We start from the raw sequence: 72,089 nt of genomic DNA on the forward strand, positions 1-72,089 counted from the left end.
CTATGGGTAAAGAGTAAATCATATATATGGAAGTAGTATATATATATTTTATATATAATATGTGTGTATAATGTCTCTGAGATTTTATATATATATATGCATGCATATATATACACATGCATACATACACACATGTATATATGGCAACATCATTCTTTCAGTTGCTTGTATCAAAAATTTAGAGTGATCTTCGATTACTCTCTTTCTGTGTAAATCCATGTCCATAAACATACAGCTAGAACCTGTATGTTTAACATACATCTAGAACCTGTCCATTTATCATCTCCACTGCCTTCAACTTGGTCGAAGCCACCAGACGTCTTGCCTGGATTAATAGACTTGTAATGGGTCTTCCTTTTTCCACTCTAATCTTACTTTTATCCCAATCTCTTTGCAGCACAGTGATCCTTTAAAAACTTAAGTCGTATCTTGTCTCTCCTGTGTCAATATCCTACAATTGTTCTTCATTTCATTCAAACACCAAAGTCCTTACAATGCTCCATTAGGCTCTATGTGATCTGACCTCATCACTCACTGCCATTCACCCTGTTTGCTTGGCCCTAACCACGGTAGTCTCCTACCATGCACACACCAGATGCTTATGACCTTCCCTCCAGGGTTCCCTCTTTCTAGAATATTCTTCCTCTAAATACCCACTTGTCTAACAACCACCTTTTTTGGGTCCTCTTTCAAATATTACTTCCTTAATAAAACAAAGTATGTTCCATTTACAGTCATCATTTTCATTAGTATTAAAAAATAGGCCCAGAGAGGTTAAATACTAAGACGACGCTTTAAACCTGTGCAGTTTGAATTTATAGGTAGTTCTTTTAAGTGACACGCCAGAAGTATTCAAGAGTGAAAATCTAAGCCCTTTTCCTTGTTTTGCATATGGATGTAAATTAAGGGCATACATATGGAGTTTGGGGCTTGTTACAACTGGGAGACATGTACAGTCTTACCCAGGCCTACGCTTCGTGACTGCGGCTTTGCCTAGGCTGTTCTGCTATTTGAAATAGCTGTTCCTACTCTTTCCTGCCCTTCATACCAGATTTGGCTGAAGTGCCATCTTCTCTGCTGGGTTTTCTACATCCTCGCCAGATCTTTGGCCTATTTTCTATGTCCTCTTCTCACAATATTCAGGCTTCAATAATATGCTCACTGAGTTGTACTGTGTTTCATCTATTTACATACTGTATTCATTGTTTCTGACATAATGAGTACTCAGTGAATACTGGTCTGAACATTGCATAAATTAACAAATTGTTAATCCACATATTTTAGACGCAAATTAAAATTTTGTACAAGCCAAGATTTCTGTCTTCAAAACCCTAAAACAAGTGAAACTGCCTCTGTATGCCTACATACATGTGTACATGTATGCATGTGTGTCACGAACGTACACGCATTTTTGTTATCCCAAATTTGGAGGTATGAGGAGCTTATTTCTAATATATCTCACTTCTCTCATCACCACATTATGTGGCTTCTGTCCAATAAAGTGAGGTGCTTTTCCTTGTTAAGTATATTCCATGGAAACTGATGAGAAGTTCTTGTTAAATAAAGGTTTTCAAACATACCTATACTTTCTAGAAGGAAAGTCATACATTTAAAATAAAGAGAATATTTTGAAATAAGCTCACCTTACTAGCCCAAATTGAGTACCACTCCTTCCACACAATTTTCTCTAGCCATTATACCTTGTTTTGCTTGTTCCAAAGATATTTTTCTATTACAGATCAGTTCTGGACTTAATGTTTATATCTCCTGCAAAATTCATGTTGAAGCCCTAATTTTCAGTACAGCTTTATTTTGCAATAGGACACGTAAAAAGGTAATTACAGTTAAACGAAGTAATAAAGGTAGAGACCTAATCCAATAGGATTAGTGTCATCATAAAAAAGAGACTCCAGAGAGTGCTTCCCACCCTTCCCCGCTTGCCCCACTTCCCACATCCGGCCATGTGCCCTGGGCCAGCCTGGAAGAAACTCAATAGGCTTGAACCTTGATCCTGGCCTTGGAGCATCCAAAACTGTGAGAAAAAAAATTTTTGGTGTTTAAATCACTAAACCCATGGTATTTTTTAATGGCAGCCTGAGCAGAGTAAGACATATACTCTGTTATATTTACTGTTAATATTTCTTTCACAACACTCACTCTTGTTTCTTTAGATGAATAATAAATTTGGGGACACAGAGATGGACAACCTTCCTATTCACTCATTCATGCTTGTATTACTTAGAAATAGTAAGTATTTACATTTCTTGAATAACATGCCCTTTTCTTCCAATAAATTAAAGCTTCTTTTTAAAAACTGTATTCTGTCTTCTTTTGGCAGATTTAATATTACATTTCTCATCTTTTTTAGCTGTGAAAAAAACACACAGAAATTTCTAGGGCACTATGAGAACGGCTTTTGCTCATCACGAACACTTGGCCATTTCATTCTGAATTGTTTAGAGTAAGAAGTTAAAAATGCATGTTTCTTAAAACTTAGGCGTCAGGCAGTGATTTTAACATTTTTAGAGTCACAGTGCCTTTTGAGATTTCAGTGGAAACTATGGATCTTATAAAAATGCACATGGGCAAATACATGTAAAATTTCAGCTGTTCATGGACCTCATGAAACCCATTCAAGGACTCGCTTAGGTGTTCTTGAATCCCAGGTTATGAATCGCTGTTCTAGGCAATATAACTGTGCTTATCACAGTAGTTGGGACTAATCGGAGCTTTCTATAAATACTTGAAAATAGAAAGGTTTTAGAGTTACATAATCTGAAATAACATTCTAAGTTTTCCACACCAATACTTCTCATGGAAGACTCTGAAGTGGGGAGGTATGAGCTTCTGATACTGGAAGTTTTATAGTACAGAGTAAACTACGAATTCTGTAAGCTCCCTAAAACAGCCCACTGCTTTCCTGATGGAATCAGCAAAGTAGGTTGCCTGTGATATTTTTAAAATCATGTGGGGAATGTTTCAAGCCCTGATCACAGACTACACATTAAAATGAGTCACGATGGTGACCTCTACTTTGAGCCATAGAGACAAACAGCCTTAAGGGAAATCAGTTTCTGAAAAGCAGCTTGTACATTCTGATATATGTCATGTTATCCTAATAGAAGAGAAGGCTGTGGAGCGATTAGAGGGACTCCCTGCGTTGGTGCACTTACAAGCTGACTCTGGAGCTCAGTCAATGCAAGGACTGCCTCAGATACTGATGGGGAGGAGGTTTGCTCCTGCTTCTTGCCATGGGCTCAACTGAGCCAGCATTAAAGCTAGAGACTCCTTCTACAGTGTATCTTTCCTACTAACTCCACAGGAGAAGAAAAGAAGAAGCATATGGCATTTGTTCTCACTTCAGAAAAAAATAACCTAATAAACTCTGACTTTTAATGGCTTTAGTTTAAATGCAACAGACCAACCCTTGAGATACAGCATAAAAATTGATGACTTTTAATGGTACTTTAATTATAATGAAAGGGAATAGAACAATCCCTCAGTAACCCCCTTTATTACATTAGATGCTAAAAAGCAAACACACACAAAACACTATGGTTCTTTTGTTACCAAGGGGATGCCCTGATGGATGAAAAAGTGCATAGTGTACAATATGGATAATGATGTCTCTTGATCATAAATGTATTCTTTCTCTTTTTAGAATGAGAAGATTCATTTAAGTCCACTGCTTTGCAAATATGGAATCAGGAGTGCAATATGTTGATGGTGTTCTGTGGAGGACAATGTGCAGACGACATCTTAGACATATAGAAGAAAAAATTTAAGTGCATTTGGTATTCAGAAGAAACAGATTTTTAAGAGAGAACAAAAATTCTCTCCCAGATCATCAGATATAACAAGTTTGATGCTGCACAAGTGGCATTTTTTTGTGTGAATGCAGCAGAAATCTGTTTCTCCTGAGTCCCCTGCTATTTATGAATGCAAAGAAGAAACCAAGCTTCCCTGTCCTAATTGCATTTGGCAAATAGTCAGAATGACAGATTGGGAATGTTCTTAGTCAGTAAATTCCTTAGACAGAGCCAAACACCCTGACACACACAACAATTATATCTTCTCTCCCACCTCCCACATACACAATCACCATAGCTGTCATTTCTACCACCATTGAGAAAATACCTAAGCCATCCAGTCTTCTCTCTATGAATGTCTTTATTTCCCAGCTTCATTCTTTTAATAAATATTTGTTAGTAGATATGCTTTGGAGTTTTAAAGTCAAATCCATTTCAAGATATTCCACCTATAACTTTGAGCAAGAAATGCAGTTATATGTTTCAGGATATTTTCTAATAGTCTTTGTGAGATTGGTTTGTTGGAAAAAGCACTGATTTTTGAGTCTAGCTCTGCCAATTGTGTGATCTTAGGGAAGCAGCTTAAGCTTTCTTGAACCTGTATTTTTGCATCTAGAAAATGGAAGTGACAATGCTTACTAATTTTCTCAAAGAATTACTGTGATAAAGTTAGATAACATACATGAAAGCACATGGTAAACCAAAATGTTTTCAAAATAATACAATTTTTATTATTTCTATTATATATAACTCTTTGCTTCTGACAAACCAGATCAAACATTAAATTTACATCTGCTACCTGTGGCATTTTATACTTATAAAGTGGCACAAAAATTTCCTTTTTGTTTTATACTATGTGTCTTCATGTCAGTTAACAGACAAGAAATAAAGCAGTCTACTTTAGTCTGCTTAGATGGCTGTAACAAAATAACCTTAATCAAGTAGCTTATAAACAACAGAAATTTATTTCCCACAGTTCTGGAGGCTGGGAAGTCCAAGAACATGGCACCAGCAGCTTCAGTGTGTGGTGAGGAATCACTTTCTGGTTCACAGATGACAACTTCTCCCTGAGACCTCACGCAGTGGAATGGGTAAACAAGCTCTCCAGAACTTCCTTTATAAAGGCACTAATCTTACTCATGAGGGCTCAGCCACATGACCTCATCACTTCCCAGAGGCCCCACCTACTAACACCATCACCTTGGGGTTAGGATTTCGACTTATAAATGTTGGGGGATACAAACATTCAGGCCAAAGCAGAGTCCTTGGTCAAGTCTATGAAACAAGTAAGTGGGACATCTAGGTTTAGAATACAGCTGTTCTTTGGAGTACATATAAATATAGTAATTCTATACTTTCAATGTTTAAAAATTATCATATTTTACAAATCAAAATAGACTAAAATAACACTTTTCAGATTCAGGACCCAGAAATTTAGACATCTCGTTTGATAATTATTCCTTCCTTTTATTATTTTGTCTCTGTGTTTAACACTCTACTCAAAACCTTAGTTAATTTTAATAATTAATTGGTAGACATTTGTCCCCATCTGTGCCAGTTTTATTATCTGGAAACTGAGTAATATAACACTTACTTCGAGGGTTTGTTCTGAAGATTAGACAATGTTACAGAGACAGAATCTTAGAACTCTTCCAAAAACAAGTAAGCACTGCTCAGTATTACTACTTTTTCATTAGTATCATTCTCACTCAACAAATTAATTTATCACCTACCTTGTGCCAGGCACTGTTATAAGGCTTTAGGCTATAAAAGTTGACATAACAAACAAGATTCCAGCTCTTACAGAGTTTATATTCTAGTTTGAGGAAGGGGAAGACAGACAATAATCAATAAGCCTAATAAATGAGAGAGTATGATTATTACCATGGGAAAAATATAGGGAGGGAGGAGTGCCTAGGCAGTGTTATGATTAGGGATGAGATAAATGTACATATTTAGACAGAGTAGTCAGGGTAAGTCTAATTGAAAAGATGAATTCAACACACGATTTGAAGAAATGTGTTAGTCATGCACATATCTAGCAGAAGAATTATCCAGACAGAGGCAACAGCCAGTGCAAAAACTCTCAGGCAAGAGTCCACCTACAGTGTGAGAGTATTAAAAATCTCAGATTGCCTGGAGCAGACGGAGCAGGAGGACAGTGACAACAGGTGAAGTCAAAGCGAGAAAACCTTGTAAATCCCTGGAAAGACCTACACTTGGGGGCAATTGGAGGATTCAAGAGATGAAGCGTCACCATCTGATTGATGTTTTAAGATCCCACTGCCTGTTGCATTGAGAGTATTCTCTAGGGAGGTGAGGGTAGACACAGTGAGACCAGTTAGAAAGTGATTAGAGTATCAGAGGTGAGAGATTATGGAGGCTTGGACAAGGGGATAGCAGTGGGGATGGTGGTAAATTGTTTGTGGATATACTTTGAAGGTAGGACCAATAGGATTGCCTTATGATTTAGAGTTGGGATTTGAAAGAAGTCAGAAAATAAGTTTTACAATGCCTTACATCAATTTCTAGCCACAAAAAGTTCCAAGAACTGTTCAGAGATTTAGCTGACCTACACAGATTTTGAAGTTTGCAAAAGAAGATAAGAATTAACAATAAAAAGTAATGTGGGCTTTCTTCAAACAACTTCAATATTGAAAAAAGAATACCAAAGAAGGTTTGATTATTTTGCAAGGAGTGGAGGGGACTATTATCAAACATTTATTCTGCACCCCATGACTTATATTTATGTTATTGCCAGAGATATAGTATAGTTGCAGATTTTGGAAAAAAGTGAGTTATATGGAAGTGAGACAGTAGAGTCTCTTGTTTAGTGTAGACTGTGGAACCAGGTTACTTTGGGTGTGAATTCTGTTCTATTACTTACTAATAATTTAGCCCTGAACTCACAAGGTTATTGTAAGGATTAGACAAATTATTTAAAGAAAAACAGTTTAGAATAATGTCTACAAATTTGTGTCATATTAGTATTAGGTATTATTCTGTGTGTGTGTATGCACGTGTGTTGGGGTTGTTTTATGTTGCTCTTTTATTGCTATCTTACACTTCCATTACTCAGCAAGTTTGCAAAATGCTAGCTTATTAAGTTGTAAGTTGATCATTTTCTGATCATATGCTCAACTCAGATGAATCTTATTCATAAACCAATATAACAACGTAGTTGTTTCCTCTGAAATTAATACTGTCAAAATAACCAAACACACATATCAGCAAGTGTAAAATTCTCTTCCAGAACATTCCTCCAACAGTGGAAAAACAATGTCAGAAAGCAAAAGGTGGTTGAAAACTTTAAAAATGTTTTTATAATGTTGTGGCAACTTGGTACATCATCGTTTCCTGTAAGAATACTTGGAAAAGAAACAAAAATCCTAATATCACTTAGTTAGCAAAAATATTTTCTAGATGGTAATGGGGGCCTACATAATTATCATTTTTCCATAGATCCCCATTTTTAGTAGTGCTAGTATATGACAATATGTATTTCTTCTTTTATTACAAAACCTTCTCCATTACTTTAATATGACTCCAGTGCATGTGGTCATTTTCAGGATTTCAACCTATTTTGCATTAATTGTATCATTATATGTGAATTGATAGTTTCCTGATTGCCTAGAAATATTGAGGAGTGCACATCCACCTCATTAATAATATACACATAAGTCATGTTTCAAAGTATATTATTTTTTGAAAGATATATGTAATCAACTAATCTCATGTGTGAATGAATTCTAGTTAGCTCCATCATAAGAAGCTGTTTTTCCCAATTGTGAGTATCTGACTCCTATAACACAGTACTGTATTCTGAGACTCACTCTTTACTTTTAGTAATTATGAAAGAGAGAAGGGGAAAGAAGAAGAACAAACACTGCTGTCTAGGGATGGAATGTGGTTCTCCTTGAGATCTCTTAATGAGTGAGGATTAAAAACCTATTGCTACTTGGGCAAAGTTTTACAGCTGTCACTATCGAACCCATCAGATTCAACATGGGAGCCATATTCCAAAGGTGTGTTATCTCAAGATGACAGCTCAAAGCCCCAAAGTGATAAAAAAAAAAAAAAAAAAAGCAGAGTTAGCTTACTTTAATCATTAATCATTTTTGTGTAATTTGATTTTTCTCCTCATCTGTTTCAAACCCACCCAGACATTTTTGTTTTTCTTTTGAGTGCTCCCAGGCATTTGTTTTACCCAATGCAATTAAAAATTCATTATGTGATCCACAGAGTTCATCTGAATTGGGCACTGCTTTGGAAGTTTCAGTTCTTTGCCTGGGCCAAGAGGAATTCTTTTGAGAAGATAAAATATGGGATTTTAGTAATAATGATGTTGCTTTGGCTTATGTAAGTACTTAATTAGTGCTGCGGGAAAACACACCATTAACTTCCAATAATATTTTCTGAAACAGAAAATATAAAAGGCAAAGTTTATGTTATTTAGGATACATTTACAACAAGGATGTGCACATATACACACTAATAAAATTGTAAGGAGCATTATATTATTAAAGAAAAAATGACTACTCCAAAATGAAATTGATCACATTTATTAGATTATATTATCAGAAGAATCTGAAATAATGTTGATTGGATCTAATGTTCTGATTCCACAAATTACTCTTACATGTGATGTTTGTTTTAAAGCCACTACATGCATATCTTATCAAATGCTGGGAAAATAAAACAATATTGCCAACAAAAAAATTCTTTCATACCAATACAGAAGAAAGAACACAATTTGTTATTGAGAAGCATTGTCAGATTTATATGGATGTAAGGTAGCATGAAAGTGACTACAAACTCTGGACTGAATTTCACACAAATTTACTGAGTAAAGTAGAAGAAAAACACATGAAAATGTCTCGTATCTTCTTGAAAGATAAAGAGATGTACCTGGTCATTATCTCCTGTAAATTACATAATGAAATCATGAATTGATTTGGAAGTATATTTGCAGTCCCAAGGAACAGACAGGCCCAAGACTTTGCGCTTTAAAATAAAAAGTTCAAGCTTCATATTAAGCCTATCATGTTTACAAACAGACACTCTAAGGAGAGAATGGGGAGGCAGCTGCCTCCCTTGTTTTTATGAAACAAAGATAATTTAATTTCATCATTTCACCCTTACACAACTGAGTATAAGAAATAGAGAGACAAGTGGACTGTATGTGTATGTATATATTATGTGTGTGGGTGTATAAGTTTCTTTCTTGCTTTCTTTATAAATTACTGACTTTACTAGATCATGAATGGTAGCTACAATTAATTTTACAGAATTTTAATATGAGCAGTCAGCATATAATTAAAATCACTTTCCATATATTTGAAAGTCGTTTGTGTGGTTATATCAACTATACCATCTTCTGATTAAATTAGGCTCAAATAAAAAAATATATATGTGAAACCACTTAATGGTGACAGAAAAACTTTAAAAGATTCAAAAGAAAGTGCTTACTAACTAAAAGTAACCAGTTGCAAATTTTAAAAGAAATTGTAAAATATGTCATTCTAAATAACAAAACAACTCAGCAAATACATACCGAAACATATACAACTCATATGAAGAAAATTATTAAAATGTATTAAGGGACATACATATGTCTATCACTAGAGAAATATAACTTATTCTTGACAAGAAAGATGCAACACTATAAATATACAGTGCTTATAATAAACACTATTAAAGCATAAAATATAACACTGTTAAAAAATAAATACATGACTGTTAATCTCTAAGCATGATAAAAATTCAGTGAAAAAGATGTAATTTTTTCCTGACAAAATTATAATTCAGCCAAAAGTATACATTTTTGAGAAATCAGGAAATTCTGAAAAACTGAAAAACTTTAAGTCTGTCTCTCCTCATTTATAAAATATACTGTGTAAAATTTTAGTAATTAAGTTAATTTGGTACTGTAATAGACATATATGGGACAAAAGAGATTTCAATAAAACAGTTTTTAAATTTAAAAAAGAATACAGATTTAAATGTGAATATTAAAACAAAAATTACAGGAAAAAATATGAGGGTTTTTTGATAATTTATTTTATTTTATAATTTCAACTTTTATTTTAGATTCAAGGGTACGATTTCAGGTGTAGGTTTGTTACTTAAGTATATTGCATTATGATGAGGTCTGGTGTACAGCGGATTTTTTCACTCAGGAACTGAGTATAGTACCTGATAGTTTTTCAACCTTGCTCTCCTTTGCTCCTCCATAGCCCCCAATGTGTATTGTTGCCATCATCATGTCTACAATTATCCAATGTTTACTCCCACTTATAAGTGATAACGTATGTTATTTTGTTTTCTGTTCCTGTGTTAATTCACTTAGAACAACGGCCTCCAACTGCATCCATGTTGCTGCAAAACACATGATTTTGTTCTCTTTTATGGCTGCATAGTATTCCATGGTGTATATATACTGTATTTTCTTTACTCAGCCCACCACCATTAAGCACCTAAGTTCATTCCACATTGTTGCCATTGTCAATTGTGGTACTATAAATATATGAGCGCTTGTGGTTTTTTTGGTAAAACAATTTATTTTCTTTTGGATATATACCTAGTAACGGGATTCCTGGGTCAAATGGTAGTTCCATCTTATCTTTGAAAAATCTCCAAACTGCTTTCCATATTGGCTGAACTAACATTCCCAATGAACAGTGTATAAATGTTCCCTTTTCTCTACAGCCTCTTCAGCATCCGTTGTTTTTTGACTTTATTGTAATAACCATTCTGACTGGTGTGAGATAGTATCTCATTGTAGTTTTTATTTGCGTTTCTCTAATGATTAATCATGTGGAACTTTTTTTATGTGTTTCTTGGCCACTGTGTGTCTTCTTTTGAGAAGTGTCTGATCATGTCTTTTGCCCATTTATAATGGGGTTGTTTTTGCTTGCTGAATTGTTTAAATTTCTTATGGATTCTGGATATTAGACATTTGTTAGACACATAGTTTGTGAATATTTTCTCCTATTCTATAGGTTTTTGTTCACTCTGTTGATAGTTTCTTTTGCTATGCAGAACTTTAATTAGATCCCACTTGCCAATTTTTGTTTTCGTCGCAGTTACTTTTCAGAACTTGGTCAGAAATCTTTCCCCAAGATATCGTAAGTTTTAAAGCAGAATTTAGATGAGAAAGGGCTTTTTAATATATCACTAAATACAGAGAGCAAAGGAACTTTGGTAGACGTAATTATAAAAATAAGTAAATAAGAATTAAATTTATCTATGGCAAATGTATGACTTTAAAAAAATTGTAATACAAATACTAAATTTGGAAAATAATATTTGCTACACATTTGATGGACAAGAAATTGATAATTCTAGTATAGTATGCAAATAGCTCTAAAATAAAAAGCACAAAACATTCAGGCAATTTACAAAAAAATGCAATTTTAATATACTATTTAAAAATTCAACTTGGCTAACTGAGAAAATGAAATAAATACAAAATTGACTACATACTTTTCATCTATCAGATGGACCCACCTCCCCCTAAAGAACAAAAAGATATACAAAAGCACAAAATTGTGAATGTATCCTATCTTGTTGGTAAGAATGTAAATTAATGCAAACCTTTAAAAGATCATTTGACTACATTCACCAAAATTTAAATATATATTCACTATGACTCAGGAAATAATTCCAAGGAGATAATTGCCAAGTGGTTAAATATGTCTAATATATGAATGCTTATTGTTACATTGTTTTAACAGTGAACTATTGCAAACAAACTTAATGTCCACAAACCGGGTCTGCTAAAATAACCAGCCATGATAGTCTTGTATTTTAATTTATTTGAGTAAAGATATTTATCCTGGAATTCTTTAAAGTCTATTAAAATAATAAGGTATAGCTATACTGGTAGTGACACAGAATTAACTTTCTGACGTATTACTTAGTGAAAAAGAGCACATAACAACATAATATTTACAAAATAACCTCATTGATATAAAATTCATCTGTGTATTTGTGTGTGTGTGTGTTTGTGTGTGTCTAAATATATGTGAAGGGAGTCACTTGGAAAGATGAAAGATTTGAATGTTTTCCCATCTAGTTTTTCTATATTCCAATGAGTATTCTTTTAAAAAAATTATAATTGTGATGGATCACACAAACAGAACCAATGACAAAAACCACATGATTATCTCAATAGATGCAGAAAAGGCCTTCAACGAAATTCAACAGCCCTTTATGCTAAAAACTCTCAATGCACTCTATTGATGGAAAAATCTCAAAATAATAAGAGCTATTTGTGACAAACCCACAGCCAATATCATACTGAATGGGCAAAAACTGGAAAAATTCCCTTTGAAAACTGGCACAAGTCAAGGATGCCCTCTCTCTTCACTCCATTCAGCATAGTATTGCAAGTTCTGGCCAGGAAAATCAGACAAGGGAAAGAAATAAAGGGTATTCAATTAGGAAAAGAGGAAGTCAAATTGTCTCTGTTTGCAGATGACACAATTGTATATTTAGAAAACCCCATTGTCTCAGCCCAAAATCTCTTTAAGCTGATAAGCAACTTCAGCAAAGTCTCAGGATATAAAATCATTGGGCAAAAATCACAAGCATTCCTATACACCAATAAAAGAAAAATAGCGGGCCAAATCATGAGTGAACTCGCACTCACAATTGCTACTAAGAAAATAAAATACTTAGGAATACAACTTACAAGGGATGTGAAGGACCTCTTCAAGGAGAACTACAAACCACTGCTCAAGGAAATAAGAGAGGACACAAACAAATAGAAAAACATTCCATGCTCATGGATAGGAAGAATCAATATTGTGAAAATGGTCATACTGCCCAAAGTTATTTAGAGATTCAATGCTATCCCCATCAAGCTACCACTGACTTTGTTCACAGAATTGGAAAAAAATACTTTAAAATTCATATGGAACCAAAAAAAGAGCCTGCATAGCCATGAGAATCCTAAGCAAAAAGGACAAAGCTAGAGGCATCATGCTACCTGACTTCAAACTATACTACAAGGCCACAGTAACCAAAACAGCATGGTACTGGTACCAAAACAGATATATAGACCAATGGATCAGAACAGAGGCCTCAGAAATAATGCCACACATCTACAACCATCTGATCTTTGACAAACCTAACAAAAACAAGGAATGGAGAAAGGATTCCCTATTTCATAAATGGTGTTGGGAAAACTGGCTAGCCACATGCAGAAAGCTGAAACTGGATCCCTTCCTTACACCTTATACAAAAATTAACTCAAGATGGATTAAAGACTTAAATGTAAGACCTACAACCATAAAAACCCTAGAGGAAAACCTAGGCAATACCATTCAGGACATAGGCATGGGCACAGACTTCATGACTAAAACACTAAAAGCAATGGCAACAAAAGCCAAAATAGACAAATGGGATCTAATTAAACTAAAGAGCTTCTGCACAGCAAAATAAACTATTATCAAGGTGAAGAGGCAGCTACAGCATGGGAGAAAAATTTTGCAATCTATCCATTTGACAAAGAGCTAATATCCAGAATCTACAAAGAACTTTAACAAATTTACAAGAAAAAAACAAACTGCCCCATCAAAAAGTGGGAGAAAGATATGAACAGACGCTCCTCAAAAGAAGACATTTATGCAGCCAACAAACATGAAAAAAAGCTCATCATCACTGGTCATTAGAGAAATGCAAATAAAAACCACAATGAGAAACCATCTCATGCCAGTTAGAATGGTGATTATTAAAAAGTCAGGAAAGAACAGATGCTAGAGAGGATGTGGAGAAATAGGAATGCTTTTACACTGTTGGTGGGAGTGTAAATTAGTTCAACCATTGTGGAAGACCATGTGGCGATTCCTCAAGGATCTAAAACTAGAAATATCATTTGACCCAGCAATCCCATTACTGGGTATCTACCCACAGGATTATAAATCATTCTACTACAAAGACACATGCACATGTATGTTTATTGCGGCACTGTTCACAATAGCAAAGACTTGGAGCCAACCCAAATGCCCATCAATGATAGACTGGAAAAGAAAATGTGGCACATATACACCATGGAATACTATGCAGCCATAAAAAAGAATGAGTTCATGTCCTTTGCAGGAACATGGATGATGCTGCAAACCATCATTCTCAGCAAACTATCACAAGGACAGAGAACCAAACACCGCATGTTTTCACTCATAAGTGGGAGTTGAACAATGAGAACACATGGACACAGGGAGGCGAACATCACACAGTGGGGCCTGTCAGGGGTTGGGGGGCTAGGGGAGGGATAGCATTAGGAGAAATACCTAATGTAGATGATGGGTTGATGGGTGCAGCAAACCACCATGGCACATGTAGACCTATGTAACAAACCTGCACATTCTGCACATGAACCCAAAACTTAAAGTATAATAAAAAAGAAAAAAAAAATTATAATTAGAAATAAGGATGCTTTAATTTTAAAAAAATCATTAATGAATTTACAAATATATGCCCATTTGTACCAGTACTGTTCAGAGAATGAAGAGTAGCTATTTTTTATACTGCTTGTGGGAGTATGAACTGTTTTGCAGTGGCTGAGGCAATATGACAATATATACAACAAAAGTATTAAAACATGCAAATTCTTTCCCCACCACTTTCAAACCTAGAAATTTCTTTTGCAAAAAATGTGAAGGCATTGTCCCTATTGTGAATGAGGTCTGTGAAGTAGAGAGGGTGGAGCAGTCACAGCTAGAGGGCCACAAGTGTGCTTGGTTTCACTCAAAAAAATGTTTCTGTTATATTTTAAATTTAAGCCAACATTTAAAATGTGAATGTTTCACAGAAATTATGGGTTCCTAGTTTCTCTTAAAATTTCAGAAGATCTGGCACACTGGGGACAAATATACCCTTGACCACAAACAGCTGGAACTAAGTAGTGGCTGTCACTTTGAGACAGGCTTTGTGCCAGCAGGTCCCACCATTTCTATGCTTATCTCATTTATTTTTACCAATTCGACCTTTAAATTTGCAATTCCTGGGTTAAGGTATTTGCTAATCAACTGAAGAGAGACAATTCAATCTCAGGAACTTTCCCTACATGTCTGAGATACTCAGTACTTTTGTATAGAAGGAGTCTATTTTTTCATTTATTATTCTTTCTTGATCCCAGATCATGAGTCACTGACTTCTCCGGTGGTTTTATTATCTTATATTGTGTAAACCAAACAGATTTACTCTTTGGTTTGGAGCCTAGAAATATGAAGGGGAGAGTGCATGGGCTTAACTGTTTAGTGGAATTTTCAGTTCATCAAATGTTTTGCCTTTATATGTAGTGAAAGTTTCTGGCTTTCCCCATCAGATACTTTTCTAATTACTTCATTCCAATTCATTATAGATTTGCTTTGGATGGAGACCAGGTCTATTAACTCTCATTTTCATCAAGAGTCCCTGCAAAATTTTCAGTCTGCCAGTGCTTGTCATTAAGCTATGTGTTTCTGTAAGGGACATTTTTTTCCAAATAGCAACATGGCCTGATTTATATTGGAAATCTTTCAAATTGCATTAAACTGATCTTGATTGAATTAGCAGTTTCCAAGCTTCTTTCTTACAGCTGTCATGGAGTAGAACTGCACAATCTGTTCAGTTGGTTCCAGGGCAGGTGTTTTGTCTTGACAAAAGGTTTTTTCTTTAAACCAGCCTGTCTGGAGATTGTATGTCTTCTTAGGAGGATTATGAGAGGAAATCAAGGAGAAACTTTTTTTTTTTGGCACCAGCAACTTTATTTTTAGCTTATCAGTTAGCCTAAATCCTCTGGGCTACCTGCTTAGCAGTTTAGCAAAACTAAAAATATGGTTCCTGAACCACAGGATACAACGGGGGAACAAAACCTGAGCTCTGGAAAGCCAGATGCTTTTGAAAGAAATTGAAACATATAAATAATAGGAATGGTTAATATAATATTTAACCATCTTTGTTGTGACTTGGTATTTAAGCCTTCCAATTTCATGATGCTCATAAAAATGTTTTTGAGAAACAGTCTTATGGGAAGGACTGGACTGTATTGCTGGAGGGAAATTAGGAGGATGAGGGAGAAATACCTTATTCTGTACATAATAAAACTTACATCAAAAGAATTTAAGGGATCCTAACAGACCCAAGGATGGTTAATGGTAGAGCCAGGGTAAGAATACTAATACTGGATGGGCGTGGTGGCTCGTGCTTGTAATCCCAGCACTTTGGGAGGATGAGGTGGGTGGATTGCCTGAGGTCAGGAGTTCGAGACCAGCCTGGCCAACATGATGAAACCCTGTCTCTACTAAAATTACAAAAAGTAGCCGGATGCAGTGGCAGGCGCCTGTAATCCCAGCTACTCAGGAGGCTGAGACAGGAGAATCGCTTGAACATGGGAGGCGGAGGTTGTAGTGAGCTGAGATGGTGCCACTGCACTCCAGCCTGGGCAACAAGACCTAAACTCCATCTCAAAAAAAAAAAAAAAAAAAAACCACCTACTTCAGGTCATCATATTAATATGCATCATTTAAAGTGTAAAACTCCTGTCTTCTAGAAGCTTAAAATCAAGACAGGACCATGGGACTGCACCACTGTGTACACACACACACACACACACACACACACACTAAAGCACCACTTGAAGACAACAAAACTCTTCCAGATCAGCAAACCCTAGTGGAAATGTGTGAATCAACAAACCCTAATATGTTCATCTGAACCACCTGTAGGAAAAGAACAATAGGACATTCAAAAGTAAGTGAAAAGTCAACAATTTTTTAAAGGAGTTTACTAGCAATAAAATAATCATTAATTGTGAGAAAAGATAAGCAAAACAATATGTTTAGCATGTGACATGTGGCAGTTTCTGCTTGATGAGACTTGGATGAGTTTGAACATGAAACATTCTCATATGTCAATCTCTGCGGCTGACAGGGCCTTGGGAGAAGCTAACACTGAGTGGAGAATATAGGACTGATCTGTAGAAAAGAACCCTCCTTAGAGATGAGATGCAGAGAAGGTAACTGGGTAATACAAAAATCCTCAAGTAAGGTGGTGAGGTTTTTTGCCATCATCAATACAAAGATGTCCAATCTGGTGAACAGAAACTGTCAAGAGAGACATCCCAGGTGCAAACTCTCTTTGTAAGTCATGAGGGCAGGTAATTATGTTAGAAAATACCCAGAAAATTACAGGCTCTTCCATTCATGTGGACGATACAGCCCAGGGTCCAACTCTGGAGAAGCAAGGCTGGCAGGAGCCAAACAGTACAGAAATCTTTCTGGTCCTAGAAAGGGTCTAGGGTCCTGGGGAGAGGAATTAGATCAACCAATTGTGGACATACTGTTGACCATCTGGATAGTGTTAGAAAATGGAACAGTTCTAAGAAATTAAGTGACAGACCAACAATCAAGTAATGACTTACCACACAATGAACAGGTTTTATGACCTATAATGTGCTTATAAAGTCTAGTTCATGTGATAATTACAAATATTAAATGAAATATTAAATATAAGAAAGATGCCTCCTGTAGTCCCTGGCACACAGAGAACTTCAATAAGTGTTACGTACTGTGTAATTAGGGCACATATTGGTTTTCATTGGCCCCAAATTTTTATCAATGTTTGCACATTTATTTAAAATAAGTTGTTCTGCAACATACCTCCATGTTGTAATTATTTAGGTAAACACATACTGAGGGATTTTGGTTCACTGAGATACAGAAAGGAAACAATTTTATATATTTTAACAACCATGCAAAAATTCTTCTTACTGTCTGAGTGTTCTCTTAATTAACTACTGAAAGAGTAAGGAAGCATGTCTGGAGGTTGGAAGGGAGACTGGGAGTTAGGAAAGATCCCTTCCACAGTACCTGTGGGAAATTAATACTTTTCTGTACAAACCTTTTCTAAAAAAGTTTGAAGGGTGACCCATGTGCATATATCACTGGGTTTAAAATGTTAGAAGATGGCACAGTAGAGGCTTAGTCACCCTACCCCTGGTATGGCTAAGAACAGAGGATATTAACAACATTCAACAAAATTTATGGTACTGCCAACAAATAATGCAATAGAAAATAAATACATTCCAATTTATTTTCTAAATAAGCTAAATTCTGCATTATAAACTCTATATAAATTATAGATAATATATGATTTTATATAGGTCAACCAAAACTAAGACTGGTGAAACAGAAATAATTTGATAAAGATTTATTGGAACCCAAATGTGACTATCAACCCAGGAAGACACCAACAAAATTGGGAGTTCCAGAGTCTGCTACATATTGGAAAACGTTCAGAGGAAAGTTTAGAAGGGAAGAGGACTCCAGATACTGGAACTGTCCTTTTCATTGGAGGGTACAATACTGACGTTACAATCATCAGCTACATCTTGTAACATATATTAATAGATGAAAATGGCTAAGCTAAAATGTTCACCTACAAAGTAATCAGTAAAGCTTCATGATTCATAAACAAATCAGTGTCCTTTTCAATGTCAGCAGGTCATGAATTAATCAGTATGCCAACAATTCGGGGAACTCACAATAAGATTCTTTACTCAGAGACAGGATGTTTCCATGAATCACAAGACATCCCCTGGGCAGGTTAATCTGAACACCTGTCAAATGTGACTGTAGGTTATCTCAAACACACACACACCACACAACACACACACACACACACACACACACTTGCTTGCCAATCGGAAGTATTCCCATGTTTTAACATACCAGTAGCCCATTTTATGAGAACTGCATGATCCAGTCTTCATTTAGTTTTTTGGCCTCTTTTCTTGCCAACTCTCTCCTCCCCTCTGCTTTCCAGCTTCATTAAATGGCTTCCGTTTCCGTCAATGTGCCATGCTGTTTCATACCTCCCTGCTTTTCTCACACCATTTTCTTTGCCCAGGATAGATTCAGCCTATGTTTTCTGCCTGGGAAATGTCTCATCATTGCTCAAAAGCTACCTCATGTCATTTTTCTCAATGAATACTTTCCTGACTCTCCAATACTGGGATCCTGGTTTATTCTTACTTCTTTCACATTGATAAGGAATTTTGTAACTCCTAGAATCATATTCATATAGCTAGTTTCCATTTATTCAAGCACTTGGACACCGGTAGTATGGTTAGGGTCTCCTGGCTTATGCCATGGCAGGGGTGACCATATCAAATGTAGAAAAATATCTTGCTCCTGGTGTACTTTGAGTGTAAGTAAATAAATCCCCAATGAAATATTTGGATGGAAACCTGCACTGCTTTCTAACAAAATGCAGCTGAATATCTATCTGATGCTAAGTCAATAGCAGCCAACAGAACTTCCCTCTCTCTCTCTATTGAAAGGATGAATAAACACCGTAACTAAAGAAAATGTCTAAAAGAGCAGGTAAAACATGAGATGTGTGATACCACTCTGGAAACCCAGAGAGCTTCCTTTTTTCAGGAGAAAGCAAAAAGAAATTTTATGGAATAGTACTAGTTTTCTGAACAAGATTCAAGCACCTTTGAAACTAGAATCAAGATGTGTAAAGAAAGCAAGTTAAAACCAAAAAGTAAGTCCTACAAGATTTGTGAAATGATGATAATGCCTCTGGTAGCTAATAATTTACTAATTATACTACCAACATTTCTCCATGATGACTTTTATAACACTTCTCTCCCAAGACTTCTATTAAACAACAAAATAAATATGTTCAACAGCTCTATAACTACAAACAACTCTAAATATTTGTTTGGAATTACACACTAACAACTCCAGATTTGTATTCATAATAAAATGGAGAGAATGCCAGATGGGATGCTACATGGAGATGTGTTTCTCACATTCTAATTATCTGTAGTTGATGATAACTACCAAACAAGTTAGCCTTCCTTAGATCCACTCGCCACAGGACTGCCCCCAGTCCCTGTCCCTCGTCTTTCACGTGGTGCAGATGGAATGCCCAGGGCAAGGACTGGAAGCACAATAATGGAAAGAAGCTGAGGCTGGAGAGGCTATTGTGGAAAAGCACTCAAGCTTTTATATTATTAAGTCACAAATATAAGAAGAAAAAGAGTGAATACATTTGTTTCATTTTATCTTCAAGGCAATATCACTTATTATTGTATAATTTTCAGTATGTTCTTCAGAATAATTTTACATTTTTCAGGATATAAAGTTTCACTGTTTCCCTGAAAATTTTTTCTTGTTATCTTCAGACCAAATACACCTTGTTCAGGTTTCTTTTTATGCTCCTAATTAAGAGTAAAGAATCCCTGTAAGAGTCTATCTAATTATTTTTATCCTCTTTGGCCTGGGTATGAATAGGTGAAGCACCTTGCTATCTTCCCTTTCCAAGAATCTATTCTCAGCATTTGTATTTCTATAATACATGGCCCAAAGGAACAGCAGCTCATTTCTACTCGTTTGGGTTAATTTTGTTAAATTCATTTTTTTGATATGCTCCTCTGAAAAAGGAGGAGTTTATGGATATGTAATATTGAAATGGAAAAATTCAAAATACATATTGAAAAGCATTTTAATGACCACTTCTTCTGAGATACATTACCAGCATGGGCAGGAATGGTTCCTTTCTGCCTCAGAGATCTCCTTTTCAGACATCTCAGATGTCTCCACATCTTCAGTGTCACATGTAGGCAGAGTAGGTGTAACATCATATTACAGGGATGATTTCAGGAACTTGAGAAAACCTCATACTCATTTAGATCTTGTCTCATCAGTTCTTATTATATCTTTAGTTCTACAATAAGCAATATACTTTAAATTGTAACTAACCTGACAGAAGTGGACAAGCTAAAATGCAAAAGTAGAAAGGATTTCTGGCAAGATGGCCGAATAGGAACAGCTCTGGTCTGCAGCTCCCAGTGAGATTGATACAGAACATGGGTGATTTCTGCATTTCCAACTGAGGTACCTTGTTCATCTCACTGGGTCTGGTTGGACAGTGGGTGTACCCCAAGAGGGTGAGCTGAGGCAGGGCAGGTCGTCGCCTCACCCAGGAAGTGCAAGGGGTTGGAGGATTTCCCTTTCCTAGCCAAGGGAAGCCATGAAAGACTATACCTGGTGCAATGTACATTCCTGCCCAACTACTGTGCTTTTCCCATAGTCTTCACAACTGGCAGAATGGGAGCTTCCCTCCAGTGCCTGGCTCAGTGGGTCCTATGCCCACGGAGCCCAGCAAGCTAAGATCTGTTGGCTTGAAATTCTTGCTGCTAGCACAGCAGTCTAAGATTGACCTGGGAGGCTGAAGCATGGCAGAGGGAGGGGTGTCCACCATTACTGAAGCTTGAGTAGGCAGTTTTATGCTCACAGTGTAAACAAAGTCGCTGGGGAGACCGAACTGGGCAGAGCCCACCGCAGCTCAGCAAGGTCCGCTTCCTCTCTAGATTCCACCTCTGTGGGCATGGCATATCTGAACAAAAGGCAGAAGCCCCAGTCAGGGACTTATAGATAAAACCCTCATCTCCCTGAGACAGAGCACCTGGGGAAAGGGCAGCTGTGGGCACAGCTTCTGCAGACTTAAATGTCCCTGCCTGACAGCTCTGAAGAGAGCAGTGGTTCTCCCAGCATGAAGTCTGAGCTCTGATGACAGACAGACTGCCTCCTCAAGTGGGTCCCTGACCCCCGTGTAGCCTGACTAGGAAACACCTCCCAGTAGGGGCCAACAGACACCTCATGCAGGAGAGCCCTGGCTGGCATCTGACGGTGCCCCTCTGGGACGAAGCTTCCAGAGGAAAAATCAGGCAGCAATATTTGCTGTTCTACAGCCTCTGCTGGTGATACTCAGGCAAATAGGGTCTGGAGTGGAGCTCCAGCAAACTCCAACAGACCTGCAGCTGAGGAACCTGACTGTTAGGAAGAAAACTAACAAACAGAAAGGAATAGCATCAACATCAACAAAAAGGAAATCCACACCAAAATCCCATCCTTAGGTCACCAACAACAAAGACCAAAAGTAGATAAAACCACAAAGATGGGGAGAAATCAGCACAGAAAGGATGAAAATTCCAAAAACCAGAATGCCTCTTCTCCTCCAAAGGATCACAACTCCTTGCCAGCAAGGGAACAAAACTGGACGCAGAATGAGTTTGACGAGTTGACAGAAGTAGGCTTCAGAAAGTGGGTTATAACAAATTTCTCTGAGCTGAAGGAGCATGTTCTAACCCATTGCAAGGAAGCTAAAAACCTTGAAAAAAGATGAGACAAATGGCTAACTAGGATAAATAGTGTAGAGAAGAACATAAACAACCTGATGGAGCTAAAAACACAGCGTGAGAACTTCGTGAAGCATACACAAGCTTCAGTAGCCGAATCGATCAAGCAGAACAAAGGATATCAGTGATTGAAAATCAAATTAATGAAATAAAGTCAGAAGATTAAAGAAAAAAAGAGTGAAAAGAAATAAAGCCTCCGAGAAATATGAGACTATGTGAAAAGACCAAATCTACCATTGATTGGTGTACCTGAAAGTGACAGGAAGAATGGGACCAAGTTATAAAACACTCTTCAGGATATTATCCAGGAAAACTTTCCCAAGCTATCAAAGCAGGTCAACATTCAAATTCAGGAAATACGGAGAACACCACAGAGATATTCCTTGAGAAGAGCAACCCCAAGACACATAATCATCAGATTCACCAAGGTTGAAATGAAGGAAAAAGTGTTAAGGGCAGCCAGAAAGAAAGGTCGGGTTACCCACAAAGGGAAGCCCATCAGACTAACAGAGGATCTCTCGGCAGAAACTCTACAAGCCAGAAGAGAGTGGGGACCAATAATCAACATTCTGAAAGCAAAGAATTTTCAACCCAGAATTTCATATCCAGCCAAACTAAGCTTCATAAGTAAAGGAGAAATAAAATCCTTTACAGACAAGCAAATGCTGAGAGATTTTGTCACCACCAGGCCTGCCTTACAAGAGCTCCTGAAGGAAGCACTAAATATGGAAAGGAACAACCAGTACTAGCCAGTTCAAAAACATGCCAAATTGTAAAGACCATCGATGCTATGAAGAAACTGCATCAACTAATGGGCAAAATAACCAGCTAACATCATAATGACAGGATCAAATTCACACACAACAATGTTAACCTTAAATGTAAATGGGCTAAATGCCACAATTAAAAGGCACAATTAGATAAAGAGTCAAGACCCATTCGTGTGCTGTATTCAGGAGACCCACCTCACATGCAAAGACACACATAGGTTCAAAATAGAGAAATGGGGCCAGGTGCAGTGGTTCACACCTGTAATCCCAGCACTTTGGGAGGCTGAGGCGGGTGGATCACCTGAGGTCAGGAGTTTGAGACCAGCCTGACCAACATGCATAAACCCCATCTCTAATAAAAATACCAAATTAGCTGGGCATGGTGGCACATGCCTGTGATCCCAGCTACTCAGGAGGCTGAGGCAGGACAATCGCTTGAACCCAGGAGGCAGAAGTTGCAGTGAGGGGAGATTGTGTCATTGCACTCCAGCCTGGGCAACAAGAGCAAAACTCCATCTCAAAAATAAATAAATAAATAAATAAATAAATAAATAAATAAATAGATGGAGGAAGATCTACCAAGCAAATGGAAAGCAAAATAAATAAATAAAATCAGGGGTTGCAATCCTGGTCTCTGATAAAACAGACTTAAAACCAACAAACATCAAAAGAGACAAAGAAGACCATTACATAATGGTAAAGGGATCAGTTCAACAAGAAGAACTAACTATCCTAAATATATATGCACCCAATACAGGAGCACCCAGATTCATAAAGCAAATTCTTAGAGACCTACAAAGAGACTTAGACTCCTACACAATAATAATGGGAGATTTTAACACCCCACTGTCAATATTAGATAAATCAATGAGACAGAAAATTAACAAGGATATCCAGGACTTGAATTCAGTTCTGCACCAAGCAGACCTAATAGATATCTACAGAACTCTCCACCCCAAATCAACAGAGTATACATTCTTCTCAGCACCACATCACACTTATTCTAAAATTGACCACATAACTAGAAGTAAAACACTCCTCAGCAAATGTAAAAGAACAGAAATCACAACAAACTGTCTCTCAGACCACAGTGCAATCAAATTAGAACTCGGAATTAAGAAACTCACTCAAACTGCAGAACTATATGGAAACCGAACGACCTGTTCCTGAATGACTACTGAGTAAACAACAAAAACAAGGCAGAAATAAAGATATTCTTTGAAACCCATGAGAAACAAGATACAACATACCAGAATCTCTGGGACGCATTTAAAGCAGTGTGTAGAGCAAAATTTATAGCACTAAATGCCCACAAGAGAAAGCAGGGAAGATCTAAAATTGACACCCTAACATCACAATTAAAATAACCAGAGAAGCAACAGCAAACAAATCCAAAAGCTACCAGAAGACAAGAAATAACTAAGATCAGAGCAGAACTGAAGGAGACAGAGACACAAAAAACCCTTCAAAAAATCAATGAATCCAGGAGCTGATATTTTTTTAAAAAAGATCAACAAAATAGATAGACTGCTAGCAAGACTAATAAATAAGAAAAGAGAGAATAATCAAATTGACGCAATAAAAAATGATAAACGGGATATTACCACCGATCCCATAGAAATACAAACTACCATCAGAGAATACTATAAACAACTCTATGCAAATAAACTAGAAAATCTAGAAGAAATGGATATATTCCTGGACTAAACCAGGAAGGAGTCGAATCTCTGAATAGACCAATAACAGGTTCTGAAATTGAGGCAGTAATTAATAGCCTACTAACCAAAAAAAGTCCAGGACCAGACGGATTCAAGTTGAATTCTACCAGAGGCAAAAGAGGAGCTGGTACCATTCCTTCTGAAACTATTCCATTCAATAGAAAAAGAGGTAATCCTCCCTAACTCATGTTATGAGGCCAGTATCATCCTGATATCAAAATCTGGCAGAGACACAATAAAATAAGAGAATTTTAGGCCAATACCCCTGATGACACTGATGCAAAAGTCCTCAATAAAATACTGGCAAACCAAATCTGCAGCACATCAAAAGCTTATCTACCATGATCAAGTCGGCTTCATCCCTCGGATGAAAGGCTGGCTCAACATACGCAAATCAGTAAACGTAATCCATCACATAAACAGAACCATTGACAAAAAATTCATGATTATCTCAGTAGATGTAGAAAAGGCCATCAACAAAATTCAACAGCCCTTCATGCTAAAAAAAAAAAAACAAAAAAAAAAAAAAAAAAAACAAAAAAAAACTCTCAATAAACTAGGTATCAATGGAATCAATCTCAAAATAATAAGAGCTATTTATGACAAACCCACAGCCAATATGACACTGAATGGGCAAAAACTGGAAGCATTCCCTTTAAAAACTGGCACAAGACAAAGATGCCCTCTCTCACCACTCCTATTAAATATAGTATTGGAAGTTCTGGCCAGGGCAGTCAGGCAAGAGAAAGAAATAAAGGGTATTCAATTAGGAAAAGAGGAAGTCAAATTGTCTCTGTTTGCAGAGGACATGATTCTATATTTAGAAAGTCCCATCGTCTCAGTCCCAAATCTCCTTAAGCTGATAAGCAACTTCAGCAAAGTCTCAGGATACAAAATCAATGTGCAAAAATCACAAGCATTTCTATATTCCAATAACAGACAAACAGAGAGCTGAATCATGAGTGAACTCTCATTCACAATTGCTACTAAGATAATAAAATATCTAGGAATACAACTTACAAGGGATGTGAAGGACGTCTTCAAGGAGAACTACAAACTACTGCTCAAGGAAATAAGAGAGGGCACAAACAAATGGAAAAACATTCCATGCTCATGGATAGGAAGAATCAATATCATGAAAATGGCCATACTGCCCAAAGTTATTTAGAGATTCAATGCTATCCCCATCAAGCTACCATTGACTTTGTTCACAGAATTGGAAAAACTACTTTAAATTTCATATGGAACCAAAAAAGAGCCTGCATAGCCATGAGAATCCTAAGCAAAAAGAACAAAGCTAGAGGCATCATGCTACCTGACTTCAAACTATACTACAAGGCCACAGTAACCAAAACAGCATGGTACTGGTACCAAAACAGATATATAGACCAATGGATCAGAACAGAGGCCTCAGAAATAATGCCACACATCTACAACCATCTGATCTTTGACAAACCTGACAAAAACAAGCAATGGGGAAAGGATTCCCTATTTAATAAATGCTGTTGGGAAAACTGGCTAGTCACATGCAGAAAGCTGAAACTGGATCCCTTCCTTATACCTTATACAAAAATTAACTCAAGATGGATTAAAGGCTTAAATGTAAGACCTAAAACCATAAAAACCTTAGAAGAAAACCTAGGCAATACCATTCAGGACATAGGCATGGGCAAAGTCTTTATGACTAAATCATCAAGAGCAATGGCAACAAAAGCCAAAATAGACAAGTGTGATCCAATTAAACTAAAGAGCTTCCACACAGCAAAATTAACTATCATCGGAGTGAACAGGCAACCTACCGAATGGGAGAAAAATTTTGCAATCTATCCATCTGACACAGGGCTAATATCCAGAATCTTCAAAGAACTTAAACAAATTTACAAGAAAAAAACAAACAACCTCATCAAAAAGTGGGCAAAGGATATGAACAGACACTTCTCAAAAGAAGAAATTTATGCAGCCAACAGACCTATGAAAAAAAGCTCATCATCACTGGTCATTAGAGAAATGCAAATCAAAACCACAAAGAGATACCATCATCCTATGCCAGTTAGAATGGTTATCATTTAAGAAGTCAGGAAACAACAGATGCTGGAGAGGATGCAGAGAAATAAGAATGCTTTTACACTGTTGGTAGAAATGTAAATTAGTTCAACCATTGTGGAAGACCATGTGGCGATTTCTCAAGGATCTGGAACTAGAAGTACCATTTGACCCAGCGATCCCATTACTGGGTATCTACCCAAAGGATTATAAATCATGCTACTGTAAAGACACATACACACGCAAGTTTATTGCAGCACTGTTCACAATAGCAAAGACTTAGAATCAACCCAAATTTCCATCAATAACAGACTGGATAAAGAAAGTATGGCACATATACACCATGGAATACTACACAGCCATAAAAAAGATGAGTTCATGTCCTTTGCAGGGACATGGATGAAGCTGGAATCAATCATTCTCAGCAAACTATCACAAGGCCAGAAAACAAAACGCCACATGTTCTCACTCATAAGTGGGAGTTGAACAATGAGAACACATGGACACAGGGAGGGGCCTGTCAGGCGTGGGAACCTGGGGGAGGGATAGCATTAGGAGAAATACCTAATGTAAAGGACGAGTTGATGCGTGCAGCAAGCCAACATGGCGCATATATACCTATGTAACAAACCTGCACATTTTGCACATGTATGCCAGAACTCAAAGTATAATAAAAAAAAAATTCACTCCAAAAAAAAAAAGAAGATACAGGATCACGAAAATAGAGGGCCTAGCAGAAGAAACAGGTAGAAGGAATTAATTCCTATGTATTCTGTAAAGAAAAGTCCCAAAATGGCAGCCACATAGAGAATCGACCAAATTTGGCAATAATTTGATGATGATTGAGATAGGGAAAGAAGAGCTTGTGTGAAGAGTCACATATGAGAGTTAATCCTCATTTTCTAGATAACAAATGTCCATAACTCATATGCAAACTTGAACAATTATGGAAAAACTGTATAAAGTGTGCTATTATAAAATCTGGGGTACATCAACAATAGGCTGGATAAAGAAAATGTGGTCCCTATTTACCATAGAACACTATACAGCCATAGAAAAGGACAAGATCAGGTCCTTTGCAGCAACATGGATTAAACTGGAGGCTATTGTCTCAGGTGAACTAACACAGGAACAGATAACCAAATACTGCATGTTCTCACTTATAAGTGGAGATAAACATTGAATACACATGGACACAAAGAGGGGGACAATAGACACTGGGGCCTACTTGAGGGTAGAGGGTGGGAGGAAGGAAAGGATTGAAAAATTTCCTATTGAGTACTATGTGTCTTACCTGGGCGATGAAATAATCTATACACCAAATTCTCTTGACATGTAATTTACCTCTATAACAAACTTGCACATGTACCCCTGAACCTAAATAAAAGTTGAAAATATAAAATAAATAAAATAAAATAAATATAGAGCTAAATACTAAAGTAGCTACAAGAATAGAATATGGTGGTCTCTGTGAGGAAAAATTGTGAAAGACTGTGGAAGGACTGAAAAAAAAAATCATGAGGTGACATCAATAAATGAAAGTGCATTGTTCAGAGCATATCCTTCCAGATAATAAAATTCCACAGGGCTCTTGCCTTTCACTGACTTTCAGCTATTTTGCACCTCTGTAGAGAAAGAAGAAATTTCCAGGAAACTAACAATAATGCAAATAATTTCTAATGAGTTTACATATTTGTCTGGTTTTGTGGTTCTCCTTTAAAAATGATTGCCTTAGTAATTAATGAATTAAATAAAATATTTGTTATTTATTAATTTTATATCTGGATGAAGGACATGATTTTACCATTTTTGAAAATTATACTTTGTCATCTCTGGGAGTGGCCATTATAGAAGACTTTTGATTTTTATTACAGGCCTGTGTTACTGTTTGATTTTCCTAACTAAGCAGATATTATCTTGATAAAAATTGTGATTAAATTTAAAAGATATTTTAAAATTAAACATTAAGAAATGATGAGAACTGTGTAAAATGCTTAGCACTCTTAGATGATGATACTTTACATAACAGGCAGAAGGAATTAAATAAACAGAGGATGAGATAGGCAAAAGAATTAAAAACCAACCTCTGAATAAGACTTTTCTTTCTTCAACTTCTAGTAAGAAAACTACCTCATTCTTTGTTCCATAATCGCTTGGATGCTTCCTTTCTACTTTAGCTGAGGTTTTTCTCACCACTCCTCCTACTTACATCACTCATGACCCAGTATCTTCCTTTGGGAACCTCAGACACTGCTTTTTGTTTGTTTGATTTTGTTTTCATCTTTACTGTTCAGAACTCTCCTCACAATTTATGTCCTTGAACACTGCCAAGCAATTGTCCAATAAAGGAAACTATGGGTGTGAGCCAAATGAAATGACAATCTTACACCACATTGTAGTGTAAAAATACTACCAGGACTGGGTACAAAGTGTACTGCCATTTTGTCCAACACAGAATAAAAGGTATTTAGGGCTCCTCTATTAAGTTGTGTACAGCACAAAATATGCCAACAGTACTGGATTAATAATAATTAATTCCATTCACTGCAAAAGTATCCAACATGTTTTCAGCCAAAGAAAAGAAACAAAATAGCAAGGACTTCAGTCTCAAATAAAAAATATATTTTACAAATATCTGACTTTGGATTGCAGTATTTAGCAAATGTTACTAAAAAGGGAGTCAAGCAGTTTTATTTATGTAAAGTAGTTCGTGCTTTAAAGGGCATTTTTTTTTTTTAAGGAGTTTGCTTATCTGACAAGTTTGCCAAAGTCCTAGTTAAAAATGTTCATTTCTCATTCACTCCCAGTGACATCAAGAGATCCAAATCTTTTTCTTTTCCTCTCAGTGCTCAGTGGCACTGAGGTCAGTACTTTCCATTCCAGATAAACCAGAGAAAGAGGATTGAGACCATTCTCCACACTGAAGCTTTGTTTATAAACAAAAAATAAAGAGCCCCAGTGAGAGTATTTTATATGGCAAATGGCTGGCCTCAAAGTTTTTCCTAACTGCCTGATTTAGAGTATATCTAACTTCTCTGTCAACTGCAAATCAGCAGTACAAAGTAAAGCATCAGTAAAGGAAGACATTGGAGAAATGGCTATTACTGCATAAAACACTAAAATGAGAACAAGGGTGGTACTTGTTTAAAGGCCACTACGTCCTAATAAGAAAAGGACAAGATTCCTGCAGTTCAAATTCTGCTTCTTTTCTTTATGTACAAAAGACTATCAACAATAAAAATGCTTTTAAAATTTTCCTCCAAAAAGTGACTTTTGTATTGTCTAATTATTCTTTGAGTACTTATGTATCCATGGCATCTGATGATCTATTTTCTATTATTAATTGGGAACCTTGACATATTTAGTGTTAATAATACCTAGCTCAGAGGGTTATTGTGATATTTGAGTTTTAATACATGAAAGAGATTTACACCGGTGTTCCATACATTTTTGCCATTACAATACTTGTGAATTTTGAGCTAAAGTCACTACATAGATGATATAATAGATGATAAATGTCATCTTTTACAATTGCTGAGTATATGGAAAGTTGTGTATACATTATTATTTAAGTAGGGTGAGGTTTTACATGACTATGAAAGTTAATTATGAATCTTTTGTTAAAATAAATAATTCCCTGCTAAGATTGAAAAAATATCTCAGAAAGCAGGACAAAGATTAATATAAGGTAGCATACAAGTTGCTATGAAATAACATTAACATACTAATAGATAATGTTCATGAGGTTCACAAGAGGAAACATAATAATTTTAAAAGGTTATTTCTTAGAATTAAATAAATAAATAATAAATAAATACAACTAAAACATTGAGCTAAAATCTGAAATTGTGAAAGCATATTTTAACAATATAAGCAAGGTTGGCAAAGGTACGGACAAATTGGTACACATGCATTGCTGTAAGGGAATATAAATGGCCACAACCTTTTAGAAAATAATTTGATAATTTCACGAACACTTTTATAACTGCTAAGTTTTAGAACATGTATGCTAGAGAAAATCATCTAAAGAATTTTTTAAAAATACCTGCATGAATGAGAGAGGAAGAGAGAGGTGCTATTTTTAATATTACAGAAAATGATAGCCACCAGAAATATCAAAGGAAAATTATTAATCAATATCTACTTGATCCAAGGTTATGTGATATTAAAACAATGACCAAAAAGATCATCTGACCTCTTATAATAGTGTTTATTTTATATTATTATTACAGAAACAGATGTGTTGCAAAATTGTATCATGTTATGATTGGAACTAAAAAAATATATATCTGTGATTAGGCAAAAACTAAAATCAGTTCCCCAAGTGAAGTTATTTCATGAAAAGTTGTATTTTTCAAATATCCTGTCACAGTGAATATTTGATATCAAGACTGTTACATTGGTATATATATGTCAATATTACAGTATTGATACATAATATTGTATTGATCAATATACTGTATCAATACAGTATTGATATATTTAATATATTGATATTAATATATTGATATTACTTTTAATTTTTACAACAAAGAAATAGTAATAAACTTGTAAAGTAGGTAAACACTTCACAAGTAAGGTATTTCATACATTTGGACTTTTGGTTAGGTGTTCTCAAAGGGAAAACACAGAATGAGGCTCGACTCTAATAAGCAATTTTTAAATTTTTACTTACAATTATATGCCATTATTTTTAAGTTCTGGGGACATGTGTAGGATGTGCAGGTTTGTTACATAGGTAAACGTGTACCATGATGCTCTACCGCACCTGTCAACCCATTACTTAGGTATTAAGCCCAGCACGCATTAGCTCTTTTCTCTAATACTCTCTCCCCTCCCTGCCCTCCCCCAACGGGCCCCATTGAGTGATATTCTCCTCCCTGTGTCCATGTGTTCTCATTGTTCAGCTCCCACTTATGAGTGGGAACATGCAGTGTTTGGTTTCTGTTCCTGCATTAGTTTGCTGAGGATGATGGCTTCCAGCTTCACCCGTGTCCTTGCAAAGGACACGATTTCATTCCTTTTTATGGCTGCATAGTATTCCATGGTGTATATGTACCACATTTTCTTTATCCAGTCTCTCATTGATGGGCATTTGGGTTGATTCCATGTCTTTGCTATTGTGAATAGTGTTGCCATGAACATAAGCATGCATGTATCTTTATAATATAATGCTTTATTTTCCTTTGGGTATATACCCAGTAATGGGATTATTGGGTCAAATGATATTTCTGGTTCTAAGTCTTTGAGGAATTGCCACACTGTCTTCCACAATGGCTGAACTAATTTACATTTCCATAAACAGTGTAAAAATGTTCCTATCTCTCTGCAACCTTGCCAACATCTGCTGTTTCTTGACTTTTTAATAATTGCCATTCTGAATGGCAATTAAATCAATACAAATTCACAAATTATAAGGTTTGTATTTATTGAAGTTATTATTCTTATTGATGCTGAAATTGTAACATAGTTGGTCAGTAGGCACCTGTTGAAGATGGCCCCTAAGTCATTTTGCATGAGCCTAGTAGGTTTTAACTTCCTTAATTTCTGATATGACAGTTTCCAGGCTCATTTTGCACATTTCTTGCTCTGAACCTAGAATCAGTCATTTAAATGAGCCCTGCTACCTTTTAGTGGTAAATGTGCTATGGAGATAATAATCTAGGCACTACTAGTGTTCTTTGACGGATATTGTTTCTAGTACTTTTCAGTGGACACAACTAACTTGGGACATGACTTATGTCCCAAGACATAAGAGACTGAAGAGATGTTACTCTACTTATTCTCTCTCTCTCTCTCTCTCATTCTCTATCTCTCTCCTCCTCCAAAAACTAATTTGTGTGAAATTCTATTGCATCTTCATGGACTATTCATGTTTAAGTGAAAATGGGCTTTTCTTCTCAAAGGAAAACATGGGCGGGACGGCTTTTAAGCCTCGCATTCTAGTGATTTCTCTTCAGTTATCTTAAAGTGTTCAAAAATGTCTTGGAAGTAACTAAGATATTCTAAGATATTCTAGCTCTGTCCTCTCCCCTACTTTTAACTGTTTCTTTTCTTTCCTTGCCCCGGTCTGCCTTAAAGGCCAGCGCACAGGAATTTCTCCTCAATACAGTGCCTTAGATTAGAAAGGAGAATTCTCAGGGTGCAGACAACTCCATCTTCCTCCAAGCTTGCACTCATCCATGAAATATAACCTGACAAAGCCACTTCCCAGTTTTGGATGCTGACCGCAAATTGACCCACTGAGCTTTCCTGTGAAAACCTTTCAAATGGGGAGTTTTCTAGTTCTCAGGCTTTGCATAATGCTTTTGCTTGCCTTCCATTTTTTCTTTTTTTTCTGAATAGTTGCTGATACACTGCAGACCTTGTTGCTGTCAGTGATTTTTCTGCATTCATTCATGATTTGGAATTTGTATGGAAATCTTATCCCCTGGTTTAGTTGCAGATGCTGTCTATGGGTTGTGGTTTTGCTATTCTAGTTGCTATATCTTTGCATGTGTGTGTGTATACAGGGAGGGTTTCAAGGAGATAAACACACACACACACAGGCACACACACACATACACATACACACATTGCTGTAGCTGACATCTACCCCTTTATAAAGATTTGACTAATCTTTATAAAATATGTCAAACCAATTTTTGTTTTTGGTTTTTTATTTTTTCCTGAAGCTTCTTCAATGGCTTCCCATCTTATTCCGAGTAAAAGCCACATTTTACTCTGAATTACAGAGTAAAATGAATCACATTTTAATCAACATACACGATCTGCTACCCTCTTTTCTTACTACACATTATCTCTCCAACTTCATCTTATGGTACCTACCAACTGATGTAATCAATACCAGTCTCTCGATCAACCTCAGATGTTAGCCAGACTTAAGCCCCAGAGTTTTTGTGCCTGCTATTCCCATTGCCTGGCTTTGCTTCTGCTAAATACCTGTATGAATAACTCCTTCTCTTACAAGTCTTAGCACAAATGGCATCTTAATGGTGAGGTCTTTCCTATTTAAAGGTATAATTTTCCCACCCTTGAAATATATTTTAATCATTTATTTTTGTTTTCTATATTTTCCCAGTAGGAAGTTTTTTCCATTTTTTTAAATTGTCCCTTTAAATGTATTCAGCACTCTCCATCATAGTAAGTGGTCAACAATTTTTGTGAGATTGAGCTGGGTTCTATAATTTTAACAAAGAATAGTCAGCCCCAAATCTTGAGAAAATATCCAGTTCTGAGAGAAAATCAGATATATGAACAAGTAATTACAAATATGATTCCTAAGATATGGTGAATCAAATACGATGAATGCTAAAATCAATATATACACTAGGTGCCACACTGTCAAGCAATCAATCAGAAATAACTTAATTTCCCTTTATCCTTTCCAAGTATTTTCCCTACTATGCTGCTTTCTATATGCTTTATTCAGAAAAAATGAACACTTTTATTTGTTGCTGCATATGTGGCAATGTATAGGTTTGTATGTTTTTCTGGTAATCTCCCCACTGCCTAAAAGTTCTCTTTCTCAATTTCAAAAATCTATATTATTTCTAATTTTTAAGATCCAGAGAAAAATTCTACCTCTTGTGTACAGTCTTTTCATATTTCCTTGCTGGAAGGAACCTCTTCCTCCTTTGCATTCTGATGGCATCCTTCTGAAACCTCTTATTAATTTAATCACTTTCGGGGGTACAAAATACATATATTTGTAAATGTCTCTGATACTGACCCACCCTAACCTATTCCTTACGTCATTTCCTAAACAAATATTTTTAGCTCCTGCCAAAATTAATTAGTGCTAGTTTTGTGATGAAAGCTAATCTGTGCTTCATTAATGACAATATGCTAATTCTCCTAGAGGACACTTTCAGGTTCCTTTCTCCTTTAAGATTCTGATGTGCTACATAGGTACAACCATGTTATCACAGATAAAATGTTACTGTTTACTTATTTACAAATCTGAACCACTCTGTATTCTACAGTTGAGTGCAGGGGCTTTATATGATTTCCTGTCCTCACTTCCAATCAAATTCTGGCATAGAGCAAATACTTAATAAGTGTTTGTGAGTAGAAATAAAGGAAGAAAAAAGTAAGCAAGAAAAGATAGAAGACAGAAAATTTAGCCAAAAGCTTTCTGAAAGCAAAATATCTTGAATTATTTAAAAATGTTTTCTAATTATAGATAATTCCAGAGACTGACTTGAAGCAAGCACTTTAGGGCCTTTGACTCTCCTAAAATCACAACCTAGATGATATCCTCATGAAACCAATGCAAGTGAGACACTGTGACCCATTTTGATCTCAGATCAATTTTCCTTGCCTTGCATGATCATAGGTGGAGAGACACTCCTTAGCAGCCTTCCTGTCCACACATACTTAATGCATCACTCTTTTGACTACATTTATTCATAGAATCAAGAAACCAGACAGTATTTGAATTTCTATCATTAAAAAAAGTTAATGCATTTTCAAAAACTGTTGATTATTTTGCTCCTGTATTACACTTCTTTTCATATTCTTGATCTATTTCTGGGAATTAGAAAGGAATTAACAATAGGAAGTAAGTACCCATATTAAAAATTGCAGAAAAGATGTTTAGCACATGGGAAATAGTCTTACAACAAGGAGATGCAATATAGAACTATGGCATAAATCATTGATCTAGATCTCTTACATCACCCCTTTCCCCCCTCTTCTTCCTACTACATACTTTAAAACTTGAATCTCACTTTTTAAAAGATAAAGTTTTACCTTTAATTATTTTACATCTTTTATTCCAAGAAATGGAGAGGCCAAAAGGAGGAAAATAGAGAATAAAAGTCTGTTTGTTTTCCCTCAACTCCCATACCACCTAACTCAGTATATTTGGATAATTCATCAAACTCAGGTTTTATTTAACGTTCTTTTAAGGTCCTATAAATTCAGAATATAATGAGAAAGTGATATCCTATTTGATCAGAGAAGAACAAAGGGAGGCTTAAAGAGGACTATGTTAAACATATTTTCATTCACCTAGTGAGATAGAAGAATATGAGAAATTACAAAGAGGAAAGAAAGCATTCCTCCTTTCAGAAGGAAATTATCTTAATAAAAATAGTCAAGCTATTACAAACCAGTTAGATGATTTTAGTTTCTAACCAATGAAGTCAAGGTTAGCCATGAAAACCTCTGGGAACCAGTCACTTTTACCCAGTTTCATCATCAAGGGTCCAACCTCTGACTTCAGCCAGTCAAGAGACTTGTCAGGGATCCAAGAAGAAACTCACAATATAGTTGGAAGCAATTATCGATACCAAAAAAGCAACATACAAAAATGTACTCATGGTCCTTCCGTAAACTCACTGTATTGAAAAGGAAAATACAACCTATTAATGCTTATGAAATAGTCACTGATTTTATTGGGCAAATTAATGGGAGTGAAAGTATCCACTAATCAGAAGTTTGATTGATGACTCAATATTCATCATCTCAAATATTTGAACCTCAACTTGAGGCCACTAGTTGACTGTAAATGTGCTGTTTCTTTTCTATCATTTGGTTCTATTCAGAGCCTGAAACATGTTCTTCATTTAAAATATGTTCAAATCTAATATTGGAAATTCCTTCAGAACCCTGTGTTTGCCTTAATTTATGCTTTTAATATTTCCTTATTGCTTTTCTAAAGCAATGCACACACTTAAAACAGAAAAAGCAAATCCCACAAATTGCAACTAAGTGTAAGTAAGATATACAGTTTGGAATCTAATTTATTACTAAAGCATTATTAAGAGAAAGTACAGACAAACTAAATAGCTTAGGAAAATTAAAGCATTAATTCTAAGTTTCATTATTTAACTAGGAACATCAGAAAAGTTCAATGTAAGTCTAAAAAATGTACATTTAACTCAGTGTTGTAACCACAGGTTGAAAATATAAACTTTTAGGGAGGAAAGCCAACAGCATCCTAATCTTGTGTAGATATAACTGTTAGTCAATCTTTGTTGTAACATTATTAAAATAGAGAAAATCATGCCATTCTAAAAGACCTGCATTGAATCATATTGTGCAGTATATGTTCATAAAAATAGTATAGATATCCTTTATGCACTTTTCAAGTCATAATCCAAAGACCTTTATTTAGTTCTCCTATATGTAGAGACACAGTTTTGTATAAGATATAGTTTTTGTTCCTAATCAACAAAAAACAACAACAAAAAAAAAAAACCAAAAAAAAAACCACAAAAACTAGAACAGCTTAGGAGGTAGGATTTTTGAAAGTTAAAAAAAATGGCATATGACTCATACCTTAATTTGCTGCATACTTACCATGGAACTTTGGGTAAGTTATTTAACTCCCCTAAACCCCAGTATTCTCACCTATAAAAAAGGATTACAATAGTATCAGAATGGTTTTAAAGACCAAATGAAATAATGTAGATACATTCATTTGCAAGGAGCCTTACTATAAGAATTTAACGAAAGCTAGAATTAATAATATTATAATGGCTATATATTATTGTAACATTGCTACTATAAACAATAGACATTAATATTATCATAAACATTTTTATCATTCATTAGAAAACATTCTTATGACGGAGAATTTGCTTTGTTTTATTTTCAATCATAAAAATATTACACAATAAAATCTGAAAAATCCTCATTGTAAAAAATTCAGACAATGTAGAAATATATGGATGTGTAGTAAATGGTGGAAGTCTTCCTACACTTTTCATCACTTAATCCTTCTCTACCCTTCTAGTGTTGTTCCAAGTAACCATTTAACTATTTGGTCTGTGCCCTTCCTGATCTTTTTTATTCACTTATATTTGTTTGTATATGCATATCCAGATAATTCAGCTTTGTTTTATTTTATTTTCATGTAAATAGTTCATTTAAACATGCTAAAGTGTCTTACCTAGATTACATATACCATAGTTTTTTTTCCCTTTTATGAACATTTGGGTGATTTCAATATTTAGCAATTGCAAAGAATGCTACAATGAAAAATCATCCTACAAGTTTTTCTGTAGATGTGGCGTATTTTCTAGAATGCAGACTTAGAAACATAAAAGCTTAATAGGGGAATATGAGCACTTCTAAAGCTTAATATGTTATCAAGTTGCTATTTGAAAGTCTCTAACAATTTACAATTTACACACTCCACCCACCCGCCATGTATGAGGGAACCCATTTCCTATACTCTTCCCAACAGTATTTGCTTATTTAATCATTCCTTTAATGAATAACTAAATAACTTGCACATCTACTCATGCCAGGTCCTAAGCATATTGCACATTCCCCCAAAAGCTTGCATTCTAGTAGAGTGAAACTGACAAAAAGCAATGCACATGAAAATAGGTAAATAATATTACATATTAGAAAACAAGTTGCATGGGGTCAGAGATTAAAGAGTGAAATGTGAGAAAGTATATAAAAACTACAGTTTTAAATGGTAAATGATCAGACTAAACCTCACTAGAAATATATTTTAGACAAATCATGAAGGATGTAGCAAATTTAAAGAACTTATAATCTAGAGAAGGTGCTCCATTGTCCCTGGCTTCCAAAATTGTTGACAATAACTCTCTAATCTACTACTACTAGCCACACCACCCCATATGTACTTTCTAAGTGAACACCTTCTTATTTTTATGCAGCTTTTAAAATTTATAATTTAACAATATCACTAAGGTATATCTTGAAATTTAAAGATTTTAAAATTAATTTTCTCTGTAATTCTATAGATTTTTTCAATCTGAAGCTTTTGATTTTCATTCATTTATAAATAATTTTCTTCCATTAAGTGTTTGGTTCTTTTCCATTGCAATTCGTTCTATATACTTTAGAAGCAATTGCTCATATTTGTCTCTTCATTTTAGACCTTTATGTAGTCTCCTTTCTTCAATGGTCTTTTTGTTCCTTTATTTCATGGTTTGATTTTTTTCTCTCTCTATCTTTGGAAGCATCAACTCTGACTTTGCCACTTTATTGTATCTACATATTGCATGTCTTTCTCTTTCTTGGGTTCATTTTTCATCTGGATATTATAAATCTATAGGGAATTAACACAGTCTGCAAATGTTGAACTGTTGGAGCCTCTTTATAATTTAAATTATCATTATTCTTCTCTCATGTTTGGTAATAATTTGGCTGCTTATTAAAATTTAGCTTCAAAATCATTTTTCCTGTTTTTAAAAAATATTTTTCCACTCAACAGAATTCTTAATCATTGTAATAAAGGTAATATTTATCAACAGTTCACAAAGAGCGAGGTTATTATGCATATAAATTGATATCATTTAATACTTAAACCAATTAAATATGTTCTATTATTATCCATAATTAAAGTAAAAAAATGTGACTTAAAAACAGAAGTGGTTTATTCACCGTTTTATGACAAAGATGTGGTACAATTGAAATTGAAACCAGTGTCATCTGAAATAGAGGTCAAGTCACATTCTTGATAACTATTTGATTTTGGCTTATGTGCAGGCAAGCTGCCTCCTCTACTCTTACAAAAGCTTTAAGATTTTTTTTTGGGGGGGGGGGGTGCGTATCCTTGAGGTTTTGAAATTGCAACCCAATATATAAATGTGTATCTTTATTTATACTGCCTCAATGGAAACTTTAATTCTGAGGATTTATTCTTCTTTAATTTCTGAAAAATTCCCAATATTAATGTTCTTCTAATATACTTTTTCTTTTATTGTGGTCTCTCCTATATAACTCTTATTAGATGGCTATTGGACCTTCTGAATTAACTATTTATGTTTCTTAATATTTTTAAATATTTTCTATTTATTTTTCTTCTTGTTTTATATTTTGGGAGACTTTCTTTTGATTTTTCAGTCCCTAATTTAAACTTGAATGGTTATCATTCTGCTAGACTTATTTTTAATTTAGGATCTATATTTTTAATAAACATTATCAGCCATTTGTTCACATAATCCTTTCTTTCAGACTTTTTTAAATCTTTAATTGTTTTTGCAATGATTTTAGATTTATAGAAAAATCACAAATATAGTAGAGTTTCCCCTATATGCTTCACTCATCTTCCTCTAAGATTCCAAAGTGCATTTATTGAAAGTAAGAAATAAACATTGGTACATTACTATTAACTCAACTACAAATTTTGTTCAGATTTCACCAGTGTTTCCACTAATGTCCTTCTTCTATTCCCAGATTCAACCTAGGATCCCCTACCATCTTTTGGGTTTTTGTTTTTCCTCAAGACTGCTATTCTTGGTTTGTGTTTATGTTAACAAATAGAAGACCAGGTTTATTATTCTACATAGCTTAGAAAGGATCCCCGTATATTTATATAGACCGGTTTCCCAAATGGGTCTCTCTTTTGAATGGGAACTGACTGGGGCTTCTCTATAAAGAATGGATTATGTCTAAAGGCAGACTTCCTTCTGGTATACATGGGGTAGAGCAGACAGTCAAAATGAGACGTTGCCCTCTCTGACTCATGGCTAGCATAAGGAAGGCTTTATTATGTTCATTCCACTTTGCATAGAATTATGTTTCCATTATTATTTTTTTGTTGACTTTTATTTTCTTTCGTGGTCATTAGAGTTACCTTGAAATTCCCTCTATTATGTTCTGCATTTTTTCTACACCCGAGTAGAAATCATTCCCTGGAATGCAGTTAGGGTTCATTGTTTTTCATTTTCATTTCTTGTTTCTGTATTTACATTTTTCTCTTCTGGGCTGAATACTGTCTTCAACTCTTTGTGTGTGTGTGTGTGTGTGTGTGTGTGTGTGTGTGTGTCTGTTTTGGAAAAGCACGAACAGATATGAAGAGGAAAGCTCCCTAAAAGATATACGCTTCTCCCATGTCAATCTTTGATATATCTTTTTTTTAAATAATGTGACTTGTGAATTCTTCTCCTCAATATATCTATTTTTACTTCCATATGAGGCAATGTCTTAAATTATTTAGTCTCTAAAAATATTATAGAAAAAAATGGATGCTCTCAGAATAACTTCATTCTTAAAAGAATACATTATTGCATGCAATTTCAGGATGCAAATAATCTAGGTCGAAGGGCTAGCAGGAGAAGGGGTGAGAGAACTACATTAGGTTTTACAAAAACTATGTTCCAGCCTGGGCCGTGCTCTTTCTAGGATAAGGCATAAAGCTATCTGAATTTGTTAGCCAGTATAAAAATAAAAGAATAATATCTGTCTTATCCCCAGCATGTGGGATTGCTCTTAGTATCAAAAACATAGTTATGTATAAGACCACTTTGTAAAGCACTATGTATGTTTACTCTTTTATTCAGGAAATATTTCTTGAGTGCCTTCTAAGTACCAAGTCCTCTTTTTGGTACAATGTTAAGTGTTTCTAAAGAGAGAGAGACTATGGAGGCCTAAAGTAATATGCCTTAGAAGTGGTTGGAATTTTATATTGAAAAATCAGAAGCCAGAAATTGTGAATGAGAGAGGGATAAAATAGAGAATTTAGGTTAGAAAAACAGAGAGACCTAATGTCCCTCAGAATTTGAGTGGATTTGGGCGAACAGGGCCCATCTGGTTGGAGCAAGAGCTTTTTCTGTGCTTTCTCTAAATCACTATGTTGGACACATTTTGCACACCTTAATTAAGCTTACGTACTATGCATTAGATTAGATTGGTTTTTGCCAATGTTTTGGCAAAACCCGTAATAACTTTTACACCAACCTAATACTTTGATTTACATGTTTTTCAAACTATAAAAAACAGGCTGTCATATCATTTTTGTACCTACTCACCAGAGCATTTAAATCAAAGTTGATTGCTACACTTTTAAAAAAATTTATAAATTGACTTAATTTCAATGTACTGTAAGATACACATTTTCATCATTAAATTCTCCATGTTTGTGGTCAGGGCTGCTAACTGGCTAAGTCACATTGCTGTCTCTATAACACCTTAAAGAGTTGAAGCCAGACAAACACACTTCTCATACCAAAGTTTGTATTCTACAATACTGTCAGTAGAATAGTATTTCCCTAAGGATGATTTCTATCTCCAGAATTAGCCTCCCACTTTATTTTGACAAAACTCAATACCCATCTGTTTATGCAGTCGTTTGATTGCATGGGAAGTTTGACAAGTCCATGGCCAGATAACAGAACTGAATCCTTTTTATAGTCTCATACATCTTGTAAATCAACAATATGAACATCCTAAAATAATAAAATGGGTGGCATACTTTTACGAGCTGGAAAATTAAAGGATAGGTTCAACATGAAAGCCTGTCAATCTTTCTGCATACATTAGAGATTAGCTTTAATTTCTTTTGAATTATAAAAATTGCCTAAAAAAGAGAAGCAGATTTCAAAGGTCGATAGTGCATAATATGCACATAAACCTTACCAAAAAAGCCAAGTTTGAAACCCCATCTATGTGACAGTAACATTCCTCTGGCTACACATTTGAAATTTCACTAGTGTGAACTTTTTTGACTCTATACTTATCCTTATTCTGTAATCCAAATCCTTTATGTACTGTGGAGTTGGCAAAAACTGTCTCCTCTCTGTCCCACTCTAAAAGAACTTTCTCCATTTGTCTTACTAATGTTGGGGGCGGGGGGAGTCGGGTAAAAGGAAACTGAAAGGATGCAAGAGTGAGAATCCTTGGTCAGACTCAAGAAAAAACTGAAAAGTTTTATAATTTGACTGTCTTTGAAAGTTCTTAACTTCATAGCTACTTGAGAGGCTGAGGCAGGAGGATCATTTGAGCCCAGGAGGTCGAGGCAGCAGTGAGCTATGATTGCTCTACTACATTCAAGCGTGGGTGACAGAGTGAGATTCTATCTCTTTTTTTTTTTTTTTTTTGAGACGGAGTCTCACTCTGTCACCCAGGCTGGAGTGCAGTGGCCGGATCTCAGCTCACTGCAAGCTCCGCCTCCCGGGTTCACGCCATTCTCCAGCCTCAGCCTCCCGAGTAGCTGGGACTACAGGCGCCCGCCACCTCGCCCGGCTAGTTTTTTGTATTTCTTAATAGAGACGGGGTTTCACCGTGTTAGCCAGGATGGTCTCGATCTCCTGACCTCGTGATCCGCCCGTCTCGGCCTCCCAAAGTGCTGGGATTACAGGCTTGAGCCACCGCGCCCGGCCGAGATTCTATCTCTTAAAAAAAAGTTTCAATAAAAAAAAAAAGGTAACTAAACTTCTATCTCAGTAGTAGGAGTGACTGAGAGAATTTATCAACTGGATTAGCAATGGACAATTAATTGCTGAGTGAGAAAAGTTATTTGGCATTTTTGGTCCACTTATTTTTTTTTAATTTCAACTTTTATTATCAATTAAAGAGTACACGTGCACATTCGTCACATGGGTAAATTGCGTGACATTCTGGCTTGGGGTTCTAATGATTCCATCACCTAGGCAGTAAGATAGTACCAAACAGGTGGTTCTCCAGCCCATGCCCCACTCCCTCGCTCCCCTTCTAGTGGTCTCCAGTGTTTATTGTTCCCATGTTTATGTTCATGTGTGTTTATTGTTTATCTCTTGCTTATAAATGAGAACATGCACTATTTGGTTTTCTGTTCTTGCATTATTAGTTCACTTAGGTTAATGGCCTCCAGCTCCGTCCATGTTGCTGCAGAGGACAAGATTTTGTTCATTTTTATGGCTGCATAGTATTCCATTGTGTATATGTATATTTTCTTTAATCAATGCACCTTTGATAGGTACCTAAGCTGATTCCATATCTTTGCTGTTGTGAACAGCATTGCAGTGAACATACAGGTGTGTGGGTCTTTGATAGAATGAATTATTTTCCTTTGGGTATATACCAGTATACCCAAAGTAGTGGGATGGCTGAGTCTAATGGTAGCTCTATTTTAAGTTCTTCAAGAAATCTCTAAACAGCTTTCTAGAGTAGCTGAACTAGTTTGCATTCCCTCTGACAGTGTATAAGCCTTCCCTTTTCTCTACAGTCTCAACCACATTTGTTGTTTTTTTGACTTTTTAATAGCCATTATGACTAGTGTGAGATTATTTTGTGGTTTTGATTTGCATTTTTCTAATGATTAGTGATAATGCGTTATTTTTTCATATATTTGTTGGCCACTTGCACATCCTCTTTTGAGATATGTCTGATTCATGTCCTTTGCTCACTTTTTAACTAGATTTTTGTTGTTGTTGCTTTTTCTTGTTGATTTGTTTAAGTTCCTTGTAGATTCTGGACATTAGACCTTTGTCAGATGCAAAGTTTGCAATATTTTCTCCCATTCTGTAGGCTGTTTACTCTGTTGGTAATTTATTTTGCTGTGCAGAAGCTCTTCCATTTAATTAGCCTCCACTTGTCAATTTTTGGTTTTGTTGCATTGCTTTTGGGGACTTAGCCATAAATTATTTGCCAAAGCCTATGTTGAGAAGGGTATTTCCTAGGTTTTCTTCTAGGATTTTTGTTGTTTGAAGCCTTATATTTAAATCTTTAATCCATCTTGAGTTAATTTTTGTATATGATGAGAAGTTGGGGCCCAGTTTTAATCTTCTGCGTATGGCTAGCCAGTTATTCCAGCACCATTTATTGAATGGGAAGTTCTTTTTCTTTTGCTTATTTTTGTTAATTTTGTTGAATATCAGATGGTTATAGGTGTGCAAATTTATTTCTAGATTTTCTATTCTATTCCACTAGTTTATGTGTCTGTTTCTTATACTGTTTTACTATTATTATTATTTACTACACTTTGTGGAGCAGGCTAACCCATGGGCAATATGCCCAGAGTTGCACCATACTATTTTGAATACTGTAGTCTTGTAGTATAATTTGAAGTATTACTGTTAAACAGAAAATGTTATTAGCCTTTCAGAACGAAAGTTATTCATTCAAAATATTGGCTTGATGAACTTTGTAGCTACAAACCCTGAAATTACAGTGAAATAAAATCTGTATGTTTGTCAATTAATGCCTCAATTTGATGATCTGCTCTGTTTTGTTATTATATACATATTTTATAAGCAGGAGTCATCAGAATATAAAATGTATCTATCTTTACAACGTAATATTTAGGTAATATACATGTTTGATTGAGAGGCTACAGTGAACCTGTCTTTACAATTTGAAAATTCTCATTTCAAAAGCTCATTTTCTGCCTTCTTTTTGTTTCAGTTTCTTATATCTTAATTTTTTAAATAGTTTATATCCATGTATCAAAAAGTAGGCATCTTAGATCACCACACTGGTAACACATTTCAATGTTGTAGTGTACTTCTATGACAGTCACTAAATGGGTGAGTTGTGGTTTTTATTTTATATTTTATGTATTTTATTGACTCTTGTATTGAACCTTTCAACTTAAAAAACATAAACAACAGAATCCAACTTTAAGTAATCCCAGAATCCTCAAAAATGTGTTATAAAATGTTTTACTTTTAATGTTAAAGATAAATTATTTCTTAGTAATGTTAATATATATGAAAATAATAATATCTATTTGAACTCATATGCTAGATATGTGTGACTAGCAGGCTTGTGCTTGTGTGACTGTCTTATGGATGTGTTCTGATCTGGTATCTCCACACCTAATTCTCTCACTCGGTTCTATTTCTTTTTTGTTCAACATAGCCAGTTAGTTAATCAGTACATTTTTATTCACAAAGGGAAATCTTTAGTGTAAATTCAGATGTTCAATAGTCTGCCCTATTAACTCCATTCTTCTTTAAGGTGTGGCTTTATGGTTGCTCTTGTGAAAAACCCTACTGTGTTTATGGCTTTAGTGAATTGCTGAAGTTAATTTCCCAGAAACCTGTAGAACAAGTACAGAAGAAAAGTGGTGCCTCTCAGTTTGATATTAACTTGTTTTCTGTAAATCTCTCTAGTCTAATCCCTTTGCTCTTAGTCATTAGAGAAATGGCCAAAAAAAAAAAAAATCATGCACAATAATTTTTAAAAATGAAGCTAGTTTCCCAGGGCTTGAAAATGTCCTAGCTGTATTAAGTTCAATCAATTTGAACAACAAATCATCAGTACTCTTTTTAATCTTAGAGTGAATTAATTAGTATTTTCAGTTGTGCTTTTTTCAACAGAGTACTTAGTCTTTCACATAGCATTCTCTTTGATGAAATGTTCTGGGGCTGGTGCCTCCTTTAGAATCACCTCTGCCCTGAATTATGCTCTTTGTTCCACAAGTTTTCAGGGTAGGCTGCACAGTGGCTTTGACTACCTATTTATACAATATAAATTTATTCCTTGGCTTATTCTGAAGTGCATGTATTTATGACCTATAGAAAATGCTATATTCCTGTCTTTGAAAGAATAATCAGTAAAAATACTGTAAACATAATCAGTGTTTTACATAGCTTCTGTCTAGTAACACAGCTAGAAAGACCCCCACTCCCCCAAAAAAACACTGTTTGGCTTCAGTTTCCTAAATCTTTAAGAAAAGCATCACAAATTAAACAAATATGTTCTAAAAGCTGAATTGTGGAAAATATTGTAGTAAATGACATCATTTCAGTTAGGTGGCTAGGTATGCATATGCATTTTGGAAATCTTACTTAGCTTCAATATTTCTGACTACTAACAAAGATTCTCCCCTAAATCAAACTTTGATCAGGCTCTTCTGGGTTATCTTTGTAACTAGGACTTGGCTTTTGGGCTTCTGTGTTTGTCTCTCTATTGTCCAGTTTTAACAAGAATCCTGCTAACTCAGTTTAACTGGAATCTCCCATCCTCACTATCTAACTAAGCTTCATAAGCAAAGGAGAAATAAAATCCTTTCCAGACAAGCAAATGTGGAGGGGTTTTGTCATCACCAGGCCTGCCGTGCAAGAGCTCCTGAAGGAAGCACTAAATATGGAAAGGAAAAACCAGTTCCAGCTACTGCAAAAACACATCAAAATATAAAGACCAATGTCACTATAAAGAAACTGTATCAACTAGTGTGCAAAATAACCAGATAGCATCATGATGACAGGATCAGATTCACACATAATAATACTAACCTTAATTGTAAATGGGCTAAGTGCCCCAATTAAAAGATACAGACTGGCAAATTGGATAAACAGTCAAGAACCATTGGTGTGCAGTATTTAGGAGACCCATCTCACATGCAAAGACACACATAGGCTCAAATTAAAGGGATGGAGGAACATTTACTAAACAAATGGAAAGCAAAAAAAAAAAAAAAAAAAAAATCAGGGGTTGCAAACCTAGTCTCTGATGAAACAGACATTAAACCAACAAAGATGAAAAAAAGATAAAGAAGGGTATTACATAATGGTAAAGGGAACAATTCAACAAGAAGAGCTATCTTAAATATATATGCACCCAATACAGGAGCACCCAGATTCATAAAACAAGTTCTTAGAGACCTACAAAGGGATTTAGACTCCTACAGAATAATAATGGAATACATTAACACTCCACTGTTAATATTAGACAGATCAATGAGACAGAAAATTAACAAGGATATTCAGGACTTGAACTCAGCTCTGGATCAAATGGAGATCTACAGAACTGTCCACCCCAAATCGACAGAGTATGTTCTTCTCAGTGCCACGTGGCACTTATTCTAAAATTGACCACATAATTTGAAGTAAAACACTCAGCAAATGCAGAACAAAACACTCAGCAAATGCAGAAGAACTGAAATCATAACAAACAGTCTCTCAGACCACAGTGCATTCAAATTAGAACTCAGAATTAAGAAACTCACTCAAAACCAAACAATTGCATAGAAATTGAACAACCTGCTCCTGAATGACTTCTGGAAAATAACTAAATTAAGGCAGAAATCAGGAAGTTATTTAAAACCAATGAAAACAAAGAGAGAAGGTATCAGAATCTCTGGGACACAGCTAAAGCATTGTTAAGAGGGAAATTTACAGCACTGAATGCCCACATCAGAAAGACAGAAAGATCTCAAATCGTCATCCTAACATCACAATTAAAAGAGATAGGAAAAAGCCAATGAATCCAAAAACTAGCAGAAGACAAGAAATAACTAAGATCAGAACAGAATTAAAGGAGACAGAAACATGAAAAACCCTCCAAAAAAAATCAATGAATCCCAGAGACGGTTTTTTGAAAAAATTAACAAAATAGACCACTAGCTAGATGAATAAAGAAGAAAAGAGAGAAGAATCAAATAGACACAATGAAATATGATAAACGCAATATCACCACTCACCCCACAGTAATACAAACTACCATACGAGAATACTATAAACACCTCTATGCAAATAAACTAGAAAATCTAGAAGAAATTGATAAATTCCTGGACACATACACCCTCCCAATACAAAACCAGGAAGAAGTCAAAGACCTGAATAGACCAATAAGAAGTACTGAAATTGAGGCAGTAATTAAAAGCCTACCAACCAAAAGAGGCCCAGGACCAGACAAATTCACAGCCGAATTCTACCAGAGGTACAAAGAGGATCCGGTACCATTCCTTCTGAAACTATTCCAAACCACTGAAAAGGAAGGACTCCTCCCTAAATCATTTCATGAAGCCAGCGTCATCCTTATACCAAAACTTGGCAGAGACACAACAAAAAAAGAAAACTTCAGACCTATATGCCTGATGAACACCAATGTGAAAATCCTCAATAAAATACTGGCATATAGAATCCAGCAGTACATCAACAAACTTATCTACTACAATCAAGTCAACTTCATCCCTGGGATGCAAGGCTTGTTCAACAGATGCAAATCAATAATCATAATCCATCACATAAACAGAACCAAAAATGAAAACCACATGATTATCTCAATAGATGAAAAAAAAAAAAAAAGGCCTTGATAAAATTCAACAGCCCTTCATGTAAAATCTTAATAAACTAGATGTTGATGGAACATACCTCAAAATAACAAGAGCTAAGTATGACAGACCCACAGCCAATATCATATTGAATGGGCAAAAGCCGGAACCATTCCCTTTGAAAACTGGCACAAGACAAGGATGCCTTCTCTCACCACTTCTATTCAACATAGTATTTGAAGTTCTGGACAGGGCAATCAGGCAAGAGAAAGAAATAAAGACTATTCAAATAGAAAGAGTGCAAGTCAAATTGTCTCTGTTTGTAGACGACATGATTCTATATTTAGAAAACCCCATCAGCCCAAAACTCAGCCCAAAAACTCTTTAAGCTGATAAGTAATTTCAGCAAAGTCTCAGGATACAAAATCAATGTGCAAAAATCACAAGCATTCCTATACACCAACAGTAGAGAAGCAGAGAACCAAATCATGAATGAACTCCCAATCACAATTCCTACAAAGAGAATAAAATACATAGCAATACAGCTAACAAGGGATGTGATAGACCTCTTCAAGGGGAACTACAAACCACCACTCAAGGAAATAAGAGAGGACACAAACAAATGGAAAACCATTCTATCATTATGGATAGGAAGAATCAATATCGTGAAAGTGGCCGTACTGCCCAAAGTAATTTATAGATCCAGTGTTATTCCCATCAAACTACCATTGACGTTCGTCACAGAATCAGAAGAAACTACTTTAAATTTCATATGGAATCAAAGAAGACAATCCTAAACAAAGAGAACAAAGCTGAAGGCATCATGCTACCTGACTTCAAACCATACTACAAGGCTACAGTAACCAAACAGCATGATACTGCTGCCAAAACAGACATACAGACCGATGGAACAGAACAGAGACTTCAGAAATAACACCACGCATCTACAACCTTCTGATCTTCAACAAATCTGACAAAAACAAACAATGGGGAAAGGATATCCTATTCAATTAATGGTACTGGGAAAACTGGTTAGCCATATGCAGAAAACTGAAACTGGACCCCTTCCTTAAATCTTATACAAAAATTAACTCAAGATGCATTAAAGATTTAAATGTAAAACCCCAAACCATAAAAACCCAGAAGAAAGCCTAGGCAATACTATTCAGGACATAGACATGGGCAAACACTTCATGATGAAAAAGTCAAAAACAATTGCAACAGAAGCCAAAATTGACAAATGGGATCTAATTAAAGAGCTTCTGCACAGCAAAAGAAACTATCATCAGAGTGAACAGGCAACCTACAGAATAGAAGATTTTTGCAACATAACCTTCTGACAAGCGTCTAATATCCAGAAATTACAAGACACTTAAACAAATTTACAAGAAAGAAACACACAACCCCATCAAAAAGCAGGGAAATTATATGAACAGACACTATTCAAATGAAGACATTTACACAGCCAATAAACATACGAAAAGAAGGTCAACATCACTCATCATTAGAGAAATGTAAATCAAAACTACAATGAGATACCATCTCATTCCAGTCAGAATGGTGATTATTAAAAAGTCAAGAAACAACAGATGCCGGTGAAGTTGCAGAGAAATAGGAACACTTTTACACTGTTAGTGGGAATGTAAATTAGTTCAACCATTTTGGAACACAGTATGGCGATTCCTTAAAGATCTAGAACCAGAAATACCATTGACCCAGAAATCCCATTACGGGGTATATACCCAAAGAAATATAAATCATTCACTATAAAGACAATGCACATGTATGTTTATTGCAGCACTGTTCACAATAGCAAAGTCATGGAACCAACCCAAATGCCCATCAGTGATAGACTGGATAAAGAAAATGTGGTAAATAGACACCATGGAATACTATGCACCCATAAAAAGGAATGAAATTATCTCCTTTGCAGGGACATAGATGAACCTGGATGCTGTCATCCTCAGCAAACTAACACAGGAACAGAAAACCAAACACTGCATGTTTTCACTCATAAGTGGGGGTTGAACAATGAGAACACATGGACACAGGGAGGGGAACACCCTCCAGAGCCTGTTGGGAGGTAGAGGGTAAGGAGAGGGAACTTAGAGAATGGGTCAATAGGTGTAGTAAACCACCATGGCACATGTATGTGTATGTTACAAACCTGCACATTCTGCACATGTATCCTGGAACTTAAAGTAAAATTTAAAAAATATTCACACTCTCCAGGAAGAGAAAAAAATGAAAAGTAGGCATAATAAGTAAGCTATTATCCTACATAAAAGAAAACAGTAGGTGTTATGAATAAAAAAGAAGTAAAGAACATGTATATAGGATGTTCAATGAATGACGCCTATGATTTAAAACGGTTTACCTCATTGAATGGGGACATATCAGCAGAGACTTAAAGGAAATGAGGAAGTTAGCCATGTGCAGACAAACCCCGGCCCATGCAGAAGAAACTTACCTGAGGCTCGAGTACCCCTGGTCATTATGAGGAACAACGGTGAGGCTAGTTGTGTGGCTAGCACAGAGTGAGTGTGGTTGAGAATATGTGATGAGGTCACAGGGGGCAGATCATGAAGTGCTCATAGGCTAGTTGTGGTAGATTGAAACTTCTCTTCGAGATATGAAGCATATTTATACAAACCTTGACTGTAGCTGGAAGTTTGGACTTGGTTTTACAAATAGAATGTGGCATATGTGATGTTATCTGAGTTCCAAAGCCTAGGCTCAAGAGACTTTGCTACTTTCATGTTTTCCCTCCTGAAAGAAGAAGTTATGGGGGAAAAAAAGTTATGAAGAAGTTAAGAAGGCCATACAAAGAAGGGATCCTACTAGAGATTATCCTACTGGAAAGCCCATGTAAGAAAAAACTGAGGCATCTGAGCCAACAACCCTAGAGAACTGCCATATGTATGAATAAAACTATTCTGAAGTCATCAGCTCCAGGTGAATCCTAGACAAGTGACTCCTGGCAGCCCCAGGGGGCCCTTGTGTTAGTCCAGCAGAAGACTAAACCCAGCTAAATCCAACCCAAATTAAAGAATCATGAAGAAACATATGGTTGCTGTTTAAAGCCACTAAATTTTGGGGTGGTTTTTTGCACAGCAATAACTAACAGGCATACCAGTGTAATAACTTTAGATTTTACTCTGAGTTTAATGGGGTACATTTTACTGTCAGATTTAGGAGAATAGTGACATGATCTGACTTTAAGTGTGAAACAGTTATTCTGACTACTGTGAGAATAACTGTGGAGGCCAAGCACACCCATGGCGACTGTTGTGGATGTTACTGGAGTTATCCAGGATAGAGATGGGAGTGAACTGGACCAGAGTGAAGGAGAATGTTACTGCAACAATCCAGGATGGAGAGGGTGGTGACTTGGCCCAGAGTGGAGGAAGTGACGAATGGTCATAGAATTTACATTTTGAAGGTAGACAAGATTTTTAAAAGATTGTATGTTGGGAATGAGGGAAAAGAGAAATCAGGGTTAACACAAAGATACTGGACTTCTCCAATGAAAAAACAGTGATATTTTATAGAGAACATATTGTGCTGCAACTTATTTCAAAGGTGGAAAATATATGTGTGTATGCACATATATCTTCCTATATTGCATAAATAAATAGTATAAGTATAAACAAAAAATACAAAATGGTTAAAATACAAAATGATTATGTACAGGGAATGAAAGAGAATAGGATAAATGAGGACAGGGAAGGGATCAAAATTTCTTAGGACATATATTGCTTACGATTATGATTTTTGAATTTGCTACATGTAAAACTATTATAAAAATAAAACAAGAAGGAAAGTTAAGCAATCTTTTTTGTTCTTTTGAATGCCTATCATGTGGCAGGAGCTATGCTAAAACACTTTGTATATGTAATCCATAGCCTCTCTGGCTTTCTCATTTTTAAATGGTGATGATATAAATATATTGCAAAGCTGGCATATATGATTGACAGATATTAGACATAACATATCTCAGAAAATGCCCAGCACAGAGTAAGCAGTCAGTAATTGGTGGTTGCCATTACTATTGTGTAAGATCGTGGAACAAGTAAATGTTGGAATATAATTCAAACTAGATGTTTCTGGCGGTGAAGTCCCTGGTATTTCTCTCTATGCCATGCTGTCTTTTATAAAAAGCAACATAACAGCTGATGTCTCTAATTTCACTATGCCAGGTGTGTGGGAGTGATGGAATACAGATATGTGGAAAGTCAGTTCCAGGAGGACTAGGAAAATACTCAGAACAAATGTTTGGAGCAAATACGGAGGTGGTCGGGACCTGAGACTTGCCGGGAGATCAGTAATAAAGACAGGGCAATGAGTCAGAACTCAGCCAAGTGTTCATGTACTAGGTACATACAAACGTTGAAGTTTAAGTAAAGGCAAAGAATCTGATACCCATCAAGCCAGCAGACGCTGGAGTCAATGAAATTAAATCCTACTTTTGTATACACCATAAGCCAAATGTTTGCCTTTTGCTGAAGCTGGAATAAATTCCCAGATATAGGAAGTCCGATGTCTGTTCATGAGTAACTTTCCGAAGAAAGGACGTGCAGCTTAGGAGCAAAATCATCAGAGTTCCCAAGCACTTTTTTTTAAAGATTGGACTTTACTTGGGGTCTTTGAGAAAGTGTCTTTCTCATTTATATTTTAAACAAATTGAGAAACAAGACAAACGGCAGCTGGGAAACTGAAGCACAACCTTGGTAAAGGCCAAGTTGGAGCACATAGCTTACTTTGACATCCAGTGGCCTTTCTAATAGCAAATCTCAGAATTTAACAGACTTCTCACCCAAGCCAACTCTACTACCACCAGCTCAGAGACAGGGCCTGGCCCCATGAAAAACAGAGCTTCTGTTTCCTGTGAGCATTTTGTTCCTTATGAGCAGCTTGCACCCAAGAGGAAAACAGTCACAGTTAACCAACTATCCTGGTTTTTCTTCCCAAATTTACCACTTAAGTGAGTCACCCCAGCTCCTCAGTGGTGGTGGCCACAAAGAGAGGCGAGAAGCATCCCCCAGGAAGCACAAGTGGAAGAGGCTCCACCAGCTAACAGATTTATTTAGTAGGTCTTTTTGGGAGAGGCACACCTGGAGATTTCAGTTATCTTTGCTCAATAGTCCTTCAAAAAGACATCTATCAGATCTGAGAGCTAAATATATCTGTTGATGATGAGGTCAAATTTCCAACAAAGAAATGTTTTCTGAAGCACTGACAGAATGTCTAAGATAACTTGGCAGAACTAGATGCCATTTTTAGAAAAACAACTGAAACTATACCCATCTTTCTGTTAGGCAAACAAAGCTCTGGGCTCCCTCTCTCCAACATGGACAAGCAGGCAGCAAATACAAGCAGATACAAATGGAATCAAGTCAGATATGGGGCATGGCAGTAACTGTCATAAAAGTAGGGGGAGTCAGTCAGACATGTATCCAACAAATATATAGGAAGCACTTACCATGTGACAGGAATGATGCTGTGAATCATAAGACACTGCCTTTGTCCTCTGGGAGCTTATAGTCTTATGAGAGATATGGACAAGTAATCATACAATTACTATGAAGTAACATACACATTATGAGAAACGTGTGCAGGGTGCTTTGAAAGCAGGAAGAGGGTACCATATCTAATATTGGGGCTGAAGGAAAGGATTTCTGGAGGAGATTTTAAAGAACAAGTAGTTGTTTGTCAAGTCAGAGGGGCCAGAGGGGAGGAGGGACAGAGAAACGCTAAGGAAAGGAGGCAACAAATACAAGTCTGCAGTTGAGAGAGTATGGTGATTCCAGAGAAGTAAACAGAGTTAAAAACGGATGAATAATGAAATACAGGATATACTTTGTGTGTGTGTGTGTGTGTGTGTATGTTGGGTGGATGGATAGAAAAGTGGAAGATAATAAATAATAAATCTTGATATTTACATACTTGAATATATTAATATACTATTTAATAAATAAAAGGAATATATTTATATTATTATGAATATATATTAAATATATTCACATTTATAAATGTATCAAAGGACCAAGTTATAAAGAGAACTATAAGCCATGTTTGGAATTAATTCCTAGAGCAAAGAGAGGGCAAATAAGCAGGTGCATGACAATGTATCTGTTATCACATCTGTGCTTTTAAAATATGAGTGACTGCAATGTGGAGCATGTGAGAATGATCGCCTTGAAGTATGTGATCATCACACTACCGTCTTGTCTGTTTCCCGGCACTTATTTGACTTGCTGCTGTGGTAAATGTATTATAATTGGTGCTTACAAAAGGTGAGCCCTCCTGCCCACTAATATGTGCACTGTGTCTCTGAGTTACAAAAGTCATTGCAATAATTTCTTTTCAACATGGAAGCCATAGACACCGGACTCAGAGGAGAGTCTCTAGTTTTTACAGATTTAGTCCCAGCCCCCAGCTTCCCTGCCCTCACCCTCTTTATTTTGACATTGCACTTGGTCTCAGGTGTCAATTGAAATAAACTAATCCAGGATAGGACCGACATGACAGACATCATCCTGCCCTCAAAACCACATCTCATCTCTTAATCATGGCGCACTGCCCTTTCTTTGACCCACACTTGTGAGACTCAGTTCACTCTTCAGGTTTCAGCATAAATATCATTTCCCTAAGAAAGTATTTTCTGACCCCCTGCCCTAAACTAGCTTAGATTGTCTTGTAATATGCTTCCATAGTATTTCATAATTCTTTGAAATACTTACTTTACTCATTCATTGTATATCTTCTCTGAGGGCAGAGGTCATCGCTTTCTAAGCCTAGCACATTGCTACCTAGTTGATACTCAATAAATACTTGTTTACTGAGTGAATGAACTCTCTGATCAGAGAGACATGATAACTCATGTAAGTAAATCTTTGTTTTTAACAAAACAAAAAGTCCTCCTGACATTCCCAGACATGCCTGAAATCCAGGGTGAACACATCATAAATCCAAGGCTTTTGCTGTGTGAGGCTTTGAAAGTGGATGGGAGGTCCATGTTCCATATCTCACAAAAGGCTTCCTTTCCAAAAGATCATATTAGGATCAGGAAAGAAAGACAATAAATCTACAAGGATATAATATAAAAAAGTTGAAATTTTTGTTTGATTGCTTTTACTGGAGTAAATGGCGAAATTTTCAGGTAAACCTGGAGAACGAACGTGGGCAGATAAGAAATGAGATGAGGAAAGGTGAACTACAATAAATGACTCAATCAACTCCACAGGTGTTGTCAAGAACCCAGCTGGGTGCTAGCCACTGGCAGAACTGGTGACTCACACCCTTCAGGAGGTCACAGTTTCTAACCTGGAGACCCATGGTCCTATTTTAAGAATATGCAGCTGCATTTACCTCTGCTGCTGCTGTTGCTGCCAGTCCACCTGCTGAAATGAGAGGAGGATTTGTCTTTTTACCAAAGCAACAGAAATGCAGTGTTTCTTGTCTGTTTATCTGCATACTGTTGTTTACCTTATTAACTCCTTCAATAAATGTTTACTCAACATTCACTGTGGGCCGATCTCTGTGCTAAGTGAAATAAAGTAACAAGACATAGCTTCATTTCTATTTCTTGTCCTCTTTCCTTTTCAATGAAAAGAAAGTAACATCAATATAAATTCATATAAAAGGATAATATTCAATGTCCAGTGCTTTGCTTATCTTCTATTAATAGCTGTCTGCCAAGCTGGACTTATTGTTGAACCCCTACTGTATGTCAGGCCTATTCCAGGCACTACAGAAGAACAGAGAAAGAAATTTGTAAACCCAATCCTCCAGGAACTTATAACACAGTTGAAGAAAGAAGATACAATCACTTAAAAAAGAAATCGTTATCCATTTTCTTATTACTCATTTCTCTAAATCTGATCTAAAAATATTCATTTTTTTTTCTCCAAGAAGCTGAGCAGACAGTAACATTGAAGAAAATGCTTTCCTTTAATATTCTGTTGTTCTTCCTTGGTTACAATTTTTATTTCATTAGGTTTTTAGCCCATACCAACCTAAACAAATTGTCTCCTTCACTAATCCTCTCTGCCTCTTTCAACTCTCCTCCCTCATTGACACTGGTTTTGTAAGCACAAAATAAATTTTATAGCAAGCTACCATCACTGAATCATACCAGTTCTGATCTTTCAAGAGCAACTTGGATTTCACAAATGTTTGTTAATCATGGTTTCAATTGAAGGGGAAGAGTTTCCGGTTTTTATTTCTTTGCAAGCTAACGTTTCCCACTCTCATTTGGCTGCAGTCAGTTTCATAAACAAGACTTATTCATATTTATTATTTTGCTAAAATTAGCAGGCTGTGCAGTCATGGGTGTTACCAGAGTCTTAGGGAATTGCACTTTTCACTTTAAGGCAGGATGGCTTTGTGATGGATGGTTCCCTGGGCTCTTCTGACTCTGCTTTCTGCTGTTTCTTTCTCCAGCCCATTGCATGCTGCTGTTTATCTTGCAAAATGTCTGACAATTGAGAGCAGAGACAAAGCACTTAGAGCTAGATGGAGCTGGAGAAAGAGAGAGAGAGTTCAAGTAGATCAACAGGTTCCTTGAGATGCAATGAGCTGGTTCTAACTCATATATCAGGTACTGTGCCTAGATTACCTTATTTAGTCCTCATTGTAGCTATATGAAATAGGTGCATTTTACAGATAAGAAACTGAGGCTGGAGGAAATGAAATGTCCTGTTTTAAGTCTTGTGATTCCTAAGGAGCAGAGCCCTGTTTCAATTCTGGATGAGAATTCAGAGCCTCTGCATGCTCCTACAAGATGCTGCACCCCCTATTGAGCCCTTGCCACGGAGGACTGTCATTGTCCTTTTCTTCTTTCTCTCAGCTAATCTCTAAACTCATAAAGAATGTGGATTCTGCCTTTTCTCCATCCCAAGAATCTACCTCAATTCCTGGCACATTGTGGGTGCTCACAATATCGGTGGGCAGGAAAACTAAATGAATACATCTGTTCGCCCTGCCTACCTCAAAGATTGTAACCATCACATATAATAATATACAAGAGACATTTGTAATAATGAAGTACTACATAATGTAAAGGTTAATGTTGACCTGGGTATCTCTTGTGTGTTTATTACCATGTTGTATCTTTTGGAAAAAAAAAATACTCTATTCTACCAATATTTGTGTCTTCTACATTGCCTAGCTGAATCCTAATAGTTGGAGGCATTTAATAAATAATTGATTCAATAAATTTATGATGGTTTATAAAAGCAAGACATAAAAAGCCCATGACTAGCTTTTTGTTTTTAAAAGATCACTCTAGCAAAAGGGAAAGATATTTGGAAGGAGGTAGACATAAAAATAATGGGGAGAACAGATCAGAAGACACAGAAAATAAATTATGAAATCTGGGCCCCAAAACGTGTCAAAAGGTATCAGTTGAAACAATGTTCTCATTATATATCTGTGTAATCTAACAAGATATAAAATTAAAATCTATAGGAATCAGAATAATAATCATTTTTATGTGTGGTGGTATTGAATCCTTTTCACATGGTCATAAACAAATTTAGACACTTTTTTTAAATTATTTTTTATTATTATACTTTAAGTTCTAGGGTACATGTGCATAACATGCAGGTTTGTTACATATGTATACTTGTGCCATGTTGCTGTGCTGCACCCATCAACTCGTCAGCACCCATCAACTCGTCATTTACATCAGGTATAACTCCCAATGCAATCCCTCCCCCCTCCCCCCTCCCCATGATAGGCCCCAGTGTGTGATGTTCCCCTTCCCGAGTCCAAGTGATCTCATTGTTCAGTTCCCACCTATGAGTGAGAACATGTGGTGTTTGGTTTTCTGTTCTTGTGATAGTTTGCTAAGAATGATGGTTTCCAGCTGCATCCATGTCCCTAAAAAGGACACAAACTCATCCTTTTTTATGGCTGCATAGTATTCCACGGTGTATATGTGCCATATTTTCTTAATCCAGTCTGTCACTGATGGACATTTGGGTTGATTCCAAGTCTTTGCTATTGTGAATAGTGCCGCAATAAACATACGTGTGCATGTGTCTTTATAGCAGCATGATTTATAATCCTTTGGGTATATACCCAGTAATGGGATGACTGGGTCATATGGTACTTCTAGATCCTTAAGGAATCGCCATACTGTTTTCCATAATGGTTGAACTAGTTTACAATCCCACCAACAGTGTAAAAGTGTTCCTATTTCTCCACATCCTCTCCAGCACCTGTTGTTTCCTGACTTTTTAATGATTGCCATTCTAACTGGTGTGAGATGGTATCTCATTGTGGTTTTGATTTGCATTTCTCTGATGGCCAGTGATGACGAGCATTTTTTCATGTGTCTGTTGGCTGTATGAATGTCTTCTTTTGAGAAATGTCTGTTCATATCCTTTGCCCACTTTTTGATGGGATTGTTTGTTTTTTTCTTGTAAATTTGTTTGAGTTCTTTGTAGGTTCTGGATATTAGCCCTTTGTCAGATGAGTAGATTGCAAAAATTTTTTCCCATTCTGTAGGTTGCCTGTTCACTCTGATGGTAGTTTCTTTTGCTGTGCAGAAGCTCTTTAGTTTAATGAGATCCCATTTGTCAATTTTGGCTTTTGCTGCCGTTGCTTTTGGTGTTTTAGACATGAAGTCTTTGCCCATGGCTATGTCCTGAATGGTACTACCTAGGTTTTCCTCTAGGGTTTTTATGGTATTAGGTCTAACATTTAAGTCTCTAATCCATCTTGAATTAATTTTCACATAAGGAGTAAGGAAAGGATCCAGACGCACAGCCAATATCATACTGAATGGGCAAAAACTGGAAAAATTCCCTTTGAAAACTGGCACAAGACAGGGATGCCCTCTCTTACCACTCCTATTCAACATAGTGTTGGAAGTTCTGGCTAGGGCAATCAGGCAAGAGAAAGAAATCAAGGGTATTCAGTTAGGAAAAGAAGAAGTCAAATTGTCCCTGTTTGCAGATGACATGATTGTATATTTCGAAAACCCCATTGTCTCAGCCCAAAATCTCCTTAAGCTGATAAGAAACTTCAGCAAAGTCTCTGGATACAAAATTAATGTGCAAAAATCATAAACATTCTTATACACCAGTAACAGACAAACAGAGAGCCAAATCATGAATGAACTTCCATTCACAATTGCTTCAAAGACAATAAAATACCTAGGAATCCAACTTACAAGGGATGTAAAGGACCTCTTCAAGGAGAACTACAAACCACTGCTCAGTGAAATAAAAGAGGACACAAACAAATGGAAGAACATACCATGCTCATGGATAGGAAGAATCAATATCGTGAAAATGGCCATACTGCCCAAGGTTATTTATAGATTCAATGCCATCCCCATCAAGCTACCAACGAGTTTCTTCACAGAATTGGAAAAAACGGCTTTAAAGTTCATATGGAACCAAAAAAGAGCCCTTATCTCCAAGACAATCCTAAGTCAAAAGAACAAAGCTGGAGGCATCACGCTACCTGACTTCAAACTATACTACAAGGCTACAGTAACCAAAACAGCATGATACTGGTACCAAAACAGAGATATAGACCAATGGAACAGAACAGAGTCCTCAGAAATAATACCACACATCTAAGCCATCTGATCTTTGACAAACCTGAGAGAAACAAGAAATGGGGAAAGGATTCCCTATTTAATAAATGGTGCTGGGAAAATTGGCTAGCCATAAGTAGAAAGCTGAAACTAGACACTTTTTAAAAATAAAATGCTATAAAAAGGACATGAAAATAATTTTCTCAAAATAGTTATTTTTTGTTACAAAGCTTTTGCAAAAAAAAATAGTCTATCCTAATTAGCGTTCAATTTTGCAACAGTAAGTGGGAATGGCATGTTTTACCTTTCCCTTTAGGATACAGCTCCTCTGGGGCTTTCCCATCTGTTTCTGCTTTGGTTGGAGGCAATTTCTCCATTTCAATCTGTATATAGGTTCCACCTCCATGTCATATTTCACTTGCCCTGTGTGCTAAGAAAATGCTAAATGTTAGAACTAGAGAAATGAGATGTCATAATGGTAGTTCTGCTTCTTGCATTGTCATAATGTTCTAAATATTGAAAAGAGGATCTAGCTAAAAATAATTTTCCAGGTATTGATGTCAATGTTGCTATTAAAGCACCAAAGTGCTTACATATCATTCCACAGTTGCCAAACAGATCCACAATATGGCTTCAGAATATCTCGTTGACTAGCTAACAAGAAATATGAAAATCTTTTTAAATACAAAAAAAAAGCCTTTAGTATTGAAAAATATTAATTATATGAATTTGTAAAACTAAAAAAAAAAAGCACAAATGCTCTCATTTTTGCTCAAAAATGTTTTGTCTTAAAGAAAAGAATGCCAGCATGAATAAGACAAAATCTTAAAAATGAATGTAAAAAAGAGATGCATGTAATAAAGATGGTGGGACATGAGGGAAAGGGATGGGATTTGCTTCTGTCCAGGACATTTTAGTACCTATACATACCTGTATGTTTTTATATAAGAATGGTCATCTATCACAAAATATATCTGCCACATGTGTGCTTGATATGAGTTGCTAATTTTTATTTTGTTTCATTTTGGTTTGTTCTTGTTTTGCTAGTCATTCACTAGAAAAAAAAAAGAGATCTCGAATTAAAAAGCTAATTAAGAAGAATCTCAGAGTTCCTCGTCAATATTGGTTAGGTAAACATTCTCATTTTAATGGAAGAAAACTGATGCTCAGAAGGCCGAAGCAGTTACCAAAAGTCACATGTTATCAAACCTCAGCATTAAATGTACATTTTGTACCACCTCTTTCGCGACTCTTTATCCGGTGTAGTTTGCCTTTTGAAAGAGGCAGAGGAACACAGTAAAAATATCACTAGTCTAGCAGATTAAACAAACAAAACAAAACAACTTGTTTTGAGGCTTGGTTTTCTCCCTGACTAAATGGATAACCTTGGGAAATGCATTTGAATTTTCAGTACTCCAGCTTCCTTGCACAAGTAGAATCCCTACTGTGGCAAAATACTAAATGAGACATAAATTCATTTTTATATGATGATTTTCTGCACAAGGAATTCTAAATTTTCAAAACTTCAAGCCGACATCCTGTAATCGTCAATACATAATTACAATACAGATGTAGAGAGTTCTACAGTAAGTGTTAAAGTGCATGAGACTTCGGAAGAATGAAAGATCATTTATTTCTGTCTCATTTATACCCATTTACTCATATTCTGAAGAAAAGCTTCCCTCATTTTAGTAAAAACTTGTGAATCAAAATATGCTGAAGACATGAAGGAAAAATCTCCATTGGAAAATTCACAGAATCTCAAACTTAACATCCTCCAAAATAAACTTGTTATCCTTAAGTCTTCTCTTCTTCCTATAATCTGAAATTTTATTTCCTTTTTTTAGCTAGAAACCTCCATCATCTTTTGTCTTTCCCTCTTCATTTCCCAATTTTAACTATTCTTCTATCATACTATTTCTATTTCAGGAATTCCGTTGTAACCGTCTCTTACTCTAACGTCATAAATACATAGTCCTCTAAACCATATGCCCTGACACCAGTTTACCTCTTTACCTCGTGCCGCAATGCACACTCTCTTTAGTTTATCCAGGAACTTTTAAAGAGGTTCAACTGGTTCTCACCCCTAGTCATTTCCTCATCATTGTGTATTTCCCATTGTACTCTATGACAAATTAAAATCCAAACCCTTTCTCATGATCTCAGGAGCCTTTACCAGTAAGAGCATACATATTTTTCTGAACTTAGCTCCCCTACCTTCATCTTCTAACCTTTCCTTTCCTTTCCCTCATCCCCTGAACAACTCTTGCTACATTTCTCATTATTCTTGAACTTTCATATTTTTTCGTGACTCATGCCTCAGTACATGCCCTCAATGTCCAGGAAAGTTTCCCTTTACTTTTCCGACTCATTATTCATTCTTTAACTTGAGTTATATCATTGCTCTTTATCCTTTCTTTCTGTATTGCAGCTTTCTTGATATATAATTCACATACATAATTCAGCATTTTAAAGTGTACACATCAATGGTATATTAGTGCCCCATACTACGGGTGCCAATTTACTGTATTAGTTTGTTTTCATGATGCTGATAAAGACATACCCAAGACTGGGCAATTTATCAAGGAAGGAGGTTTAATGGAGAACTCACAGTTCCACATGGCTAGGGAAGCCTCACAATCATGGCAGAAGGCAAGGAGGAGCAAGTCATATATTACATAGATGGCGGCTGGCAAAGCGAGAGCTTGTGTAGGGAAATTCCCATTTTTAAAATCATCAGATCTCAGACGTACTCAATATTACAAGGACAACATGGGAAAGACCCACCCCTATGATTCAATTACCTTCCACCAGGTCCCTCCCACAACACGCGGAAATTCAAGGTGAGATTTTGGTGGGGCCACAGTCAAACTGTATTATTCCACCCCTGGCCCCTCCCAAATCTCAAATCTTCACATTTCAAAACCAATCATGCCTCCCGAACAGTCCCCCAAAGTGTCAGCTCATTTAAGCATTAACTCAAAAGTCCACAGTCCAAAGTTTCATCCAAGACAAAGCAAATCCCTTCCACCTAGGAGCCTGTAAAATCAAAAGCAAGTTAGTTACTTCCTAGATACAATGGGGTACAGGAATTGGATAACAACAGTCATCCCAAATGGGAGAAATTAGCCAAAACCAAGCTGTTACTGGCCCCTTGCAAGTCCAAAATCCAGCGAGGCAGTCAAATTTTAACACTCCAAAATGATCTCCTTTGACTCCATGTCTCACATCCAGGTCATGCTGATGCAAGAGGTGGGCTTCCACCGCATGGGGCAGCTCTGCCTTTGTGACTTTGCAGGATATAGCCCCTCAGACCTCCCCAGTTGCTTTCATGGGCTAGTGTTGAGTGTCTGTGGCTTTTCTAGGCACACGGTGCAGGCTGTTGGTAGATGTACCATTCTGGGGTCTAGAGGACAGCGGCTCTCTTCTCACAGCTCCACTAGATAGTGCACCAGTAGGGACTCTGTGTAGGGCCTCCAATCCCACATTTCCCTTCCACACTGCCCTAGCAGTGTCTCCATGAGGGCCCCACCCCTAAAGCAAACTTTTGCCTGGGCATCCAGGCGTTTCCATACATCCTATGAAATCTAGGCAGAGGTTCCCAAACCTCAATTCTTGACTTCTGTGCCCTGGCAGGATCAACACCACATGGAAGCTTCCAAGGCTTGGGGCTTCCACCCTCTGAAGAAACACCCTTAACTGTACCTTGGCCCCTTTTAGTCACAGCTGGAGTGGCTGGGATGCAGGGCACCAACTCTCTAGACTGCACACAGTGGAGGAACCCTGAGCATGGTCCACAAAACCATACTTTTCCTCCTAAATTTCCAGGCCTGTGATGAGAGGGCCTGCTGCAAAGGTCTCTGGCATGCCCTGAAGATATTTTTCCCATTGCCTTGGTGATTAACATTCAGCTCCTCGTTACTTATGCAAATTTCTGCAGCTGGCTTGGATTTCTCCCTAGAAAATGGATTTTCTTTTCTATCACAGTGTCAGGCTGCAAATTTTCTGAACTTTTATGCTCTGTTTCCCTTTTAAAACTGAATGCCTTTAATGGTACCCAAGTCACCTCTTGAAAGCTTTGCTGCTTAGAAATTTCTTCTGCCAGATACCCTGAATTATCTCCCTCAAGTTCAAAGTTCCACAAATCTCTAGGGTAGGGACAAAATGCCACCAGTCTCTTTGCTAAAACATAACAACAGTCACCTTTGCTCCAGTTCCCAACAAGTTCCTCCTTTCCATCTGAGACCACCTCAGCCTGGACGTTATTATCCATATCGCTATCAGCATTTTGGTCAAAGCCATTAGACAAGTCTCTAGGAAGTTCCAAACTGTTCCACATTTTCCTGTTTTCTTGTGAGCCCTCGAAACTGTTCCAACCCCTTCCTGTTACCCAGTTCCAAAGTCACTTCTACGTTTTTGGGTATCTTTTCAGCAGTGCCCCACTCTACTGGTACCAATTTAAGGTATTAGTTCATTTTCATGCTGCTGATAAAGACATATCCAAGACTGGGGAATTTACTAATGAAAGAGGTTTAATGGAGAACTCAGTTTCATGTGGCTGGGTAAGTCTCACAATCATGGCCAGAGGCAAGGAGGAGCAAGTCACATCTTACGTGGATGGCAGCAGACAGAGAGAGCTTGTGTGGGGAAACTCACATTTTTAAAACCGTGAAATCTCATGAGACTTATTCACTATCACAAGACCAGCACAGGAAAGACCTGCCCCCATGATTCACTTTCCTCCCACCAGGTCCCTCCCACAACACATGGGAATTCAAGATGAGATCTGAGTGGGGACACAACCAAACTATATCAAGTGGTTTTTAGCATAGTCATTAACTTCTGCAACTATCACCAGAATTTTTTTCCAGAAAATTCTCATCATCTCAAGAAGAAACACCATACATACTAGTAGTCACTGCCATTCAACCAGTCAACTCTGGCCAAGCACGAATTTACTTTCTGTCTCTATGAATTGACCTATTTTGGACATTTTATATAAATGGAATCATTTCAAATATGGCCTTTGTGTTTAGCTTCTTTTACATAGCATAACATGTTTAAGGTTCATTCATGTTGTAGTATGTATTAGTACTCCATTCCTTTTTATGGCTGAATAATATCTATTGTACAGCTATACAGCATTGTGGGGGTTTTTTGTTTTTTTGTTTTGTTTTTTTTTTTTTTTTTTGGAGATGGAGTCTCTCTCTGTCACCCAGGCTGCAGTGCAGTGGTGCAATCTCGGCTCACTGCAAGCTCCGCCTCCCGGGTTCACGCTATTCTCCTGCCTCAGCCTCCTGAGTAACTGGTACTACAGGCACCTGTCACCACACCCAGTTAATTTTTTGTATTTTGTGTATTTTCACCGTGGTCTCAATCTCCTGACCTTGTGATCCGCCCACCTTGGCCTCCCAAAGTGCTGGGATTACAGTGTGAGCCACCATGCCCGGCCAGCATTGTGTTTATTCCTTAATTGATTAACATTCGTGTTGTTTCCACTTTTTGGCTACTATGGATTATACTTATTGTATTTATTTTCAAGGTATATTTAATCTGTGTTTTATTACTATTACTATACAGCTTCTAATAAGCACCTTTCTCTATTCTTGAGCCCCACTTTGTGAGAAAATCATTCTTAATTTTTAGCTTTTTCTTCTGATTTTTGTATTCATTTTCCATGTAAGCTATTCTTTTTCTTCAATTTTAGACAAATCTATTTATATTCTACCACAGAAGAGAAGAATTTAGCACTTTTCTATCCTATCTATACTTTATTCCTCTCTCTCCATATTCTTTAGAAAATTTCTTCAAAAGTTTCTGTTATTTCAATATACAGCATATAAATCGCTGTCTGTGTAAACATTGTTCACAGCTGACCTCACTGGGTTCACGCATTATTTATGGCCATATAATCCTCACACTTAATGAAGGTAATTACTACATATGAATGTATGTGAGTGTGTATGTGCATAGCAAATATCTTGGTCTTTTTTTAGTCTATTGTCTGTAAAAATTCATAGCAGTTTTATCAAAGCCTTATTTTAATTAAAAAAAAAATTCCCTCTTTGTAAGTTCTTAGACCTCTGTCTTATCCTTTGCTCTTCCTCTTACTATTTTTCTTTAAAAAAAATTGTGTTCCGTTTTCATTGATGCATTCTCTTTCTCAGATTATTTTTCCTATTTGTTGATTTTGGTGCTTTCTGTATTTCTAGCATTTTCTCAAATGATCTCAAATAATCTGTGGATGTTCATTCATAACTTTCAATAAAATAGAAGTCATAAGGTAATCTTTTAGTTCCATTTTTTTCTTGAGAACATCTCTCTTGAATAGTACTATATTGCAGCTATCAACTTGACTGATTATTCTTATTCTGGCGCACAGCTTTCATTATGGGAATTTTTGTGATGACTCTCCTGTATGCCATGTCTTTCAATTCGGTTTATTCCATGGGAGCAGACTGATAGTACTTACTAAAAAAGGTTTGTGAGAGGTTTTTTTTTGTAATAGGTACCTACAAAAATAGCTTTATTCTACATTCACTCTTGATGGTTTGACTGAATATAAAATTTTAGATTGAAAATTATTTTTTACACAATTCTAAAAGCAATAATTCATCTACTTTTGGCTTTTCTTAATGCTATTAATAATTCCAAGGTCATCCTGATTGCAAATTAGTTTTATATTAATTACTTTTTTCCATATAGCATTATCTATTTGTCCCCAGCATTTGAAATTTCACTATTATGTATAATAGGATGTGTCTATTTTCACCAGCGTGTGTTGATAGACCCTTTAAATATGGAAATCATGCCCTTATTTTTTGATGATTTTTTCCTTAAATGCTTTCATAGGTGATATCTTCCAGGTTTCCTTTGCTCTCTCTTTTTGGAACCCATATTATCCAAATATTGGACATCCTGGGTTAATTTTATAATTTACTTCTATTGAGATTTTTACTTCCAGATTTACATGTTTAAATGCAATAACAACAAAAAAGAGAAGAGAAAGGGAAAACACAGAAACAAAAATCAAAAGAGGTAACTTGAAAGATGGTGAACAAATGGTAATTGTCTTATCATATCTGAGAAATCTGATTAATAAGGATTGATAAAAGACAAATCCAACCCAATTTATACTGAATAATCTCCCTCTGTCATCTTAGGAATCAGCAGCACCTGGATTTTTAAAGGGTGAATTAAAGATGGAACTACTTTAATTGGTTAAAATTTTCAGAAACCATCAAATCTCCAGTTCATTCCCCATAAAATAACTTGAATGTTCCCAATTTCAGCAATTTGTTTGTTTCACAGTACAACTTTTCTTACCTCTCCGAAGTTTACTTTCTTAGAATAGCCCCTGATCCTTGTGTGGCTTGCTTCTACTTATTTCCTTTAGGCCGTAACTTTCATATTAGTGGTTTCTTCAGATGTCTGGCCATCCTTGGTTATATGCTCATATTTAAGAATGTGGGAATGAAATACTGTTTGTAAAGCTATTGAGTAATACATGTTTGGGGCTTGTCAGCTATATGTTTTATCATGGGAAGATTAGACTGGCCTGTTTATTTATAAAATCTTGATGTCAATATATTTAACTTTTTTCCATTGGAATGATTATATTATGTAAACAAGACTTTTTCCATTTTTTGTCTGCCAAGTGAAAGCATGGTTACTATTGTTCTGGCAAGTAAGTTGAAAAAATCTGTGAGTCTCAAAATCCAGTCTGTACACATTCTTCTAATCCCCCTATTTATGAGATAGAACCTAGGACTTCCATTGTGTTTGGTGTCACTAAGTCCAAAAACAAATGGCAAACAAAAGGTCCTCTACCTTCTGCAGAAGGAAATTATTAAATGTTCTTCTGGATTGTGAGAAATCTCTAGACTGTGAAGAGTTAGGGAAGGGGTCTGACTGTTCAACCATTTATTATGTTTTTAAGTAATGCACCTTTATTTATCCCCCTTCCCTTCATCTCCTCTCACAGTAAAACCTAGTCTTACTCATTTTTTGTCTTTAGGTGATCCTCTGCATAAACCATGCTGAATCTTAGCCTTATTAATCCCTATTAATGAGTCAACTTTCTCAAACATGCTAGTCAATTACTAATTACCCATCTGTTTTCCCAGCTTCCAAATTTTTCTTGTGATGTTTTGTCCTTTCCTGTTTTCCCATTATCTGTGGGTTTATTTTTCAAAAAATAGTATGCTTTTGAACTAACAGTGGGAGTTTGGTTTGGAGTAAAATTAGATTTGTGTGTTTTCAATCAGCCATTTTACACAGCAGTCCCTATGGCTTTCAATATAGATTTTCAGTGACAAGTACCACTTTTCCTTGTAACTTTTTCTATCCCTCTCTTTCTCTTTTCATCTAAACAAACAATGAATTGATTTCTGTCACTTTGCATTAGCTTGCAATTTCTAGAATTGAGTATGTATGGAGCCACAGAACATTTAGTCTTTTTGTCTACCTTTCACTCAATATAATTATTTTGAGATCTATCCATGTAGTTGCCTGTGTCGATAGTGTGAGACTTTTTTATTGCAGAGTAGTATTCCATTGCACATTGAATATATATTCATTGAATATATTGAATATATTGCATTTCATTGTGGGAATATAATTGTTTATATATTCACCCATAGATGGACATTTCAGTTGTTTGTTTTGGACTGTTACAAAATAAAGCTATGATAAACATTCATATATAAGTTTTGTACAGGCATATGTTTTTATATCTTTCCTTTAAATATTTAGAAGTAGAATGGCTAGATCATATGTAGGTGTATGTTTCAGTTTTTTGAAACTACCAAACTGTTTCCCAAAGTGGCTGTATCATTTTAAATTTTCACCTTCAGTGCTTGAAGGTTCCAGCTCCTCTACATCCTCACCAAAACTTGTTATGGTCAGTCCTTTAATTTTAGACATTCTAATTTGAGTGTAAGGATATCACATGATTTAATTTACATTTCCCTGAAGACTAATGGCATTGAGCATCTTTTCATGTGTTGATTTGTCATTTTTATATCTTTAGTGATGTTTGTTCAAATACTTTGCTCCTTTTTTATTGGGTTGTTTGTTTCCCTATTATTTAAGAGTCTTTTATATATTCTGGATACAAAATCTTTATTATGTATATGATTTGCACCTATTTTCTTCTAGTCTATGGCTTTATTTCCATTCTCTTAGTAGTTTCTTTCTCTTATTCCGAAGAGAAAAAATTTTGCTGAAATTCCATTTATCATTTTCCCTCTATGGATCATGGCTTTGGTGTCATATCTAAAAAACTGTTGCCTAACTCAACGAAGGTCATAAAGGGTTTTCTATGTTTTCTCTAGAATTTGTGTGGCTTTTAGTTTGTACATATAGGTGTATTTTGAGTGTATTTTTGTATTTTCTGCAAGGTAAGAATCTTTTGCTTTGTTTTGTTCATGGACATCTAGTTTATCCAGCACATTCTTATGAGAAGACAATCTTTTATGCACTGAATTGCTTCTGCATCTTTGCAAAGTCCATCAGTTATCCATACATTTATGGGTGTATATTTGGAATAACTAATTCTGTTCTGCTGATCAAGTTTTCTATCAAGACTCCAAAAAAACACTATTTGGTTACTATAACTTTATAATGTGCTTATAATAAGACTAAATGAAGTAGAAGTAGGTTTCCAGTTTTGTTCCTCTTTAAAAACAATTGTTTTTGGCGGGCACGATGGCTCATGCCTGTAATCCCAGCACTTTGGGAGGCCGAGGCCGGTGGATCACGAGGTCAGGAGTTCAAGATCAGCCTGGCCAAAATGGTGAAACCCCATCTCTACTAAAAATACAAAAAATTAGCTGGGCATGGTGGTGGGTGCCTGGAATCCCAGCTACTCAGGAGGCTGAGGCAGAGAATTGCTTGGACCCGGGAGGTGGAGGTTGCAGTGAGCTGAGATAGCACCACTGCACTCCAGCCGGGACAACAGAGTGAAATTCCGTCTCAAAAAAAAAAATTGTTTTCGCTATTTGTTGTCATTTACATTTCCAAATAAATTTTAGAATTACTTTTTCAATTTCTAACTCCAAAAAGCCTACTGGTATTTACTGGGATTTGTGAATACATAGATCATTTATAGAGAATAAAGATCTTAATAATATTCTCATCCAGAACATAATATATCTCTCCATTTAATGGGTCATTTTTATCTCACTAATATGTATAACTTTCAGTATACAGATTTTTCACACCTCTTTTCAGATTATCTCTTAGCATTTAATATTTGTTATTTAATGATATTTTAAATTCAGTTTTATTTACTTGTTTTAATTGTCATTTCATACATATGAATACAATTTATATTTGCATATGTATCCTCCATCCTGGAACTTTGGTAAACCACTTATAAGTTCTAGTAGCTTTTTTGTGGATTCCATCAGATTTGCTACATACTCAATCCTGTCATCTGTAAATAACACAATTTCACTTTTTCTTTCCTGATACCAGTTTTCCAATTATGCTTCTTCCAAGTCCCTGACCCCCTAGTCAAGAGTTATATAATTGCATATGTAGTCATGTCTTCTTCCAAGCAAAGTAAACAACCAGGTGCACTGCTGGAAGTTCTGTCCACTGAAATTCCTTTCACCACTGTCCTTTAGAAATGTCCCAAAAGGGGGCTATAGTGCTTCAGTTGTCCAATTTCAGGTAGTGCCTTCCTAATTACATATATATTATACCACATCCATTTGTCCTAAAGCTGCTAATTTACATGGAATGCCAGCAAACTACAACCTAATTTTTATGGAAACAAACTGCAATGTAACTTGAGAGTATATTCTCCTAAGAAGTAGCTGAGTCTTAGCCAATTAAAGCAGCTGAGCTTCAGCAAATCACAGGCTACCAACTGACCAGATCGCATTCATATAAAGCAAATATCTCATCACATCATGACCAAACAAGGCAAATGCTCCGTTGTAACCAACAAAGCTGTTTCTGTATGCCACTTCCTTTATCTGTCCATAAATACTGCCTGCCGACTTTATTGGGTGGAGCTCTCTGAACCATTTCTGGTTCTGAGGGCTGTTGGATTCATGAGCAGTTCTTTGCTCAGATCAACTCTGCTAAATTTAGTTAGTCCAAAGTTTTTCTTGTAATATCAATTAGCCAATGTGATAGGTTTGCATGAGTCAGACTATTCTAATTGCTGCTTTGTCTCTGCTGTCCTGTATAGTAAACACACCCACCTTGCCTTGAGTGGTTCAGTGTTGCCACATGATCCCTGCCACCCCAGGATCTAATTACTTCCATTGCATAGATTCCCCCTTCTTATGCCATGTCTAGAAAGTTCTTTCAGGCAGTAAACAGTACCAATGATAGATCTCACCTTATTTTTGTCTCCATCAATCAGGGATCACTGTCATTTGTTTTCTGTTTTCCAGTGTTTAGAAAAATATTTCATCATATATTTTGTCTAGTTTTCAGACATTTTAGTTGGAAGGGTAAATAAACTTCTCATTATGCAGAGTGCACGTAAAAACTTCCACAGTATTTATTTCATTTTGTTCTATTATGTGCCTTTCTTTTTAATAGCCATGAGTTCACAAAGAAGAAAGTCTATGTCAAACACCTACTAGTAGCCAACAAGTATTCAGTTGTTACTCTATGCCAAGAACAGTTCTAAGAACGCCACATACATTTAATTTATTTAATCTTCACAATGACCCTATAAGGTATTACCATTATTAGCTCCATTTTAGAGAAGAATACATCAAAACAGAGTACCAAGGTAACTTGCCAAAGGTCTCACCAGCTAGTGGTAGAGCTGGAATTTGAACCTAAGCTGTATTAACATTTACAAAATGTCTTTTTTTCTACAGCAGAGGTACTCACACCTGACTGTGTACCAAATTTTCACTGGAAACATTGAGATAAACAGATTCCTTGAGTCCCTTTTGCAAGGTTACCGAATCAGAGGTTCAGAGATAATCTGAATCAGAGAACTCTACAGATATAAAACTCAGGAGTCTGTATTTTTACAAGCACACAAGATAATTCTAATATGTTGCCAGTTTTGTAAACTACTTACTGCTCTAGAGGGGATAGAGGGAACTTTGGAAGTTGAAAGTTTTATTTGCCTGCATCATAGTTTTTTGTTTATTTGTTTGTTTGTTTTTAAGACTGTTCCACCTACTATCTGCAATATTAGTTGAATTGTTTGGGGGTTTAAAACATTTTTATTGTTTATATTTTTAGTTTTTTTTTTTTTTTTTTTTCCTGTTTCACAGACAGCAGGAAAGTCTTTTTTTTTTTAATGGGATAGTTTTTTGGGCCAAGTA

Source organism: Papio anubis, chromosome 9 (assembly GCF_008728515.1).
Source record: "Papio anubis isolate 15944 chromosome 9, Panubis1.0, whole genome shotgun sequence".
Lineage (NCBI taxonomy): Eukaryota > Metazoa > Chordata > Mammalia > Primates > Cercopithecidae > Papio > Papio anubis.